The following is a 62640-nucleotide window of genomic DNA, read 5'->3' as shown; positions in this document are numbered from 1 at the left end:
GGTGTGGTATGCGGGGTGTGATATTCGGGGTGTGGTATGCGGGGTGTGATATTCGGGGTGTGGTATGCGGGGTGTGATATTCGGGGTGTGGTATGTGGGGTGTGATATTTGGGGTGACACTGACTTGTCTCCAGCAGGTGGTCGGGCACAGGTCGCTGTGTCGGCTCCTCAGGGGTTGGGCTTCTCGTCGCCCTCTGGGGGTGATGTCGGGGGAGGGGGAAGGTGGGGGGATGGGCGACCTCCATGATGTCAGAGATCCGGGTCACCTGGAGAGAAATGACATCATCAACACAGAGCAAAGGGGACCCCAAAATATCCTCCCCTCCCCCCCCACATGGGACTATCAGATGGGATTGTATGAGATCCAACCACAGGGGCCCCCAGGGGCCACACACCGATCGAGGGAGGGGAGTACCGGGTGTCTGGGAGGGGGGGGAGGGGAGTACCGGGTGTCTGGGAGGGGGAGGGGTGTACCGGGTGTCCGGGAGGGATGTCTGGGAGGCGGAGGGGAGTACCGGGTGTCTCGGGGGGGGAGGGGTGTACCGGGTGTCGGGGAGGGGTGTACTGGGTGTCTCGGAGGGGGGAGGGGAGTACCAGGTGTCCGGGAGGGGTGTCTGGGAGGGGGAGGGGAGTACCGGGTGTCTCGGAGGGGAGTACCGGGTGTCTGGGAGGGGGGAGGGGTGTACCGGGTGTCGGGTAGGGGTGTACCGGATGTCTGGGAGGGGAGTACCGGGTGTCTCGGAGGGGAGTACCGGGTGTCGGGGAGGGGTGTACCGGATGTCTGGGAGGGGAGTACCGGGTGTCTCGGAGGGGGGAGGGGAGTACCGGGTGTCTCGGAGGGGGGAGGGGAGTACCGGGTGTCTGGGAGGGGGAGGGGTGTCCCGGGTGTCTCGGGTGTTCCGGGCTACTCTCTCCTCAGGAAGGACGCGTTGCCATAGAAACGCCGGACGTCTCCGTCCCTCCCACATACGGGGCGGGCCCTTCCTGAAAGAACCAATCTCTGAAAGTAATGGGCGGGGTCTTATTGTTCGATCCTCCCACTGAGCTCGGAGAAGATAGGAGGGAAAATTGTATATTGTACCGATTACCCTCCCTATATAACCCCCCTCTATAAAAAACCCTCTTCCTCCCTCTATATACCCCCCTATATTACCCTCCCCTCTATATACCCCTCCCCGTCTAAATCCCTCCCCATCTATATACCCCCCTTGTAAAAGAAGAAAGAGTGTGTAAAAGCCTCCCTCTATATACCTCCCATCTATATACCATATAACCCCCTCTATATAACCCACCTCTATATCCCCCTCTATATACCCCTCCCCCATCTATATATCCCTCCCCATCTATATACCCCCCTATATATATCCCTCCCCCTCTATATACCCCTCCCCCATCTATATACCCCCCCATCTATAAATACCCCTCCCCCATCTATATATACCCCTCCCCCATCTATATATCCCTCCCCATCTATATACCCCCCCTATATATACCCCTCCTACATCTATATACCCCCCCATCTATAAATACCCCTCCCCCATCTATATATACCCCTCCCCCATCTATATACCCCCCCATCTATATATACCCCTCCCCCATCTATATATACCCCTCCCCCATCTATATACCCCTCCCCCATCTATATACCCCCTCCCTCTATATACCCCTCCCTCTATGTACGCACTGTATATACCCCCCTTCTGTACACTGTACGCTCTGTATATACCCCCCTTCTGTACACTGTACGCCCTGTATATACCCCCCTTCTGTATACTGTACGCCCTGTATATACCCCCCTTCTGTATACTGTACGCCCTGTATATACCCCCCTTCTGTATACTGTACGCCCTGTATATACCCCCCTTCTGTACACTGTACGCTCTGTATATACCCCCCTTCTGTACACTGTACGCCCTGTATATACCCCCCTTCTGTATACTGTACGCCCTGTATATACCCCCCTTCTGTATACTGTACGCTCTGTATATACCCCCCTTCTGTATACTGTACGCCCTGTATATACCCCCCTTCTGTACACTGTACGCCCTGTATATACCCCCCTTCTGTACACTGTACGCTCTGTATATACCCCCCTTCTGTACACTGTACGCCCTGTATATACCCCCCTTCTGTACACTGTACGCCCTGTATATACCCCCCTTCTGTACACTGTACGCTCTGTATATACCCCCTTCTGTACACTGTACGCTCTGTATATACCCCCTTCTGTACACTGTACGCCCTGTATATACCCCCCTTCTGTACACTGTACGCCCTGTATATACCCCCTTCTGTACACTGTACGCCCTGTATATACCCCCCTTCTGTACACTGTACGCCCTGTATATACCCCCCTTCTGTACACTGTACGCTCTGTATATACCCCCCTTCTGTACACTGTACGCTCTGTATATACCCCCCTTCTGTACACTGTACGCTCTGTATATACCCCCCCTTCTGTACACTGTACGCTCTGTATATACCCCCCTTCTGTATACTGTACGCTCTGTATATACCCCCTTCTGTACACTGTACGCCCTGTATATACCCCCTTCTGTACACTGTACGCTCTGTATATTCCCCCTTCTGTATACTGTACGCTCTGTATATTCCCCCTTCTGTATACTGTACGCTCTGTATATACCCCCCTTCTGTACACTGTACGCCCCTCCCCCATACATTTATTATGAACACAGAAAAAATAAGCGAGCGCTAGGATGGCAGCGCTACTAATATCAACAATATCAACCAAATACAGATATCAACACACAAAGTGACGAGGTGCAAATACACAAACCACTATATGGGGGCCGAAGGTGCTAGAAGGTGCTGACCCAACTAACAGTCCACAAAAGAAAGGTGCTGATAAGATCTCAGATGATCTCCGGATATCCAGTGATAAGGACTGTGGATCCGGTGATAAGTACCGTGGATCCGGTGATAAGGACCGTGGATCCGGTGATAAGTACCGTGGATCCGGTGATAAGTACCGTGGATCCGGTGACAAGGACCGTGGATCCGGTGATAAGGACCGTGGATCCGGTGATAAGGACCGTGGATCTGGTGATAAGTACCGTGGATCCGGAGATAAGGACCGTGGATCCGGTGATAAGGACCGTGGATCCGGTGATAAGGACCGTGGATCCGGTGATAAGGACCGTGGATCCGGTGATAAGGACCGTGGATCCGGTGATAAGGACCGTGGATCCGGTGATAAGTGATTATAAGATTGCGCACTCACCAGAAACGCAAATCAAATGTGCATAAATAGTAGAAAACAACTGATCATCAGGATATCATCAGGTAGGTCTGGTCAGATTATCCCTCACTCCCTGGAGGTGCTCTCACACATGGGGGTCACCACACAATGGACGCATCCTGCTCACATGGGGGTCACCGCACAATGGACGCATCCTGCTCACATGGGGGTCACCGCACAATGGATGCAGCCTGCTCACATGGGGGTCACCGCACAATGGATGCATCCTGCTCACATGGGGGTCACCGCACAATGGATGCAGCCTGCTCACATGGGGGTCACCGCACAATGGATGCATCCTGCTCAGATGGGGGTCTCCTCACAATGGACGCATCCTGCTCACATGGGGGTCACCGCACAATGGACGCATCCTGCTCACATGGGGGTCACCGCACAATGGATGCATCCTGCTCACATGGGGGTCACCGCACAATGGACGCATCCTGCTCACATGGGGGTCACCGCACAATGGATGCATCCTGCTCACATGGGGGTCACCGCACAATGGACGCATCCTGCTCACATGGGGGTCACCGCACAATGGACGCATCCTGCTCACATGGGGGTCACCGCACAATGGACGCATCCTGCTCACATGGGGGTCACCGCACAATGGACGCATCCTGCTCACATGGGGGTCACCGCACAATGGACGCATCCTGCTCACATGGGGGTCACCGCACAATGGACGCATCCTGCTCACATGGGGGTCACCGCACAATGGACGCATCCTGCTCACATGGGGGTCACCGCACAATGGATGCATCCCGCTCACATGGGGTCACCGCACAATGGATGCAGCGGATGTGGTTGGCTCCCCAGAGAGCTCTCTGATCATTCAATCCCTCCTTTATTGTATGTATAGATCTACATTCTGGATGTGGGATTGGCAGGTTTGGAGGAATTTTCCGGCTCAGGTCTCAGAGCTCGAGGACTTCGGCTTTATATCTTCCATCAATGGCAGGGCCATCTTTAATATTGATTGGACCCGGGACCCGGGGCCCCCCATGACATTTTGCTCCCCACCTGCTCTGAGACATACAATAAATAGCAGCTAAACTCAAAATCAGTTCACTGCAGCAGATCAGGCAGACATTGCAACTAATTGCCGGAGGATACAGCACATCATTACCGCTCACTGATTGGTTGATGGAGGTTACAGCACACATTACGGCTCACTGATTGGTTGACGGAGGTTACAGCACACATTACGGCTCACTGATTGGTTGACGGAGGTTACAGCACACATTACGGCTCACTGATTGGTTCACGGAGGTTACAGCACACATTACGGCTCACTGATTGGTTCACGGAGGTTACAGCACACATTACGGCTCACTGATTGGTTGACGGAGGTTACAGCACACATTACGGCTCACTGATTGGTTGACGGAGGTTACAGCACACATTACGGCTCACTGATTGGTTGACGGAGGTTACAGCACACATTACGGCTCACTGATTGGTTGACGGAGGTTACAGCACACATTACGGCTCACTGATTGGTTGACGGAGGTTACAGCACACATTACGGCTCACTGATTGGTTGACGGAGGTTACAGCACACATTACGGCTCACTGATTGGTTGACGGAGGTTACAGCACACATTACGGCTCACTGATTGGTTGACGGAGGTTACAGCACACATTACGGCTCACTGATTGGTTGACGGAGGTTACAGCACACATTACGGCTCACTGATTGGTTGACGGAGGTTACAGCACACATTACGGCTCACTGATTGGTTGACGGAGGTTACAGCACACATTACGGCTCACTGATTGGTTGACGGAGGTTACAGCACACATTACGGCTCACTGATTGGTTGACGGAGGTTACAGCACACATTACGGCTCACTGATTGGTTGACGGAGGTTACAGCACACATTACGGCTCCCTGATTGGTTGACAGAGGTTACAGCACACATTACGGCTCACTGATTGGTTGACGGAGGTTACAGCACACATTACGGCTCTCTGATTGGTTGATGGAGGTTACAGCACACATTACGGCTCACTGATTGGTTGATAGAGGTTACAGCACACATTACAGCTCACTGATTGGTTGATGGAGGTTACAGCACACATTACAGCTCACTGATTGGTTGCTAGAGGTTACAGTACACATTACAGCTCACTGGTTAGTTGCTAGATGTTACAGCACATGATTTCTGCTTGTTGATTGATTGCTAGAGGTTACTGCACACATTACGGCTCACTGGTTAGTTACTAGAAGTCACAGCCCATGATTTCTGCTTGTTGATTGGTTGCTAGAGGTTACTGCACATCCTTTCTGCTCACTGATTGGTTGCTAGAGGTTACTGCACATCATTACTGGTCACTGATTGGTTGTTAGGGGTTACTGCACATCATTACCGCTTACCCATTGGTTTCTAGAGGTTACTGCATATCCTTACCACTCACTGATTGGTTACTAGAGGTTACAGCTCTTAATTATGTCTCACTGATTGGTTGCTGAAGGTTACAGCACATCATCACTTCACTGCCTGCACACCATGGACTGGGAAGGTTAAGGGACCCACCAATAGGTAGAAAACTCCTGGGATCATGGACAGTGCTGGGGGGGGAGGGTGTGATCAGTGGCAGTGCTGGGGGTGATAAGATCAGTGGCAGTGGTGGGGAGGATGGTATAAGTGGCAGTGCTGGAGGAATGGGATGAGTGACAATGCTGATGGGGGGATGGGATCAGTGGCAGTGCTTGGGGTGATGGGATCAATAGCAGTGCTTGGGGTGGATCAGTGGCAGTGCCGGATGGGAGGTGACATTTCTCCACTGACCACCAATGTTAGGGGGATTAAAACCGATGACCAATATAATGGGAAATTTGCACTGACCACCAATGTAATGGGAGATTTTACACCAACAGCCAATACATTTCTACACAGACCACCAATGTAAGGGGAATTTACACTGATCTCCAGCAGAGGTGTTGGTGGCTGGAACCTCGGGGGGGGGTGGGGGGGGGGTGGAGTATACATATGAATGCCACATTGCCGCCACTATTTACAGTTGCAAGAAAAAGTATGTGAACCTTTGGACTTAATAACTGGTTGACCCTCCTTTGGCAGCAATAACCTCAACCAAACGTTTCCTGTAGTTGCAGATCAGACCTGCACAACGATCTGGAGTCATTTTGGACCACTCCTCTTCACAAAACTGTTTCAGTGTAGCAATATTCTTGGGATGTCTGGTGTGAATCGCTCTCTTAAGGTCATGCCACAGCATTTCAATGGGGTTGAGGTCAGGACTCTGACTGGGCCACTCCAGAAGGCGTATTCTGTACTGTTGCAGCCATTGTTTTGTTGAATGACTTGTATGCTTTGGGTCATCATTGTCCTGTTGCATCACCCATCCTCTGCGGAGCTTCAGTTGGCGGACAGATGGTCGTACGTTTTCCTGCAAAATGTCTTGATAAACTCTGGAATTCATTTTCCCATCAATGACAACAATCCGTCCAGGCCCTGAGGCAGCAAAGCAGCCCCAAACCATGATGCTCCCTCCGCCATGTTTCACAGTGGGGATGAGGTTTTGATGTTGGTGTGCTGGGCCTTTTTTCTCCACACATAGTGTTGTGTGTTCTTCCCAAACAACTCAATCTTGGTTTCATCTGTCCGCAGTATATTTTGCCAGTAGTGCTGTGGAACATCCAGGGGCTCTTCTGCAAACTTCAAACGTGCTGCAATCTTCTTTTTGGACAGCAATGGCTTCCTCCGTGGTGTCCTCCCATGTACTCCATTCTTGTTTCATGTTTTCCTTATTGTAGATGTGTCAACAAAAATGTTAGCATGTGCCAGAGATTTCTGTAGGTCTTTAGCTGACACTCTGGGATTCTTCTTTACCTCATGCAGCATTCTGCGCTGTGCTCTTGCAGTCATTTTTTACAGGACGACCACGTCTAGGGAGAGTAGCAACAGTGCTAAACTTTCTCCATTTGTAGACAGTCTGTCTTACCGTGGACACAGGAACATCAAGGCTCAAGGAGATACTTTTGTAACCCTTTCCAGCTTCATGCAAGTCAACAATTCTTGATCGTAGGACTTCTGAGAGCTCTTTTCTGCGAGGCATGGTTCACATCAGACAGTGCTTCTTGAAACCAGTAAACCCAAAACAGGTGTCAGCAACACATCCAATATCATCACACTGATTGGAGTCAAGGTTGGCGCACTCCTGGCTCCAATTAGCTCTGGGAGAAGTCATTAAGCTAGGGCCTCACATACTTTTTCCTCCCTGCACTGTGAATGTTTACATGTTATGTGCAATTAAACCATGGCAACATCTAATGTTTGTGTAGTATTATGTTCAGCAGACTGTGTTCTTCTATTGTTGTGACTTAGATGACGTTCAGAGCACATTTTATGCCCAATTCATGCAAAACTCCATGTAATCCCAAGGGGTTCACATACTTTTTCTTGCAACTGTACATATGGATGCTATTGTTATTTACATGTGAATGCTGACATGGTCTGCACACCTGAGTCATCTGTACATGGCAATAGGACAGACTTGGGCAGCATAAGTGACAGCACTTCACGCCCCACAACAATGACTGGGCCCAGGGCCGCTGCTCCTTTTGCCCTTGCTCCCATTGTTCTCCATTCTGTGGTCCTCCCATCGTTCTCCATTCTGTGGTCCTCCGTTGTTCTCCATTTGGTGGTCCTCCATTGTTCTCCATTTGGTGGTCCTCTGTTGTTCTCCATTTGGTGGTCCTCCATTGTTCTCAATTTAGTGCTCCTCTGTTGTTCTCCAATCTGTGGTCCTCCATCCTTCTCCCTTCTGTGGTCCTCTATTGTTCTCCATTCTGTGGTCCTCCCATTGTTCTCCATTCTGTGGTCCTCTATTGTTCTCCATTCTGTGGTCCTCCCATTGTTCTCCATTCTGTGGTCCTCTATTGTTCTCCATTCTGTGATCCTCTTTTGTGCTCCCTTCTGTTGTCCTCCCATTGTTCTCCATTCCATGGTCCTCCCATTGTTCTCCCTTCCCTGTTCCTCCCATTGTTCTCCCTTCCCTGTTCCTCCCATTGTTCTCCCTTCCCTGTTCCTCCCATTGTTCTCCCTTCTGTAGTCCTCCATTGTTCTCCATTCTGTGGTCCTCCATTGTTCTCCATTCTGTGGTCCTCCCATTGTTCTCCCTTCTGTAGTCCTCCATTGTTCTCCATCTGTGGTCCTCCATTGTTCTCCATTCTGTGGTCCTCCCATTGTTCTCCATTCTGTGGTCCTCCATTGTTCTCCATTCTGTGGTCCTCCCATTGTTCTCCATTCTGTGGACCTCCCATCAAAGACGGCCCTGATCAATGGAATAGTGAGAACCGACATGATTGACCTGTACAATTTGTATCCACTCACACTCTCACCACACACCTTTGTATAGGACTTCCCAGAAACCATGTATCAGATTGTCAGGATTCTCCCCGCCCCCTCCATGTCATTGGTCACCTTCCAGGTCTCTGCTGGTGGAGAACAAACATCTGTGCACCGAGCTCAAGGTGACGAGATTATCGACTGCACTGCCACCCATCCTCCACCCTCATGTCATCTGGGGAGGGTGACCAGATTGTTCTTACCAGAAATATCACCCAAGGGCTCACAGTGCGGAGAATATTCCCTGATGGGGGAAGGGGAATCAACTTCTGGGGGGTTTATACAGTTGCAAGAAAAAGTATGTGAACCCCTTGGGATTACATGGAGTTTTGCATGAATTGGGCATAAAATGTGCTCTGAACGGCATCTAAGTCACAACAATAGAAGAACACAGTCTGCTGAACATAATACTACACAAACATTAGATGTTGCCATGGTTTAATTGCACATAACATGTAAACATTCACAGTGCAGGGAGGAAAAAGTATGTGAAGCCCTAGCTTAATGACTTCTCCCAGAGATAATTGGAGCCAGGAGTGAGCCAACCTTGACTCCAATCAGTGTGATGATATTGGATGTGTTGCTGACACCTGTTTTGGGTTTACTGGTTTCAAGAAGCACTGTCTGATGTGAGCCATGCCTCGCAGAAAAGAGCTATCAGAAGACCTACCATCAAGAATTGCTGACTTGCATGAAGCTGGAAAGGGTTACAAAAGTATCTCCTTGAGCCTTGATGTTCATGTGTCCACGGTAAGACAGACTGTCTACAAATGGAGAAAGTTTAGCACTGTTGCTACTCTCCCTAGGCGTGGTCGTCCTGTAAAAATGACTGCAAGAGCCCAGCGCAGAATGCTGCATGAGGTAAAGAAGAATCCCAGAGTGTCAGCTAAAGACCTACAGAAATCTCTGGCACATACTAACATTTTTGTTGACACATCTACAATAAGGAAAACATGAAACAAGAATGGAGTACATGGGAGGACACCACGGAGGAAGCCATTGCTGTCCAAAAAGAAGATTGCAGCACGTTTGAAGTTTGCAAAAGAGCACCTGGATGTGTCCACAGCACTACTGGCAGAATATACTGTGGACAGATGAAACCAAGATTGAGTTGTTTGGGAAGAACACACAACACTATGTGTGGAGAAAAAAAGGCCCAGCACACCAACATCAAAACCTCATCCCCACTGTGAAACATGGCGGAGGGAGCATCATGGTTTGGGGCTGCTTTGCTGCCTCAGGGCTGGACGGATTGTTGTCATTGATGGGAAAATGAATTCCAGAGTTTATCAAGACATTTTGCAGGAAAACGTACGACCATCTGTCCGCCAACTGAAGCTCTGCAGAGGATGGGTGAGGCAACAGGACAATGACCCAAAGCATACAAGTAATTCAACAAACCAATGGCTGCAACAGTACAGAATACGCCTTCTGGAGTGGCCCAGTCAGAGTCCTGACCTCAACCCGATTGAAATGCTGTGGCATGACCTTAAGAGAGAGATTCACACCAAAAATCCCAAGAATATTGCTACACTGAAACAGTTTTGTGAAGAGGAGTGGTCCAAAATGACTCCAGATCGTTGTGCAGGTCTGATCTGCAACTACAGGAAACGTTTGGTTGAGGTTATTGCTGCCAAAGGAGGGTCAACCAGTTATGAAGTCCAAAGGTTCACATACTTTTTCCTCCCTGCACTGTGAATGTTTACATGTTATGTGCAATTAAACCATGGCAACATCTAATGTTTGTGTAGTATTATGTTCAGCAGACAGTGTTCTTCTATTGTTGTGACTTAGATGACGTTCAGAGCACATTTTATGCCCAATTCATGCAAAACTCCACGTAATCCCAAGGGGTTCACATACTTTTTCTTGCAACTGTAGATGTCTGGGTGCTCCCATACTAGTGGCAATCTTGGAGTCACAGAGACCTGAGGTACAGCCAAAACAACACAGGAGAGTGTTGGCCTCCAGGACTGGAAATTCAAGAGATCAGAAAACAATTACTACCATAGCCTTCTGTGGTCCTCCCGTCGTTCTCCCTTCTGTGGTCCTCTCATCGTTCTCCCTTCTGTGGTCCTCTCATCGTTCTCCCTTCTGTGGTCCTCTCATCGTTCTCCCTTCTGTGGTCCTCCCATTGTTCTCCCTTCTGTGGTCCTCCCATCGTTCTCCCTTCTGTGGTCCTCCCATCGTTCTCCCTTCTGTGGTCCTCCCATCGTTCTCCCTTCTGTGGTCCTCCCATCGTTCTCCCTTCTGTGGTCCTCCCATCGTTCTCCCTTCTGTGGTCCTCCCATCGTTCTCCCTTCTGTGGTCCTCCCATCGTTCTCCCTTCTGTGGTCCTCCCATCGTTCTCCCTTCTGTGGTCCTCCCATCGTTCTCCCTTCTGTGGTCCTCCCATCGTTCTCCCTTCTGTGGTCCTCCCATCGTTCTCCCTTCTGTGGTCCTCCCATCGTTCTCCATTCTGTGGTCCGCCCATCGTTCACATTTTTGTGGTCCTCCCGTCGTTCTCTATTCTGTGGTCCTCCCATTGTTCTGCATTCTGTGGTCCTCCATTGTTCTCCATTCTGTGGTCCTCCCATCATTCTCTATTCTGTGGTCCTCCAATTGTTCTCCATTCTGTGGTCCTCCGATTGTTCTCCATTCCGTGGTCCTCCCATCAGTCTCTATTCTGTGGTCCTCCCATCATTCTCCCTTCTGTGGTCCTCCCATTGTTCTCCCTTCTGTGGTCCTCCCATTGTTCTCCCTTCTGTGGTCCTCCCATTGTTCTCCCTTCTGTGGTCCTCCATTGTTCTCCTTTCTGTGGTCCTCCTATTGTTCTCCCTTCTGTATCCTCCCATTGTTCTTCCTCCTGTGAACCTCCCATTGTTCTTCCTTCTGTGGACCTCCATTGTTCTCCCTTCTGTGGACCTCCATTGTTCTCCCTTCTGTGTACCTCCATTGTTCTCCCTTCTGTGGTCCTCCAATTGTTCTCTCTTCTGTGGCCCTCCCATTGTTCTCCATTCTGTGGTCCTCCACTGTTCTCCCTTTCATGACCTTCCATTGTTCACCCTTTCATGACCCTCCATTATGCTCCCTACTTTGGTTCTCCCTTCTGTGGTCCACCCATTGTTCTCCCTTCTGTGGTCCACCCATTGTTCTCCCTTCTGTGGACCTCCATTATTCTCCCTTCTTTGGACCTCCATTGTTCTCCCTTCTGTGGTCCTCCATTGTTCTCCCTTCCATGACCCTCCATTATGCTCCCTACTTTGGTTCCCCCTCTATGGTTCCTTCTATTGTTCTCCCTTCTGTGGTCCTCCCATTGTTCTCCATTGTGTGGTCCTCTATTGATTTCCTTTCTGTGGTCCTCCCATTGTTTTCTATTCTGTGGTTCTCCCATCCTTCTCCCTTCTGTGGACCTCCCATCATTCTCTATTCTGTGGTCCTCCCATCATTCTCTATTCTGTGGTCCTCCCATTGTTCTCTATTCTGTGGTCCTCCCATCATTCTCTATTCTGTGGTCCTCCCATTGTTCTCCATTCTGTGGTCCTCCCATCGTTCTCCCTTCTGTGGTCCTCCCATCGTTCTCCCTTCTGTGGTCCTCCCATCATTCTCTATTCTGTGGCGCTCCCATTGTTCTCCATTCTGTGGTCCTCCATTGTTCTCTATTCTGTGGTCCTCCCATCGTTCTCCGTTCTGTGGTCCTCCCATCGTTCTCCGTTCTGTGGTCCTTCCATCGTTTTCCCTGCTGTGGTCATCCCATCGTTCTCTATTCTGTGGTGCTCCCATTGTTCTCCGTTCTGTGGTCCTCCATTGTTCTCTATTCTGTGGTCCTCCCATCGTTCTCTGTTCTGTGGTCCTCCCATTGTTCCCCCTTCTGTGGTCCTCCCATCATTTTCTGTTCTGTGGTCCTCCCATCGTTCTCTGTTCTGTGGTCCTCCCATCATTCTCCCTTCTGTGGTCCTCCATTGTTCTCTATTCTGTGCTCCTCCATTGTTCTCCATTCTGTGGTCCTCCCATCATTCTCTATTCTGTGGTCCATTATGCTCCCTACTTTGGTTCTCTCTTCTTTGGTCCACCCATTGTTCTCCCTTTTGTGGACCTCCATTGTTCTCCCTTCTTTTGTCCACCCATTGTTCTCCCTTCTGTGAACCTCCATTGTTCTCCCTTCTTTTGTCCACCCATTGTTCTCCCTTCTGTGGACCTCCATTGTTCTCCCTTCTTTGGACCTCTATTGTTCTCCCTTCTGTGGTCCTCCATTGTTCTCCCTTCCATGACCCTCCACTATGCTCCCTACTTCAGTTCTCCCCTCTATGCTCCTTCTATTGTTCTTCATTCTGTGGTCCTCTCAATGCCCCCCCCCCCCTTCAGTGATCCCCGTGTTCACATCTGCTACATATGATCTGATGGGAAGGCATGTGTTTGCACGTGTGCTCCAATTTCTGTCATTGTTCTATGTCCTGTCTGTGACCAAGTCCCTGTGTGTGGGGTGAAACATGTCAGAGGGCGTGGCTGGAGCAGCACTGGCTGAGGCCACACTCATCCACATGTCCATGTACTGGTCGGGGAGCGCTGCTCCTACCGTTCTCTGATGATTGTTAGGTTCATGTTCTGTATACTATGTGCGCAATCTTCCCGGGTCAGCCATTACAGGGGCGGTCCTCTGGGGATACACTTTGTGATCTACATTCTTCATCACTGACTTCTGACTGAACTCTGCCTGTCCTGACTTCTGACTGAACTCTGCCAGTCCTGACATCTGCCTGAACTCTGCCTGTCCTGACTTCTGCCTGAACTCTGCCTGTCCTGACTTCTGCCTGAACTCTGCCTGTCCTGATATCTGACTGAACTCTGCCTGTCCTGATATCTGACTGAACTCTGCCAGTCCTGACATCTGCCTGAACTCTGCCTGTCCTGACATCTGCCTGAACTCTGCCTGTCCTGACATCTGACTGAACTCTGCCTGTCCTGACTTCTGCCTGAACTCTGCCAGTCCTGACATCTGCCTGAACTCTGCCTGTCCTGACATCTGCCTGAACTCTGCCTGTCCTGACATCTGACTGAACTCTGCCTGTCCTGACATCTGCCTGAACTCTGCCTGTCCTGACATCTGCCTGAACTCTGCCTGTCCTGACTTCTGCCTGAACTCTGCCTGTCCTGATATCTGACTGAACTCTGCCTGTCCTGACATCTGACTGAACTCTGCCAGTCCTGACATCTGCCTGAACTCTGCCTGTCCTGACATCTGCCTGAACTCTGCCTGTCCTGACTTCTGCCTGAACTCTGCCAGTCCTGATAGCTGACTGAACTCTGCCTGTCCTGATATCTGACTGAACTCTGCCAGTCCTGACATCTGACTGAACTCTGCCTGTCCTGACATCTGACTGAACTCTGCCTGTCCTGACCTCTTGGCTTACTCAGACTTTGGTCATGTGATCTGGTTTGGCCCAATGTGCACAGCTTCCCTGATCGGACTGTCCAGTGTGAAGACTGACCTCCTGTATCTGTATCCAGTGGGGTATATTTGCACCTCGGGCCCCAGGCTGTCTCCAGGGGCCCTCTGCCAGTTGCACAGGGTTGTGGGGGTATGTGTACACCATTGTCTGCATAGGGATTGTGTATTCCCATTGTCTCCCACCATTCATCCTCTACATATAATTGTCTCTCAGCAAACAATGAAGCTCCCTGTCCCCTCCCCCTGCAGTGCTCTGTCCTGGCAGAGCTGAGTGGTAGCCACGCCCTCATCACTGTCCTCACTGAGACTTGTATTGCAGAGTTAGTTAAGAGGGCGTGTCAGAGCACACAGGGGCGTGTCATGTCACACAGGGGGCGTGCCAGAGCACACAGGGGCATGTCAGAGCACATGGGGGTGTGTCATAGAACATGAGGGCGTGTCAGAGCACACAGGAGCGAGTCATAACACACAGGCGGAGTAACAGAGAACATGGGGGCGTGTTATGGCACACGGGGGCGTGTCAGAGCACACAGGGGCGTGTCAGAGCATTACGGCTGTCGGTGCGATGTCTGTTTCTGTGAAGTCGATTGGACTTTGAAGGGAACAACTTCTTGGAGAATCACCAGGACCGCCACTGCTGGCCTCCCAGTGGAAGAAACGCTAATGACACCCCCAACTCCCCCCCCCCCAGTCGGAGCCCCCAGACAGCTGCCTGTTCTGCCCTCATTATGTTCTTCCAGCGACTCCACGGATCTCCCAACGCTGACCTCTGGCCGGACCTTGATGTTGCCTCATGGTCCTCATGTGGCCCCCCCACGCCTGGTGCACAGGACCCGGGGCCTGATTACATGGATGCTGGGGGGGGGGAGGGGAGACCACAGACAGGTGACCAACAAACGTTTGAGTCTATTATGGGTCTCATCTCTCATTGTGAGTGATGGTGATGGCGGTGGAGCGGTGGTGACAATGGTGGAGCTGAGCGGTGGCGATGGCGGTGGAGCGGAGTGGTGGTGATGGCGGTGGAGCGTTGGTGATGGCGGTGGAGGGGAGTGGTGGGGATGGCGGTGGAGCATTGGTGATGGCGGTGGAGGGGAGCGGTGGTGATGGCGGTGGAGGGGAGCGGTGGGGATGGCGGTGGAGCGGTGGTGATAATGGTGGAGTGGTGGTGATGGCGGTGGAGCGGTGCCGATGGCGGTGGAGCGTTGGTGATGGCGGTGGAGGAGAGTGGTGGTGATGGCGATGGAGCGGAGCGGTGGCGATGGCGGTGGAGCAGTGGCGATGGCGGTGGAGCGGAGCGGTGGCGATGGCGGTGGAGTGGAGTGGTGGCGATGGCGGTGGAGTGGTGGCGATGACGGTGGAGTGGAGCGATGGCGGTGGTGATGGCGGTGCAGCGGAGCAGTGGTGATGGCGGTGGAGTGGTGGTGATGGCGGTGAAGCGGAGCGGTGGTGATGGTGGTGGAGCGGAGCGGTGACTATGGCGATGGAGCGGAGTGGTGGTGGTGGCGGCGATGGCGGTGGAGCGGTGGTGATGGCGGTGGAGCGGAGCGGTGGCGACGGCGGTGGAGCAGGGGCGATGGCGATGGAGCGGAGCGGTGGCGATGGCGGTGGAGTGGTGGCGATGGCAGTTGAGTGGTGGCAATGACGGTGGAGCGGAGCGATGGCGGTGGTGATGGCGGTGGAGCGGAGCAGTGGTGATGGCGGTGGAGTGGTGGTGATGGCGGTGGAGCGGAGCGGTGGTGATGGTGGTGGAGCGGAGCGGTGACGATGGCAATGGAGCGGAGTGGTGGTGGTGGCGATGGCGGTGGAGCGGTGGTGATGGCGGTGGAGCGGAGCGGTGGTGATGGCGGTGGAGTGGAGCGGTGGCAATGGCGGTGGAGCGATGGTGATGGCGGTGGAGTGGAGCGGTGGTGATGGCGGTGGAGCGATGGCGGCGGAGCGGTGGCGATGGCGGTGGAGCGGAGCGGTGGCGATGGCGGTGGAGCGGTGGCAATGGCGGTGGAGTGGTGGCGATGGCGGTGGAGCGGAGCGATGGCGGTGCTGATGGCAGTGGAGCGGAGCGGTGGCGATGGCGGTGGAGCGGTGGCAATGGCGGTGGAGTGGTGGCGATGGCGGTGGAGCGGAGCGATGGCGGTGCTGATGGCAGTGGAGCGGAGCGGTGGCGATGGCAGTGGAGCGGTGGTGATGGTGGTGGAGTGGAGCAGTGACGATGGCGCTGGTGCGGAGCGGTGGCGATGGCGGTGGAACGGAGCGGTGGTGATGGCGGTGGAGTGGAGAGGTGGTGATGGCGGTGGAGTGGAGCGGTGGTGATGGCGGTGGAGCGGAGTGGTGGCGATGGCGGTGGAGCGGTGGTGATGGCGGTAGAGCGGAGCGGTGGCGATGGAGCTGTAGTGATGGTGGTGGAGTGGAGCAGTGGTGATGGAGCGGAGTGGTGGCGATGGCGGTGGAACGGTGGCGATGACGGTGGAGTGGAGCAGTGACGATGGCGCTGGTGCGGAGCGGTGGCGATGGCGGTGGAACGGAGCGGTGGTGATGGCGGTGGAGTGGAGAGGTGGTGATGGCGGTGGAGCGGAGTGGTGGCGATGGCGGTGGAGCAGTGGTGATGGCGGTGGAGCGGAGCGGTGGCGATGGAGCTGTAGTGATGGTGGTGGAGTGGAGCAGTGGTGATGGAGCGGAGTGGTGGCGATGACGGTGGAGCGGAGTGGTGGTGATGGCGGTGGTGCGGAGCGATGGTGATGGCGGTGGTGCGGAGTGGTGGTGATGGCGGTGGTGCGGAGCGATGGTGATGGCGGTGGTGCGGAGCGATGGTGATGGCGGTGGTGCGGAGTGGTGGTGATGGCGGTGGTGCGGAGCGGTGACGATGGCGGTAGAGCGGTGGGGATGGCGGTGGAGTGGAGTGATGGCGTTGGCGGGGAGTCGCAGCGCTGACCTTCCATTTATAGCCGCTTTCTGGAATGTCATGTAAATAAAGACGCCGGAAACATTAAGAGCGCGGCGTGTTTTCGTGTTCCGCATCCCTTTCATGTTAATCTCGCTCGCTGACTAATCCTCCGGCGTGTGGAACGCGGCTTAACCCCCGCCGCTCCAGACACAGGAACCCACCGCGTGTGCAGCGTTTTGCAACAACCAGCCGCCTCGGAATGCAGAACTGCGCCGCCTGCCAGCATGCAACAAGTGAAAAGTGAGGGGGGCAGCTGAAGTTAATATCTGATCATCCCCCGCACTGAATGCTGCTTCTGATAACACCGGGATGTTGTCGCTGAGATGGGCGGGGTTTGTGGTTGTCAGCTGCATTGTGTGTAATGATTAGAGGGATTCCTAGCAGGACGGCCTCAGTACAACCAGCCTGCCCACACATGGCCGCCTATAGCCACCCACCAACCTGCCCACACATGGCCGCCTATAGCCACCCACCAACCTGCCCACACATGGCCGCCTATAGCCACCCACCAATCTGCCCACACATGGCCGCCTATAGCCACCCACCAACCTGCCCACACATGGCCGCCTATAGCCACCCACCAATCTGCCCACACATGGCCGCCTATAGCCACCCACCAACCTGCCCACACATGGCCGCCTATAGCCACCCACCAATCTGCCCACACATGGCCGCCTATAGCCACCCACCAATCTGCCCACACATGGCCGCCTATAGCCGCCCACCAACCTGCCCACACATGGCCGCCTATAGCCGCCCAACAACCTGCCCACAAGTAAAGTACACAATAAAATCGCTCCCTAACACCCAGGTAACCCTTTGATGGCCCCTCATGTTAACCCCTCCCTGCCCAGTGCCATTAGCACAGTGTCAGGGCTTTGTATTAGCACTGATCACTGTATTGGTGTCACTGGGGATGTCAGTGACACCAAGTCAGATCCCCCCCCCAGTGTCAGAATGTCCGCTGCAGTCCCACTATAAGTCACTGATCGCCGCCATTACTAGTAAAAAAAAAAATTGAAATCGCAGTCTATATCCCGCCATTTGTAAACGCTACAACTTTCACGTAAACCAATTAATTTACACGTATTGGGATTTTTTTCAGCAAAGACACGAAGCGGGAGACATCTTGGCTGAAATTTATGTGGAAATTTGATTTTTTAAATGTTTTTACTGGACATATTTTATAGCAAAAAGTCACAAATATTGGGGGTTTGTTTTCAAAATTGTTGTTTTTTTTTTTGTTTATAGCGCAAAAAAAAATAAAAGCCGCAAATGGGATCAAATACCGCCGAATGAAAGCTCTATTTGTGGGGAAAAAGGATGTAAATTTCATTTGGGTGCAGCGTTGCATGACCGCGCAATTGTTGGATACAGTAACGCAGTGCTGTAATTCAAAAAATGGCCGGGTCAGGAAAGGGGGGGGGGGGGAGAATCCTCTGGAGGGGGAGGGGTTAATAAATGTGATCCTATGGGAAGCCTGAGGGCGTGGCTGAGAGGGGAATCCGAGTTCCGTGTGTTTGGAAAGTGTAACATTGTGACCATCGGGGAGACGTTGTGACAAGTTCTATGAGGTCTCACTTCATACAATCTAATACAGAGATCCTGCTGTGTGATTTGTTGTGATTGATGTGCTGAGTCCCCTCCTCAATATCGCCTGTTAGCCCTGGTTCACATGGTCCGACTGACTCCAGGTGCGACTTCAGGTGCGACTTCAGGTGCGACTTCAGGTGCGACTCCAGGTGTGACTTCAGGGGCGACTCCAGGTGGGACTTCAGGTGCGACTTCAGGTGCGACTCCAGGTGGGACTTCAGGGGCGACTCCAGGTGGGACTTCAGGGGCGACTCCAGGTGGGACTTCAGGTGCAACTTCAGGGGCGACTTCAGGTGTAACTTCAGGGGCGACTTCAGGTGTGACTTCAGGGGTGACTCCAGGTGTGACTTCAGGTGTGACTTCAGGGGCGACTCCAGGTGCGACTTCAGGTGCAACTTCAGGTGTGACTTCAGGTGGGACCACAGGTGCGATTTCAGGTGGGACTCCAGGTGCGACTTCAGGTGGGACTCCAGGTGCGACTTCAGGGGCGACTCCAGGTGTGACTTCAGGTGTGACTTCAGGGGCGACTCCAGGTGTGACTTCAGGTGTGACTTCAGGTGTGGCTTCATGGGCGATTTCAGGTGGGACCACAGGTGCGACTTCAGGTGTGACTTCAGGGGTGACTCCAGGTGTGACTTCAGGTGTGACTTCAGGGGCGACTCCAGGTGCGACTTCAGGTGCAACTTCAGGTGTGACTTCAGGTGGGACCACAGGTGCGATTTCAGGTGGGACTCCAGGTGCGACTTCAGGTGGGACTCCAGGTGCGACTTCAGGGGCGACTCCAGGTGTGACTTCAGGTGTGACTTCAGGGGCGACTTCAGGTGTGACTTCAGGTGTGGCTTCATGGGCGATTTCAGGTGGGACCACAGGTGCGACTTCAGGTGTGACTTCAGGGGTGACTCCAGGTGTGACTTCAGGTGTGACTTCAGGGGCGACTCCAGGTGCGACTTCAGGTGCAACTTCAGGTGTGACTTCAGGTGGGACCACAGGTGCGATTTCAGGTGGGACTCCAGGTGCGACTTCAGGTGGGACTCCAGGTGCGACTTCAGGGGCGACTCCAGGTGTGACTTCAGGTGTGACTTCAGGGGCGACTCCAGGTGTGACTTCAGGTGTGACTTCAGGTGTGGCTTCATGGGCGATTTCAGGTGGGACCACAGGTGCGACTTCAGGTGTGACTTCAGGGGCGACTTCAGGTGTGACTTCAGGTGTGACTTCAGGGGCGACTCCAGGTGTGACGTCAGGTGCGACTAGGGTTGCCACCTCAAACAATAATACCTCCATGATACTAATAATAATATGACGTGACGGCGATATAATAAGACGGGGTCTGTGGGACCTCTGTGGGATGTCTCTGGGACGTCTGTGGGGAGTCTGTCTGTGGGGAGTCTGTGGGGCGTCTGTGGGACCTCTGTGGGATGTCTCTGGGACGTCTGTGGGGAGTCTGTCTGTGGGGAGTCTGTGGGGCGTCTGTGGGACCTCTGTGGGGTGTCTGTAGGACATCTGTGGGACGTCTGTGGGGTGTCTGTGGGACGATTGTGGGGCGTCTGTGGGACATCTGTGGGACGTCTGTGGGGAGTCTGTCTGTGGGGCGTCTGTGGGGAGTCTGTGGGGCGTCTGTGGGACCTCTGTGGGGTGTCTGTGGGGCGTCTGTGGGACCTCTGTGGGGTGTCTGTGGGACGTCTGTGGGGTGTCTGTGGGACCTCTGTGGGGTGTCTGTGGGATGTCTCTGGGGTATCTGTGGGGCGTCTGTGGGACGTCTGTGGGGTGTCTGTGGGACCTCTGTGGGGTGTCTGTGGGATGTCTCTGGGGTATCTGTGGGGCGTCTGTGGGACCTCTGTGGGGTGTCTGTGGGACGTCTGTGGGACGTCTGTGGGACGTCTGTGGGACGTCTGTGGGGTATCTGTGGGGTATCTGTGGGGCGTCTGTGGGGCGTCTGTGGGGCGTCTGTGGGGTGTCTGTGGGGCGTCTGTGGGATGTCTGTGGGGTATCTGTGGGGTGTCTGTGGGGAGTCTGTGGGGCGTCTGTGTGTGGGGCGTCTGTCTGTGGGGCGTCTGTGGGACCTCTGCGGGGTGTCTGTGGGACCTCTTGGGGTGTCTGTGGGGCGTCTGTGGGACATCTGTGGGGCGTCTGTGGGACCTCTGTGGGATGTCTGTGGGGCATCTGTGGGACCTCTGTGGGGTGTCTGTGGGACCTCTGTGGGGTGTCTGTGGGATGTCTCTGGGGTATCTGTGGGGCGTCTGTGGGACCTCTGTGGGGTGTCTGTGGGACCTCTGTGGGGTGTCTGTGGGACGTCTGTGGTGTGTCTGTGGGGTGTCTGTGGGGTGTCTGTGGGACGTCTGTGGGGTGTCTGTGGGGCGTCTGTGGGGTGTCTGTGGGGCGTCTGTGGGATGTCTCTGGGGTATCTGTGGGGCGTCTGTGGGACCTCTGTGGGGTGTCTGTGGGACGTCTGTGGTGTGTCTGTGGTGTGTCTGTGGGGCGTCTGTGGGACGTCTGTGGTGTGTCTGTGGGGCGTCTGTGGGACGTCTGTGGTGTGTCTGTGGTGTGTCTGTGGGGCGTCTGTGGGACGTCTGTGGTGTGTCTGTGGGGCGTCTGTGGGACGTCTGTGGGGCGTCTGTGGGACGTCTGTGGGGTATCTGTGGGGTGTCTGTGGGGCGTCTGTGGGACGTCTGTGGGGTATCTGTGGGACGTCTGTGGGGTATCTGTGGGGCGTCTGTCTGTGGGGCGTCTGTCTGTGGGGCGTCTGTCTGTGGGGCGTCTGTCTGTGGGGCGTCTGTCTGTGGGGCATCTGTGGGACCTCTGCGGGTGTCTGTGGGGCGTCTGTCTGTGGGGCGTCTGTCTGTGGGGCGTCTGTGGGACCTCTGCGGGTGTCTGTGGGACCTCTTGGGGTGTCTGTGGGGTGTCTGTGGGGCGTCTGTGGGACATCTGTGGGGCGTCTGTGGGACCTCTGTGGGGTGTCTGTGGGACCTCTGTGGGGTGTCTGTGGGACCTCTGTGGGGCGTCTGTGGGACCTCTGTGGGGTGTCTGTGGGACCTCTGTGGGGCGTCTGTGGGACCTCTGTGGGGTGTCTGTGGGATGTCTGTGGGGTGTCTGTGGGACCTCTGTGGGGTGCCTGTGGGGTGTCTGTCTGTGGGGTGTCTGTGGGGCACATCCGGCATTCGGTTGGTCTGACACGAAGTCTCTGTGTGGATGTCGGGATCTCCTGCACTCGGGTCGGATGCTGCGATTCTATATGGAGGGTCTGTGTTGGTTGCTGGCGAGTCTCATGCGGTGGGAATGCTCACACATGCGCTGGAATCTGCTGTCAGGAGACGAGATGAGGAAACATTTTGCGGCTCGTCGGTCCTAACTGAGTTTTTCGGAGATAATTTCAGTCATCGGATTTCTCCCCCCCAACCCCCCCCCCCCTGAGGAACCGGCACTCCTGACCATGGAGAACCTCCCTCCTCCTCACCATCCAGTCCCACAACTCACCCTGAAACTTGGGGGTCCCCCAGAACAATGACACCCCGACACTTGGGGGTCCCTGAACAATGACACCCCGACACTTGGGGGTCCCTGAACAATGACACCCCAACACTTGGCGATCCCCCAAAACAATGACACCCCGACACTTGGCGATCCCCCAGAACATTGACACCCCGACACTTGGCGATCCCCCAGAACAATGACACCTGACACTTGGGGGATCCAGAACAGTGACACCCTGACACTTGGGGTCCCAGAACATTGACACCCTGACACCTGGGGGTCCCAGAACAATGACACCCTGACACTTGGGGATCCCCCAGAACAATGACACCCTGACACTTGGGGGTCCCAGAACAATGACACCTGACACTTGGGGTCCCAGAACATTGACACCCTGACACTTGGGGGTCCCAGAACAATGACACCTGACACTTGGGGTCCCAGAACATTGACACCCCGACACCTGGGGGTCCCAGAACGATGACACCCTGTCACCTGGGGGTCCCAGAATGATGACACCCCGACACTTGGGGGTCCCAGAACGATGACACCCCGACACTTGGGGGTCCCAGAACGATGACACCCTGACACTTGGGGGGTTCCAGAACGATGACACCCTGTCACCTGGGGGTCCCAGAACGATGACACCCCGACACTTGGGGGGTCCCAGAACAATGACACCTTGTCACCTGGGGGTCCCAGAACGATGACACCCTGACACCTGGGGGTCCCAGAACGATGACACCCCGACACTTGGGGGGTTCCAGAACGATGACACCCTGTCACCTGGGGGTCCCAGAACGATGACACCCCGACACTTGGGGGTTCCAGAACGATGACACCCCGACACCTGGGGGTCCCAGAACGATCACACCCCGACACCTGGGGGTCCCAGAACAATGACACCCCGACACTTGGGGGGTTCCAGAACAATGACACCATGTCACCTGGGGGTCCCAGAACGATGACACCCCGACACCTGGGGGGCCCAGAACAATGACACCCCGACACCTGGGGGGCCCAGAACGATGACACCCCGACACCTGGGGGTCCCAGAACGATGACACCCCGACACCTGGGGGTCCCAGAACGATGACACCCCGACACTTGGGGGGTTTCAGAACGATGACACCCCGACACCTGGGGGTCCCAGAACGATGACACCCCGACACTTGGGGGGTTCCAGAACAATGACACCCTGTCACCTGGGGGTCCCAGAACGATGACACCCCGACACCTGGGGGTCCCAGAACGATGACACCCCGACACCTGGGGGTCCCAGAACAATGACACCCCGACACTTGGGGGGTTCCAGAACGATGACACCCCGACACCTGGGGGGCCCAGAACGATGACACCCCGACACCTGGGGGGCCCAGAACGATGACACCCTGACACTTGGGGGCCCCAGTATGGGATCCGTGGGGCCCCTGGGATGGAGGTGGTCACTCTGAGCTCAGGAAGGATTATTTGTCTATGATCGGCTCCGGGAGGATGTGAGCGATGTGGTCGGGTGGGGGAGGGGTCAGTCCTCTGATGTGCGATGTGGTCGGGTGGGGGAGGGGTCAGTCCTCTGATGTGCGATGTGGTCGGGTGGGGGAGGGGTCAGTCCTCTGATGTGCGATGTGGTCGGGTGGGGGAGGGGTCAGTCCTCTGATGTGCGATGTGGTCGGGTGGGGGAGGGGTCAGTCCTCTGATGTGCGATGTGGTCGGGTGGGGGAGGGGTCAGTCCCGTGTTCTCCGGTGTCCGCACAGCGCGGAGATCTATGAGCCGCTAAACACCGAACTCCCCGCTATGGGCGCCCTGACCGTCCTGCTGGCCGTCACCTCTCCGGTACGTGTGGGGGGAGACGGGACTATTCCCCCCCCATGTGTGATCTCTGCCCCCCCTGTGATCCTTCTATCCCCCCTGTGTGATCCTTCTATCCCCCCCCCTGTGTGATCTCTGCCCCCCCTGTGATCCTTCTATCCCCCCTGTGTGATCCTTCTATCCCCCCCCATGTGTGATCTCTGCCCCCCCTGTGATCCTTCTATCCCCCCCCCTGTGTGATCTCTGTCCCCCCCCCATCTCTGTGCTTAGGGGGTACAATGTTTCCTGCAGGGTCTGGTACGTGTACATTGTAGTGTGATATGGAGGGATCTGGGATCTGCTGTATATGGGGGTAGAAGAGGCTGAGCAGAGACATCGGGCAATTATTTTCTATTGGTGGGGGGATCTCTGTGTTAGGGGATGTTGTTGGCTCTCTCTCTGTGTTGGGGGGGATCTCACTGTTGGTTCTCTGTGTTGGGGGGGATCTCACTGTTGCTGGTTCTCTGTGTTGGGGGGGATCTCACTGTTGCTGGTTCTCTGTGTTGGGGGGGATCTCACTGTTGCTGGTTCTCTGTGTTGGGGGGGATCTCACTGTTGCTGGTTCTCTGTGTTGGGGGGGATCTCACTGTTCGTTCTCTGTGTTGGGGGGGATCTCACTGTTCGTTCTCTGTGTTGGGGGGGATCTCACTGTTCGTTCTCTGTGTTGGGGGGGATCTCACTGTTGCTGGTTCTCTGTGTTGGGGGGGATCTCACTGTTCGTTCTCTGTGTTGGGGGGGATCTCACTGTTCGTTCTCTGTGTTGGGGGGGATCTCACTGTTGCTGGTTCTCTGTGTTGGGGGGGATCTCACTGTTCGTTCTCTGTGTTGGGGGGGATCTCACTGTTCGTTCTCTGTGTTGGGGGGGATCTCACTGTTCGTTCTCTGTGTTGGGGGGGATCTCACTGTTGCTGGTTCTCTGTGTTGGGGGGGATCTCACTGTTCGTTCTCTGTGTTGGGGGGGATCTCACTGTTGGTTCTCTGTGTTGGGGGGGATCTCACTGTTGCTGGTTCTCTGTGTTGGGGGGATCTCACTGTTGCTGGTTCTCTGTGTTGGGGGGGATCTCACTGTTGCTGGTTCTCTGTGTTGGGGGGGATCTCACTGTTGCTGGTTCTCTGTGTTGGGGGGGATCTCACTGTTCGTTCTCTGTGTTGGGGGGGATCTCACTGTTGGTTCTCTGTGTTGGGGGGGATCTCACTGTTGCTGGTTCTCTGTGTTGGGGGGGATCTCACTGTTGCTGGTTCTCTGTGTTGGGGGGGATCTCACTGTTCGTTCTCTGTGTTGGGGGGGATCTCAGTGTTGTTGGTTCTCTGTGTTGGGGGGGATCTCAGTGTTGCTGGTTCTCTGTGTTGGGGGGGATCTCAGTGTTGCTGGTTCTCTGTGTTGGGGGGGATCTCAGTGTTGCTGGTTCTCTGTGTTGGGGGGGATCTCACTGTTGTTGGTTCTCTGTGTTGGGGGGATCTCAGTGTTGCTGGTTCTCTGTGTTGGGGGGGATCTCACTGTTGCTGGTTCTCTGTGTTGGGGGGATCTCAGTGTTGCTGGTTCTCTGTGTTGGGGGGGATCTCAGTGTTGCTGGTTCTCAGTGTTGGGGGGGATCTCACTGTTGGTTCTCTGTGTTGGGGGGATCTCAGTGTTGCTGGTTCTCTGTGTTGGGGGGGATCTCAGTGTTGGGGGGAATCTCAGTGTTGCTTGTTCTCTGTGTTGGGGGGGATCTCACTGTTGCTGGTTCTCTGTGTTGGGGGGATCTCAGTGTTGCTGGTTCTCTGTGTTGGGGGGGATCTCACTGTTGCTGGTTCTCTGTGTTGGGGGGGATCTCACTGTTGCTGGTTCTCTGTGTTGGGGGGATCTCACTGTTGCTGGTTCTCTGTGTTGGGGGGATCTCAGTGTTGCTGGTTCTCTGTGTTGGGGGGGATCTCAGTGTTGCTGGTTCTCAGTGTTGGGGGGGATCTCACTGTTGGTTCTCTGTGTTGGGGGGGATCTCACTGTTGGTTCTCTGTGTTGGGGGGGATCTCAGTGTTGCTGGTTCTCTGTGTTGGGGGGGATCTCAGTGTTGGGGGGAATCTCAGTGTTGCTTGTTCTCTGTGTTGGGGGGGATCTCTGTGATATGTTCAGTAATTGTCGGTCTTTAGGGGCCACACATCAGGCAGATTGGAGGAGGACGTCGGCTGAGGGATGTCTGTCTTGCAGTCTAGATTTCTGTGGTGGATTCTGAGCTGGTATAGATTTTCCAGGAGGCGGGATGACACTTCCTCTGCTGATCTCCATGGATCACTCCGGAGGTGCCGATCGGCTCATCGAATTGTTCCACTAAGGTGTCCGTTTATGACACAGAGAATAGAAGCGATTCAACAGATCTCAGCTATTCTCTGGTCATTCTCAGTTTATGACACTCAGGAGATCATGTCAGCCCTTCTCTGGAGATCTGTGTTCTCCCTCCAGATTCCAGAGCCCAGAGCTGGAGAATCGGAGGGACCGAAAACTAAGCAGAGATAATTTACCTCCACTTAGTAAACTGATCTTTTACTGTAATCTGGAGATATTATAGTAAAATGAGCCGTTTTTCAGAGTTTGTAGACCGTTCTCCCTTCGTTCGGAGAACTGCATCATAAACTGCATTCACAAGAGAACTGAGCAGCGATCTATTACCACTGGTTCACAAACGGACACCTAAATGTAGACGAGATGAGAGAAACAGGCAGTATACAGGTGGTATAGGGGGATACAGGCGGTATACAGGTGGTATAGGGGATACAGGTGGTATAGGGGGATACAGGCAGTATACAGGTGGTATAGGGGATACAGGCAGTATACAGGCAGTATAGGGGGATACAGGCGGTATACAGGTGGTATAGGGGGATACAGGCAGTATAGGGGGATACAGGCAGTATAGGGGGATACAGGCAGTGTGCAGGTGGTATAGGGGGATACAGGCAGTATACAGGTGGTATAGGGGGATACAGGCAGTATACAGGTGGTATAGGGGGATACAGGCAGTATACAGGTGGTATAGGGGATACAGGCAGTATACAGGTGGTATAGGGGGATACAGGCAGTATACAGGTGGTATAGGGGGATACAGGTGGTATAGGGGGATACAGGTGGTATAGGGGAATACAGGCAGTATACAGGTGGTATAAGGGATACAGGCAGTATACAGGTGGTATAGGGGGATACAGGTGGTATAGGGGGATACAGGTGGTATAGGGGGATACAGGCAGTATACAGGTGGTATAGGGGGATACAGGTGGTATAGGGGGATACAGGTGGTATAGGGGGATACAGGCAGTATACAGGTGGTATAGGGGGATACAGGCAGTATACAGGTGGTATAGGGGGATACAGGCAGTATACAGGTGGCATAGGGGATACAGGCAGTATACAGGTGGTATAGGGGGATACAGGCAGTATACAGGTGGTATAGGGGGATACAAGCAGTATACAGGCGGTATAGGGGGATACAGGCAGTATAGGGGGATACAGGCAGTATACAGGTGGTATAGGGGGATACAGGCAGTATACAGGTGGTATAGGGTATACAGGCAGTATAGGGGGATACAGGCAGTATACAGGTGGTATAGGGGGATACAGGCGGTATACAGGTGGTATAGGGGATACAGGCAGTATACAGGTGGAATTGGGGGATACAGGCAGTATACAGGTGGTATAGGGGGATACAGGCAGTATACAGGTGGTATAGGGGGATACAAGCAGTATACAGGTGGTATAGGGGGATACAGGCAGTATACAGGTGGTATAGGGGATACAGGCGGTATACAGGTGGTATAGGGGGATACAGGTGGTATAGGGGGATACAGGCAGTATACAGGTGGTATAGGGGATACAGGCAGTATACAGGTGGTATAGGGGGATACAGGTGGTATAGGGGGATACAGGTGGTATAGGGGGATACAGGCAGTATACAGGTGGTATAGGGGATACAGGAAGTATACAGGTGGTATAGGGGGATACAGGCGGTATACAGGCGGTATAGGGGGATACAGGCGGTATAGGGGGATACAGGTGGTATAGGGGGATACAGGTGGTATAGGGGGATACAGGCAGTATACAGGTGGTATAGGGGATACAGGAAGTATACAGGTGGTATAGGGGGATACAGGCGGTATACAGGTGGTATAGGGGGATACAGGCGGTATAGGGGGATACAGGTGGTATAGGGGGATACAGGTGGTATAGGGGGATACAGGTGGTATAGGGGGATACAGGCAGTATACAGGTGGTATAGGGGGATACAGGCAGTATACAGGTGGTATAGGGGGATACAGGCAGTATACAGGTGGTATAGGGGGATACAGGCGGTATACAGGTGGTATAGGGGATACAGGCGGTATAGGGGGATACAGGCAGTATACAGGTGGTATAGGGGATACAGGCGGTATACAGGTGGTATAGGGGGATACAGGTGGTATAGGGGGATACAGGCAGTATACAGGTGGTATAGGGGGATACAGGCAGTATACAGGTGGTATAGGGGGATACAGGCGGTATACAGGTGGTATAGGGGATACAGGCGGTATAGGGGGATACAGGCAGTATACAGGTGGTATAGGGGATACAGGCGGTATACAGGTGGTATAGGGGGATACAGGTGGTATAGGGGGATACAGGCAGTATACAGGTGGTATAGGGGGATACAGGCGGTATACAGGTGGTATAGGGGATACAGGCGGTATACAGGTGGTATAGGGGATACAGGCAGTATAGGGGGATACAGGAAGTATACAGGTGGTATAGGGGGATACGGGCAGTATACAGGTGGTATAGGGGGATACAGGCGGTATACAGGTGGTATAGGGGGATACAGGTGGTATAGGGGGATACAGGCGGTATACAGGTGGTATAGGGGATACAGGCAGTATAGGGGGATACAGGCAGTATACAGGTGGTATAGGGGATACAGGCAGTATACAGGTGGTATAGGGGGATACGGGCAGTATACAGGTGGTATAGGGGATACAGGCAGTATACAGGTGGTATAGGGGGATACAGGCAGTATACAGGTGGTATAGGGGGATACAGGCAGTATGCAGGTGGTATAGGGGGATTCAGGCAGTATACAGGTGGAATAGGGGGATTCAGGCAGTATACAGGTGGTATAGGGGATACAGGCAGTGTGCAGGTGGTATAGGGGGATACAGGCAGTATACAGGTGGTATAGGGGGATACAGGCAGTATACAGGTGGTATAGGGGGATACAGGCAGTATACAGGTGGTATAGGGGGATTCAGGCAGTATACAGGTGGTACAGGGAATATATGGGTAGTATATAGGTGGTATTAGGAGGGGGTGTATAGGCAGTATATATGAGGTATACGTAGTATATATGAGGTATAGGGTATATAGATGGTATATATGGTATGGGTTGTATATATGAGGTACATAGGGTATATAGGTAGTATATATGAGGTATACGTAGTATATAGGTGGTATGGTATGGGTTGTATATATGAGGTATGCGTAGTATATAGGTGGTATATATGAGGTATAGGGTATATAGGTGGTATATATGAGGTATACGTAGTATATAGGTGGTATATATGAGGTATACGTAGTATATAGGTGGTATAGGGTATATAGGTGGTATGGTATGGGTTGTATATATGAGGTATATTTAGTATATAGGTGGTGTAGGGTATATAGGTGGTATATATGGTATAGGTTGTATATAGGTGTTTTATGGAGTTCTGGGCAAGGCAGTGAAGTCTGTCACATGGGATGGATTACCCCGAATACACCATGTGAGACTGGACTGCAGAGCTGACACTCACTACCTCAGCTGTAGAGATTTCACCTTTTCAGGCGACAGATGATGGCGGGAAGCCATAGTTGCTGGGACAGAAATGAATCCACCAAACATTCCGCGGCGTGTTTTCTACTGACCACAGATCTCCCAGCCGTCTCTCTGGCCTCCTCTGTGCTGGAATTTTAAGCGGTAAAAACCCCCTAATGGCCTGTACCTGTGTGAGAAGCCTCCGATGGAAGCTGCCGCTCTAGGACCTCAGTGCTCACACACAGCCAGACTGAAGAGAAATCTGCTCTGCCTTCAGACAGGAGGTGGATTGTTGGCTCACAAAGCAAATCTTATGGTTCCCTATGAGTCAGTCTTGTCCTTCCTGATGTTACTTTGCTGGTTACATGCTTGCTGGTCCGTGTTCTGTGTGCAGCTCAGACACATTGTTGCAGTTTGGAGTCACGTCCCGTGTTCTTGGTCTCGGCTTCCTATGGATAATTCTGTCCTCCTGAGCCTCATTCATCCCCTCCATGTATATAAAGGTTTCAGTCATGTCCATCCTTTCCCTTCTTTCCTCCACACTAAGTTCCTGAAGTCGCTCCTGATATGTTTTATCGCCCCGCCCCTCGTCCGTTCACCATTGTTGTTGTTCATCTCCAGACTCATTCTTTTCTATCAATATTTTTTTGTGAGATCTTCATAACTGGACACAATATTCTAAATGAGGTCCCACTAAAGATCCATATAGAGGAATCAGGACCTCCTCCCTCCCACCGGGGACCCCTCTAGTGATAGGATCTATATAGAGGAATCAGGACCTCCTTCCTCCTGCCGGTGACCCCTCTAGTGATAGGATCTATATAGAGGAATCAGGACCTCCTTCCTCCCACCGGGGACCCCTCTAGTGATAGGATCTATATAGAGGAATCGGGACCTCCTTCCTCCCACCGGGGACCCCTCTAGTGATAGATCTATATAGAGGAATCGGGACCTCCTTCCTCCTGCCGGTGACCCCTCTAGTGACAGAAAGATCTATATAGAGGAATCAGGACCTCCTTCCTCCTGCCGGGGACCCCTCTAGTGATAGGATCTATATAGAGGAATCAGGACCTCCTTCCTCCTGCCGGTGACCCCTCTAGTGATAGATCTATATAGAGGAATCAGGACCTCCTTCCTCCTGCCGGTGACCCCTCTAGTGATAGGATCTATATAGAGGAATCGGGACCTCCTTCCTCCCACCGGGGACCCCTCTAGTGATATAAAGATCTATATAGAGGAATCAGGACCTCCTTCCTCCTGCCGGTGACCCCTCTAGTGATAGATCTATATAGAGGAATCAGGACCTCCTTCCTCCCACCGGGGACCCCTCTAGTGATAGATCTATATAGAGGAATCAGGACCTCCTTCCTCCTGCCGGTGACCCCTCTAGTGATAGGATCTATATAGAGGAATCAGGACCTCCTTCCTCCTGCCGGTGACCCCTCTAGTGATATAAAGATCTATATAGAGGAATCAGGACCTCCTTCCTCCTGCCGGTGACCCCTCTAGTGATATAAAGATCTATATAGAGGAATCAGGACCTCCTTCCTCCTGCCGGTGACCCCTCTAGTGATAGATCTATATAGAGGAATCAGGACCTCCTTCCTCCTGCCGGTGACCCCTCTAGTGATAGGATCTATATAGAGGAATCAGGACCTCCTTCCTCCTGCCGGTGACCCCTCTAGTGATAGGATCTATATAGAGGAATCAGGACCTCCTTCCTCCCGCTGGTGACCCCCTTAATGATAGGATCTATATAGAGGAATCAGGACCTCCTTCCTCCTGCTGGTGACCCCTCTAGTGATAGGATCTATATAGAGGAATCAGGACCTCCTTCCTCCTGCCGGTGACCCCTCTAGTGATAGGATCTATATAGAGGAATCAGGACCTCCTTCCTCCTGCCGGTGACCCCTCTAGTGATAGGATCTATATAGAGGAATCAGGACCTCCTTCCTCCCGCCGGTGACCCCTCTAGTGATAGGATCTATATAGAGGAATCAGGACCTCCTTCCTCCTGCCGGTGACCCCTCTAGTGATAGGATCTATATAGAGGAATCGGGACCTCCTTCCTCCTGCCGGTGACCCCTCTAGTGATATATAGATCTATATAGAGGAATCAGGACCTCCTTCCTCCTGCTGGTGACCCCTCTAGTGATAGGATCTATATAGAGGAATCGGGACCTCCTTCCTCCTGCAGGTGACCCCTCTAGTGATATATAGATCTATATAGAGGAATCAGGACCTCCTTCCTCCTGCTGGTGACCCCTCTAGTGATAGGATCTATATAGAGGAATCGGGACCTCCTTCCTCCTGCCGGTGACCCCTCTAGTGATAGGATCTATATAGAGGAATCAGGACCTCCTTCCTCCTGCCGGTGACCCCTCTAGTGATAGATCTATATAGAGGAATCAAGACCTCCTTCCTCCTGCCGGTGACCCCTCTAGTGATATATAGATCTATATAGAGGAATCAGGACCTCCTTCCTCCTGCTGGTGACCCCTCTAGTGATAGGATCTATATAGAGGAATCGGGACCTCCTTCCTCCCGCCGGTGACCCCTCTAGTGATATATAGATCTATATAGAGGAATCAGGACCTCCTTCCTCCTGCCGGTGACCCCTCTAGTGATATATAGATCTATATAGAGGAATCGGGACCTCCTTCCTCCTGCCGGTGACCCCTCTAGTGATAGGATCTATATAGAGGAATCGGGACCTCCTTCCTCCTGCCGGTGACCCCTCTAGTGATAGGATCTATATAGAGGAATCAGGACCTCCTTCCTCCTGCCGGTGACCCCTCTAGTGATATATAGATCTATATAGAGGAATCAGGACCTCCTTCCTCCTGCCGGTGACCCCTCTAGTGATGGGATCTATATAGAGGAATCAGGACCTCCTTCCTCCTGCCGGTGACCCCTCTAGTGATATATAGATCTATATAGAGGAATCGGGACCTCCTTCCTCCTGCCGGTGACCCCTCTAGTGATGGGATCTATATAGAGGAATCAGGACCTCCTTCCTCCTGCCGGTGACCCCTCTAGTGATATATAGATCTATATAGAGGAATCAGGACCTCCTTCCTCCTGCCGGGGACCCCCCTAGTGATGGCTCTGTGCTCCCCATGTCCAGCCATGCTCTGGTCTCCATCCATTGAAGAGTTATGTGTGTATAATAAATGTGATGATTATTCTGCGGAATCGTATCAAAGCTTTGCTGAACTAAAGATATGCAGAGTCCACAGCCCCGCCCAGGTCCACAGCCCCGCCCAGGTCCACAGCCCCGCCCAGGTCCACAGCCCCGCCCAGGTCCACAGCCCCGCCCGGGTCCACCGCAGCTATGAGAGAGTCAAATCGCCATTAATCAGATTAGTCTGACCTGATCTGCCCTCAGAACTGCCCTGAGTCCCGCCAGATTTGTTGCCTTCAATGATCAGTGATCCCTCTATTCAGGCGTCGCGCACGCGGGACATTTTCAAAATACTCCTCCTCTTTGCAGAAGAAACGCCTGGCGCTCGTCAAAGCGTCAATCGCTGCAAAGCCCAATGCTGTATGTGATAAAAGTCTGATACCAGCTCTCTGTACACTGTGCTGGGCATTACATACTCATTACTGCCCCCTATACACTGTGCTGGGCATTACATACTCATTACTGCCCCCTATACACTGTGCTGGGCATTACATACTCATTACTGCCCCCTATACACTGTGCTGGGCATTACATACTCATTACTGCCCCCTATACACTGTGCTGGGCATTACATACTCATTACTGCCCCCTATACACTGTGCTGGGCATTACATACTCATTACTGCCCCCTATACACTGTGCTGGGCATTACATACTCATTACTGCCCCCTATACACTGTGCTGGGCATTACATACTCATTACTGCCCCCTATACACTGTGCTGGGCATTACATACTCATTACTGCCCCCTATACACTGTGCTGGGCATTACATACTCATTACTGCCCCCTATACACTGTGCTGGCCATTACATACTCATTACTGCCCCCTATACACTGTGCTGGGCATTACATACTCATTACTGCCCCCTATACACTGTGCTGGCCATTACATACTCCTCATTACTGCCCCCTATACACTGTGCTGGCCATTACATACTCCTCATTACTGCCCCATATACCCTGTGCTGGCCATTACATACTCCTGACTGCTGCACTCTGTAAGCTGTGCTGTACCTTACATACTCCTTTAAAAAAGTGTTTGTTGCAGCCTTTCTCAACCTTTTCAATATGGAGGAACCCCGACTAATAATGACTTTATCTGCCAGTCCTGCTACATCGGTGTGATAGTCAGCGGGAAGAATGTCCCCGACATGTGACTGAGAATTCCCTCCTACAGGGAAACTTATCTGAGAGGCAGAAATTGCTCATTGATCAAGGAACCCCGATCAACCTCTGGAGGAACCCCGATCAACCTCTGGAGGAACCCCGATCAACCTCTGGAGGAACCCCGAGGAACCTCTGGAGGAACCCCGATCAACCTCTGGAGGAACCCCGAGGAACCTCTGGAGGAACCCCGATCAATCTCTGGAGGAACCCCGATCAATCTCTGGAGGAACCCCGATCAATCTCTGGAGGAACCCCGGTTTATTGCCTTAGCAGTTGCTGGTTGCTAAGTAGTTTTGTTAAGGTTCCTTAAGGCCGGCTCAGGTAAGTATTCGTTTTCTCCCCATGAAGAGAGAGATCTCCATTCTGTGACTATGACCATCCTTTATGTGTGTCTGTTGGGTTGTCATTTGCAGATCCGTCATCGCAGAGTATTTTGTGGGTAGAAGGACTGCGAGAAACGTGCGCCATGTATACAGCAAGGAGGCCACACTTCTTATTAACACCCCTTTGTGTTTTCATGCAGCACACTGCACACCCCTCACACCCTATACTGCCTCAAGTACTGGACTGCCGGTCTTCCCACACACATGACCTTTAATGGCCCCCCAGTCTTAGTCCGTAGGGTTCAATATTGAGTTGGCCCCGCCCTTTCCACGCACATGACCTTTAATGCCCCCCCAGTCTTAGTCCATAGGGTTCAATATTGAGTTGGCCCCGCCCTTCCCACACACATGACCTTTAATGGCCTCCCAGTCTCAGTCCGTAGGGTTCAATATTGAGTTGGCCCCGCCCTTCCCCCACACATGACCTTTAATGGCCCCCCAGTCTTAGTCCGTAGGGTTCAATATTGAGTTGGCCCCGCCCTTTCCACACACATGACCTTTAATGGCCCCCCAGTCTTAGTCCGTAGGGTTCAATATGGAGTTGGCCCCGCCCTTTGCAGCTATAACAGCTTCACCTCTTCTGGGAAGGCCCCCCACAAGGTTTAGGAGGGTGTCTATGGGAAGGTTGGACCATTCTTCCAGAAGCACATTTGTCAGGTCAGGCACTGATGTCGGGGGAGGGGGCCTGGCTCGCAGTCTCTGCTCTAATTCATCCCAAAGGTGTTCTATGGGGTTGAGGTCAGGACTCTGTGCAGGACAGTCAAGTTCCTCCACCCCAAACTGGCTCCTCCATGTCTTTATGGACCTTGCTTTGTGCACTGGGGGGCAGACATGTTGGAACAGGAAGGGGCCATCCCCAGACTCTTCCCACAAAGTTGGGGGCATGAAATTGTCCAAAATGTCACCTTAAGAGTTCCCTTCACTGGAACTAGGGGGCCAAGCACAACCCCTGAGGAACACCCCCACACCATAATCCCCCCTCCACCAAACTTTACACTTGGCACAATGCAGTCAGGCAAGTACCGTTCTCCTGGCCACCACCAAACCCAGACACGTCCATCGGATGGCCAGACAGAGAAGCGTGATTGGTCACACCAGAGAACACGTCTCCTCTGCTCTAGAGTCCAGTGGTGGCGTGCTTTACACCACGACATCCGACGCATTGCATTGCACTTGGTGATGGAAGGCTTGGATGCAGCTGCTCGGCCATGGAAACCCATTCCATGAAGCTCTCTACACACTGTTGTTGGGCTCATCTGAAGGCCACACCAAGTTTGGAGGTCTTTAGCTATTGACTCTGCAGACAGTTGGCGACTTCTGCGCACTGTGCGCTTCAGCATACGCTGACCCCGCCCTGTCATGTGACGTGGCCTACCACTTGGTGGCTGAGTGGCTGTTGTTCCCAGTGGCTTCCACTTTGTTATAATCCCACTAACAGTTGAGCGTGGAATATTTAGTAGCCAGGAAATGTCACGGATGGACTTATTGCCCAGGTGGCCACCTATCACGGGACCACGCTTGGAGTCACTGAGCTCCTGAGAGCGACCCATTCTTTCACCAATGTTTGTAGAAGCCGTCTGCATGCCTAGGGGTTGGATTGTAAACACCTGTGTCCATGGAGGGGATTGGAGCACCTGAATCACATGATATGGAGGGGATTGGAACACCTGAATCACATGATATGGAGGGGATTGGAACACCTAAATCACATGATATGGAGGGGATTGGAACACCTGAATCACATGATATGGAGGGGATTGGAACACCTGAATCACATGATATGGAGGGGATTGGAACGCCTGAATCACATGATATGGAGGGGATTGGAGCGCCTGAATCACATGATATGGAGGGGATTGGAGCGCCTGAATCACATGATATGGAGGGGATTGGAGCGCCTGAATCACATGATATGGAGGGGATTGGAGCGCCTGAATCACATGATATGGAGGGGATTGGAGCACCTGAATCACATGATATGGAGGGGATTGGAGCACCTGAATCACATGATATGGAGGGGATTGGAGCACCTGAATCACATGATATGGAGGGGATTGGAACACCTGAATCCCATGGTTTGGAGGGTGGGGACACCTGAATCCCATGGTTTGGAGGGCGGGGACACCTGAATCCCATGATTGGGAGGGCGGGCACATCTGAATCCCATGATTGGGAGGGCGGGGCCAATACTTCTGGCAATGTAGTGTATCTGCCCTGCCCCCGCGTCTCCATCTTTTGGATCAGAATGACAAATAGCATTTTCAGGAGAATGTAGCAATGGTTGACCTTTTATTCCTCTGACAGGTTCTCTTTATACGATTTGTGTTGCTAAGTGACCCCGGAGTCAGTTTATTAGTCGGGTTCAATGGGAAGAGTCCCACCAATGATTCACTGCAAGTGTTCTGACTCAGGGTCCGATAGGGTGATACAATGTAACATTTCTGGGTGATTATTCTGTGGCCCCGAGTGTGACGGGCCCTCTCCGGGTTCAGGATGGAAGGAGTGTATAGTCTGTGTCGTTGTGCCGTGTTCCAGTCATGAGTTCTGTTCAAAATTTCCCTCCCACTCCATTAGGTATATACAGTATATACAGTTGCAAGAAAAAGTATGTGAACCCCTTGGGATTACGTGGAGTTTTGCATGAATTTGGCATAAAATGTGCTCTGAACGTCATCTAAGTCACAACAATAGAAGAACACAGTCTGCTGAACATAATACTACACAAACATTAGATGTTGCCATGGTTTCATTGCACATAACATGTAAACATTCACAGTGCAGGGAGGAAAAAGTATGTGAACCTTTGGACCTAATAACTGGTTGACCCTCCTTTGGCAGCAATAACCTCAACCAAACGTTTCCTGTAGTTGCAGATCAGACCTGCACAACGATCTGGAGTCATTTTGGACCACTCCTCTTCACAAAACTGTTTCAGTGTAGCAATATTCTTGGGATGTCTGGTGTGAATCGCTCTCTTAAGGTCATGCCACAGCATTTCAATGGGGTTGAGGTCAGGACTCTGACTGGGCCACTCCAGAAGGCGTATTCTGTGCTGTTGCAGCCATTGTTTTGTTGAATGACTTGTATGCTTTGGGTCATCATTGTCCTGTTGCATCACCCATCCTCTGCGGAGCTTCAGTTGGCAGACAGATGGTCGTACGTTTTCCTGCAAAATGTCTTGATAAACTCTGGAATTCATTTTCCCATCAATGACAACAATCCGTCCAGCCCTGAGGCAGCAAAGCAGCCCCAAACCATGATGCTCCCTCCACCATGTTTCACAGTCGGGATGAGGTTTTGATGTTGGTGTGCTGGGCCTTTTTTCCTCCACACATAGTGTTGTGTGTTCTTCCCAAACAACTCAATCTTGGTTTCATCTGTCCACAGTATATTCTGCCAGTAGTGCTGTGGAACATCCAGGTGCTGTTTTGCAAACTTCAAACGTGCTGCAATATTCTTTTTGGCCAGCAATGGCTTCCTCCGTGGTGTCCTCCCATGTACTCCATTCTTGTTTCATGTTTTCCTTATTGTAGATGTGTCAACAAAAATGTTAGCATGTGCCAGAGATTTCTGTAGGTCTTTAGCTGACACTCTGGGATTCTTCTTTACCTCATGCAGCATTCTGCGCTGTGCTCTTGCAGTCATTTTTACAGGACGACCACGCCTAGGGAGAGTAGCAACAGTGCTAAACTTTCTCCATTTGTAGACCGTCTGTCTCACCGTGGACACATGAACATCAAGGCTCAAGGAGATACTTCTGTAACCCTTTCCAGCTTCATGCAAGTCAACAATTTTTGATCGTAGGTCTTCTGAGAGCTCTTTTCTGCGAGGCATGATTCACATCAGAGAGTGCTTCTTGAAACCAGTAAACCCAAAACAGGTGTCAGCAACACATCCAATATCATCACACTGATTGGAGTCAAGGTTGGCTCACTCCTGGCTCCAATCAGCTCTGGGAGAAGTCATTAAGCTAGGGCCTCACATACTTTTTCCTCCCTGCACTGTGAATGTTTACATGTTATGTGCAATTAAACCATGGCAACATCTAATGTTTGTGTAGTATTATGTTCAGCAGACTGTGTTCTTCTATTGTTGTGACTTAGATGACATTCAGAGCACATTTTCTGCCCAATTCATGCAAAACTCCACATAATCCCAAGGGGTTCACATACTTTTTCTTGCAACTGTAAAGTGAACGCAACTTCACCTTCTACCGCCTTCCCTCAGTAACCCAACTCCGCCCCCCGAGGCCCCGACTCTGCCCCCGAGGCCCCGACTCTGCCCCCGAAGCCCCGACTCTGCCCCCGAAGCCCCGACTCTGCCCCCGAAGCCCCGACTCTGCCCCCGAAGCCCCGACTCTGCCCCCGAAGCCCCGACTCTGCCCCCGAAGCCCCGACTCTGCCCCCGAAGCCCCGACTCTGCCCCCGAAGCCCCGACTCTGCCCCCGAAGCCCCGACTCTGCCCCCGAAGCCCCGACTCTGCCCCCGAAGCCCCGACTCCGCCCCCGAAGCCCCGACTCTGCCCCCGAAGCCCCGACTCTGCCCCCGAAGCCCCGACTCTGCCCCCGAAGCCCCGACTCCGCCCCCAAAGCCCAACCCCCTGCCCCCTGAAGTTTGTATTTCGTCATTAAAGAATTTCCGTAACTTTAGTAATCTCTTAATTTTTGACAGAAAAAAACGAACGATCATTTGTCTGATATTCTAAAAGTGTATATAGGCCATTAGTGCGGGGGTCAGCGCCCCGTCATGGTCGGTGGGTGGGTTGCACGCCCCGTCATGGTCGGTGGGTGGATTGTACGCCCCGTCATGGTCGGTGGGTGGGTTGCACGCCCCGTCATGGTCGGTGGGTGGGTTGTACGCCCCGGCATGGTCGGTGGGTGGGTTGTACGCCCCGTCATGGTCGGTGGGTGGGTTGTACGCCCCGTCATGGTCGGTGGGTGGGTTGTACGCCCCGTCATGGTCGGTGGGTGGGTTGTACGCCCCGTCATGGTCGGTGGGTGGGTTGTACGCCCCGTCATGGTCGGTGGGTGGGTTGTACGCCCCGTCATGGTCGGTGGGTGGGTTGTACGCCCCGTCATGGTCGGTGGGTGGGTTGTACTCCCCGTCATGGTCGGTGGGTGGGTTGTACGCCCCGTCATGGTCGGTGGGTGGGTTGTACGCCCCGTCATGGTCGGTGGGTGGGTTGTACGCCCCGTCATGGTGGGTGGGTTGTACGCCCTGTCATGGTGGGTGGGTTGTACGCCCCGTCATGGTGGGTGGGTGGGTTGTACGCCCCGTCATGGTGGGTGGGTGGGTTGTACGCCCCGTCATGGTGGGTGGGTGGGTTGTACGCCCCGTCATGGTCGGTGGGTGGGTTGTACGCCCTGTCATGGTCGGTGGGTGCAGACTGACCCCCGTTTACTTGAATGGGTTGGGATTAGCAGGCAGTAGCCCCCACCAAAAGCTGCAGGGGGGTTTAATTGCTGCAGCACGTGTACACCTTTGGCAGCTGCCTCAGCAGCTTAAGGGTGTTGGGGGTGGTAAAAACGCAACTCAACCACAGGGTTTTACCACCCCCTAACTTTACCTGTGAGAAAACTTTAAGGGTGCTGCTGCCGAATGCAACTAAGGCCTCATTCACCAGTGCTGCTCCTCTGAAAAGCGATCCGAGTGTAACAGGTGGTGAGGGGCGATATGTTGCCTTCTCATCACCTGATTTAATCCCCTGATTGCGGTGCGATGCTCACGACTGCGACACGATAGTGCGGCCATTAGAGGTTCAAATCAAATGAGAGGAGGCGACACTGCGCCCGTTGATCCCTGACTCCGCCCATGTTGTTCAGCTAGATCTCCGCCTCTTTAGGGTTGTCCCCCCCACACCTTCATGTGTATATATAGTGATCTGAGTGGATTTGTGTCTTCTCCCTGCAGGTAGGGGGCGCTCACCTGCTCTGTGACCTGCTGGGGGTGATGCGGAGAGCTCAGGAGACGTGTGAGGAGTCCCTGGCAAACCACAGCCTGTCTGCGGGGGGCTGGCGGCCGGAGGAGGGTGAGTGACGTCATCATCTCAGCTTGTTCCGGATACACGGAGGGCAGGTACAGGGAGCGCAGGTACAGGGAGCGCAGGTACAGGGAGGGCAGGTACAGGGAGCGCAGGTACAGGGAGCGCAGGTACAGGGAGCGCAGGTACAGGGAGCGCAGGTACACGGAGGGCAGGTACACGGAGGGCAGGTACACGGAGGGCAGGTACAGGGAGGGCAGGTACAGGGAGGGCAGGTACAGGGAGGGCAGGTACAGGGAGGGCAGGTACAGGGAGCGCAGGTACAGGGAGGGCGGGTACGGGGAGCGCGGGTACGGGGAGGGCGGGTACGGGGAGGGCGGGTACGGGGAGGGCAGGTACGCGGAGCGCTCAGCCTGCAGTCCATACAGTGGTGCTCCAGCGGCTGGGCTGTACAATTCATGCCGGTGATGGGGGAGGGTGGGGTCAGAGTCCGGGGGGGTCAGTCTGGTTATTCATACGCAGTCTCTGTTACAAAGTTCCATCAGAACAATGTGAAATCGATGATCAATACCCACTGTGAGCGTGTCGAGGCAGAGGCCATGACGTAGGAAGGATCGGAGGGGATTGATCCATACGGCTTGTCATTGTGTTTCAGGATGTGCTGGAATGTGGGACAATATCAGCTGCTGGCCACCGACCCCCCACGGACACACCGCCACCATCCCCTGCCCAGAGATCCTACAGATCATAACCGGCGTCCAAGGTGAGACCACATATCATATCCTCCGGGAGGTGGAAGATGCTCTGCTCCTGGCCTCCTCTCTGACCATATAGTGTATACCCACCACCGGGACATCCCACCTCCAACATGACCCTCCATAAGGTAGAACATGCTCTGCTCCTGGCCTCCTCTCTGACCATATGCTGTATACCCACCACCAGGATATCACACCTCCAACATGACCCAACATAAGGTAGAACATACTCAGCTCCTGGCCTCCTCTCTGACCATATACTGTATACCCACCACCGGGACATCACACCTCCAACATGACCCTCCATAAGGTAGAACATACTCTGCTCCTGGCCTCCTCTCTGACCATATACTGTATAACCACCACCGGGATATCACACCTCCAACATGACCCAACATAAGGTAGAACATACTCAGCTCCTGGCCTCCTCTCTGACCATATACTGTATACCCACCACCGGGACATCACACCTCCAACATGACCCTCCATAAGGTAGAACATGCTCTGCTCCTGGCCTCCTCTCTGACCATATACTGTATACCCACCACCGGGATATCACACCTCCAACATGACCCTCCATAAGGTAGAACATGCTCTGCTCCTGGCCTCCTCAGCTTTTTCTTTACACTCTCCCCAGGACATCACACCTCCAACATGACCCACCATAAGATGGAATTCTCAGCTCAGACTTATTGCTCAGTCTCTCATGGACGGAAGCCATCAAGCTGGTCCCAGCAGTGGTGGTGGATGTAGCTCTGCAGAGGACACATACTTGCCTACAGCCAGGAGTGTTTTATGCTTGCCAGCTGAGAGAAGTGGTAAAGTAATAGGAGGGGTCAGTTGGCCACCACTTGGAATTTTCCACCGTAGAGTCTAGAGACATGGGTCCATCTGCTGAAATTGTCTTCAGTATATGGTGAAGGACAGAAGATCCCGTATAGACGTCACCCCTTAGGTTGGTTCCAGAGTTCAGTGTCTCATGAATGGTTCTGTAGACACCTCACACATGACTTGTCTATTCCTGTAGGATCTGTGAACCGAAACTGTACGGAGAAAGGGTGGTCACTGACTTTTCCACCGATGGACGTGGCCTGCGAGTACAACGTCAATGACACGGAGTCCGAGGACGTGGTAAGGCCTATCATGATTATATGTACAGAAGGGATTGTGAGAAGGTGACCTCTGACCTTGGCCTGTGTTTTATAGCAGGAGTATTATATGCACCTGAAGACCCTGTACACGGTGGGATACGGCATGTCTCTGGCTTCACTGGTGATGGCTCTGATCATTCTGCTATCATTTCGGTGAGTGGAGAGACCTCTGACACAAGATTATACATTCAACATCACACAACAGAGAATGAGATTGGATGACACCACCGAACTCAACACAATCCATCAACCCAACCATTGACACCACCCAACTCATCACACCAACCATTGACACCACCCAATTCAACACAACCCATCACACCAACCACTGACACCACCCAACACAACCCATCACACCAACCACTGACACCACCCAACACAACCCATCACACCAACCACTGACACCACCCAACACAATCCATCACACCAACCATTGACACCACCCACCTCATCACACCAACCATTGACACCACCCAACTCATCACACCAACCATTGACACCACCCAATTCAACACAACCCATCACACCAACCACTGACACCACCCAACACAACCCATCACACCAACCACTGACACCACCCAACACAACCCATCACACCAACCACTGACACCACCCAACACAATCCATCACACCAACCATTGACACCACCCACCTCATCACACCAACCATTGACACCACCCAATCCAACACAACCCATAACACCAACCATTGACACCACCCAACTCATCACACCAACCATTGACACCACCCAATTCAACACAACCCATCACACCAACCACTGACACCACCCAACACAACCCATCACACCAACCACTGACACCACCCAACACAACCCATCACACCAACCACTGACACCACCCAACACAATCCATCACACCAACCATTGACACCACCCACCTCATCACACCAACCATTGACACCACCCAATCCAACACAACCCATCACACCAACCATTGACACCACCCAATTCAACACAACCCATCACACCAACCACTGACACCACCCAACACAACCCATCACACCAACCACTGACACCACCCAACACAACCCATCACACCAACCACTGACACCACCCAACACAACCCATCACACCAACCACTGACACCACCCAACACAATCCATCACACCAACCATTGACACCACCCACCTCATCACACCAACCATTGACACCACCCACCTCATAACACCAACCATTGACACCACCCAATCCAACACAACCCATCACACCAACCATTGACACCACCCAATTCAACACACCAACCATTGACACCACCCAATCCAACACACCAAATCACACCAACCGTTGACACCACCCAATTCAACACAATCCATCACACCAACCATTGACACCACCCAATCCAACACACCAAATCATACCAACTGTTGACACCACCCAATTCAACACAATCCATCACACCAACCATTGACACCACCCAACTCATCACACCAACCATTGACACCACCCAATCCAACACACCAACCATTGACACCACCCAATTCAACACAATCCATCACACCAACCATTGACACCACCCAATTCAACACAATCCATTACACCAACTATTGACACCACCCAATCCAACACACCAAATCACACCAACCATTGACACCACCCAATTCAACACAATCCATCAACCCAATCATTGACACCACCCAACTCATCACACCAACCATTGACACAGTCCAATGCAACACAACCCATCACACCAACCACTGACACCACCCAACACAACCCATCACACCAACCACTGACACCACCCAACACAACCCATCACACCAACCACTGACACCACCCAACACAACCCATCACACCAACCACTGACACCACCCAACACAATCCATCACACCAACCACTGACACCACCCAACACAACCCATCACACCAACCACTGACACCACCCAACACAACCCATCACATCACCCAACCCAGCACAACTCATCACACCAACCATTGACACAACACATATATAAGCAGGGGGTGCAGCGCTGGGGGATCATAAATAATGCATAAAACGTAAATAAAGAATAAAATACTTAAATTGCTTTAAAAAAAAGTGTCTCGGTGTGCGTTGTGTAAACTGTACATAACTATGGTGCAAAACACAAAGTGCAAAAGGTAAAGTCCACACACATGCTATTCCTGTCACTGCGTCGTGACTAATCGGTAACGATAGTGAGTGCCCAGTCCACAATATCCCAGTGGGTTGAGTGCTGAGAGGATCATAAAGATCTCTGTGGTAAATTCAGAAAGGTGGTGATATCCAAACTGATAAAAGACTGCGCACTCACCAGATGCGCAATCAATGCGCATGTAAGAGATAACCCCTCTTAAGGTTTAAATCCAGGAATCCCTCTGGAGTGTGGTCTGGTCTGTTCCCGTGCTCTGCTCACTCAGTTATCAAGCATGGCTCTGTCCTCCTTAGACGTGACTCTGTGGGTGGTAGGAAACTCACAAGGAGCCCCAGAAAGAAAGGAGGCCCAATAGCGTGATACTGCTTGATAATAATAATTCCATCCAGCAAGCATGAGAGTGAAAAACAGTTACTGACCAGATAATCATAAGGTAAGCATACCCTCTATGAATACGTGCAGTTGCATGAAACGCGTCAGGGAGGAGCTACAGTGCAGTGACGGCACCACGTGGGTCCCGGTGGCCATCTTGGATTATCTGGTCAGTAACTGTTTTTCACTCTCATGCTTGCTGGATGGAATTATTATTATTATCAAGCAGTATCACGCTATTGGGCCTCCTTTCTTTCTGGGGCTCCTTGTGAGCTTCCTACCACCCACAGAGTCACGTCTAAGGAGGACAGAGCCATGCTTGATAACTGAGTGAGCAGAGCATGGGAACAGACCAGACCACACTCCAGAGGGATTCCTGGATTTAAACCTTAGGAGGGGTTATCTCTTACATGCGCATATTGATTGCGCATCTGGTGAGTGCGCAGTCTTTTATTAGTTTGGATATCACCACCTTTTTGAATTTACCACAGAGATCTTTATGATCCTCTCAGCACTCAACCCACTGGGATATTGTGGACTGGGCACTCACTATCGTAACGGATTAGTCAGGACGCAGTGACAGGAATAGCATATGTGTGGACTTTACCACCCAACACAACCCATCACACCAACTACTGACACCACCCAACCCAACACACCAAATCACACCAACCATTGACACCGTCCAATGCAACACAACCCATCACACCAACCACTGACGCCACCCAACACAACCCATCACACCAACTACTGACACCACCCAACACAACCCATCACACCAACTACTGACACCAGCCAACACAACCCATCACACCAACTAATGACACCACCCAACCCAACACACCAAATCACACCAACCATTGACACCGTCCAATGCAACACAACCCATCACACCAACCACTGACACCACCCAACACAACCCATCACACCAACTACTGACACCACCCAACACAACCCATCACACCAACTACTGACACCACCCAACACAACCCATCACACCAACTACTGACACCACCCAACACAACCCATCACACCAACCACTGACACCACCCAACACAACCCATCACACCAACCACTGACACCACCCAACACAACCCATCACACCAACCACTGACACCACCCAACACAACCCATCACACCAACCACTGACACCACCCAACACAACCCATCACACCAACCACTGACACCACCCAACACAACCCATCACACCAACCACTGACACCACCCAACACAACCCATCACACCAACTACTGACACCACCCAACACAACCCATCACACCAACTACTGACACCACCCAACACAACTCATCACACCAACCACTGACACCACCCAACACAACCCATCACACCAACCACTGACACCACCCAACACAACCCATCACACCAACTACTGACACCACCCAACACAACCCATCACACCAACTACTGACACCACCCAACACAACCCATCACACCAACTACTGACACCACCCAACACAACCCATCACACCAACTACTGACACCACCCAACACAACCCATCACACCAACTACTGACACCACCCAACACAACCCATCACACCAACCACTGACACCACCCAACACAACCCATCACACCAACTACTGACACCACCCAACACAACCCATCACACCACCCAACCCAGCACAACCCATCACACCAACCACTGACACCACCCAACACAACCCATCACACCAACTACTGACACCACCCAACACAACCCATCACACCAACTACTGACACCACCCAACACAACCCATCACACCAACTAGTGACACCACCCAACACAACCCATCACACCAACTACTGACACCACCCAACACAACCCATCACACCAACTACTGACACCACCCAACACAACCCATCACACCAACTACTGACACCACCCAACACAACCCTTCACACCAACTACTGACTCCACCCAACACAACCCATCACACCACCCAACCCAGCACAACCCATCACACCAACCACTGACACCACCCAACACAACCCATCACACCAACTACTGACACCACCCAACACAACCCATCACACCAACTACTGACACCACCCAACACAACCCATCACACCAACTACTGACACCACCCAACACAATCCATCACACCAACCACTGACACCACCCAACACAACACAACTCATCACGCCACACATTATAACAATGCTGAACGTCACCCCACCAGACATGACATCTATGTGCTTTTCTCTCTCGGAGGGCAGGAGACTGCGCTGTACCCGAAATTACATCCACATGCACCTCTTCATCTCCTTCGTGCTGAGAGCCATGTCCGTCTTCATCAGGGATGCCGTACTCTTCTCTGTAGATGACATCAACCACTGCAGTGTCTACCTGGTAAGAGAACAGCTTTCCATCCACAATCAACCCAGATCAAGGTCTACGGAGACCTATCCCAAGGGTCATGAGTGACCTAGACCAAGGCCTATAGTGACAGATGACCTAGATCAATGTCTATGGCAACAGTCAACCTAGATCAAGGTCTAGCTAGACTTATCTTGAGTCACGAGCAACCAAGACCAAGGCCTATAGTCACAGATGAATTAGATGAATGTCTATGGCCACAAGCAACATAGATCAATGCGAAGCAAGACCTATCCTGAGAGTCACGAGCAATCTAGACCAGGGCCTATGGCCACAGGTGACCTGGATTGATATCTATGGCCACAAGCAACCTAGACTAATGCCTAGGACCTTGCACAACCCTGATTAATGTTTGCAGTCAACAGCAACCGAGAATGATGTCTAGCGAGACCAGTTCCTGGAGGTACAAGCAATCTAATCACAGAGACCCAGATCCAAAATCCATCCTAATGTGTGTAGCAACAAGCCACTTAGATTGCATTCTGTGACCATAAACAACCCAAATCAATGTCTGTGGTCACAAGCAACCCAAATCAATGTCTGTGGTCACAAGCAACCTACATCAGTGTCTGTGGTCACAAGCAACCTACATCAATGTCTGTGGTCACAAGCAACCTACATCAATGTCTGTGGTCACAAGCAACCTACATCAATGTCTGTGGTCACAAGCAACCTACATCAATGTCTGTGGTCACAAGCAACCTACATCCATGTCTGTGGTCACAAGCAACCTACATCAGTGTCTGTGGTCACAAGCAACCTACATCAATGTCTGTGGTCACAAGCAACCTACATCAATGTCTGTGGTCACAAGCAACCTACATCAATGTCTGTGGTCACAAGCAACCTACATCAATGTCTGTGGTCACAAGCAACCTACATCAATGTCTGTGGTCACAAGCAACCTACATCAATGTCTGTGGTCACAAGCAACCTACATCAATGTGCATCATTTTCTAGTTTCAGATTGTGAACCTTTGCATAGAGGATTGGTACCTCTGTCCTGCAGTGATGTGGGGTATTAGGGGATGGGTACCTCTGTCCTGCAGTGATGTGGGGTATTAGGGGATGGGTACCCCTGTCCTGCAGTGATGTGGGGTATTAGGGGATGGGTACCTCTGTCCTCCAGTGATGTGGGGTATTGGGGGATGGGTACCTCTGTCCTCCAGTGATGTGGGGTATTAGGGGATGGTTACTTCTGTCCTGCAGTGATGTGGGGTATTAGGGGATGGGTACCTCTGTCCTGCAGTGATGTGGGGTATTAGGGGATGGGTACTTCTGTCCTGCAGTGATGTGGGGTATTAGGGGATGGGTACCTCTGTCCTGCAGTGATGTGGGGTATTAGGGGGTGGGTACCTCTGTCCTGCAGTGATGTGGGGTATTAGGGGATGGGTACCTCTGTCCTGCAGTGATGTGGGGTATTAGGGGATGGGTACCCCTGTCCTGCAGTGATGTGGGGTATTAGGGGATGGGTACCTCTGTCCTGCAGTGATGTGGGGTATTAGGGGATGGGTACTTCTGTCCTGCAGTGATGTGGGGTATTAGGGGATGGGTACCTCTGTCCTGCAGTGATGTGGGGTATTAGGGGATGGGTACCCCTGTCCTGCAGTGATGTGGGGTATTAGGGGATGGGTACCCCTGTCCTGCAGTGATGTGGGGTATTAGGGGATGGGTACCTCTGTCCTCCAGTGATGTGGGGTATTGGGGGATGGGTACCTCTGTCCTCCAGTGATGTGGGGTATTAGGGGATGGTTACTTCTGTCCTGCAGTGATGTGGGGTATTAGGGGATGGGTACCCCTGTCCTGCAGTGATGTGGGGTATTAGGGGATGGGTACCTCTGTCCTGCAGTGATGTGGGGTATTAGGGGATGGGTACCCCTGTCCTGCAGTGATGTGGGGTATTAGGGGATGGGTACCTCTGTCCTCCAGTGATGTGGGGTATTGGGGGATGGGTACCTCTGTCCTCCAGTGATGTGGGGTATTGGGGGATGGGTACCTCTGTCCTCCAGTGATGTGGGGTATTAGGGGATGGTTACTTCTGTCCTGCAGTGATGTGGGGTATTAGGGGGTGGGTACCTCTGTCCTGCAGTGATGTGGGGTATTAGGGGATGGGTACCTCTGTCCTGCAGTGATGTGGGGTATTAGGGGGTGGGTACCTCTGTCCTGCAGTGATGTGGGGTATTAGGGGATGGGTACCCCTGTCCTGCAGTGATGTGGGGTATTAGGGGATGGGTACCTCTGTCCTGCAGTGATGTGGGGTATTAGGGGGTGGGTACCCCTGTTTTGCAGTGATGTGGGGTATTAGAGGGTGGGTACCCCTGTTTTGCAGTGATGTGGGGTATTAGGGGATGGGTACCCCTGTCCTGCAGTGATGTGGGGTATTAGGGGATGGGTACCTCTGTCCTCCAGTGATGTGGGGTATTAGGGGGTGGGTACTCCTGTCCTCCAGTGATGTGGGGTATTAGGGGGTGGGTACCCCTGTCCTGCAGTGATGTGGGGTATTAGGGGATGGGTACTTCTGTCCTGCAGTGATGTGGGGTATTAGGGGGTGGGTACTTCTGTCCTGCAGTGATGTGGGGTATTAGGGGATGGGTACCTCTGTCCTGTAGTGATGTGGGGTATTAGGGGGTGGGTACTTCTGTCCTGCAGTGATGTGGGGTATTAGGGGGTGGGTACTTCTGTCCTGCAGTGATGTGGGGTATTAGGGGATGGGTACCTCTGTCCTGCAGTGATGTGGGGTATTAGGGGATGGGTACCCCTGTCCTCCAGTGATGTGGGGTATTAGGGGGTGGGTACCCCTGTCCTGCAGTGATTTGGGGTATTAGGGGATGGGTACCCCTGTCCTGCAGTGATGTGGGGTATTAGGGGATGGGTACCCCTGTCCTCCAGTGATGTGGGGTATTAGGGGGTGGGTACCCCTGTCCTGCAGTGATTTGGGGTATTAGGGGGTGGGTACCCCTGTCCTGCAGTGATGTGGGGTATTAGGGGGTGGGTACCTCTGTCCTCCAGTGATGTGGGGTATTAGGGGGTGGGTACCTCTGTATATAATGTGTATCTCTGGGTGGCCATTGCTGTATATATAATATATACCTCTCCTGCTCTCTCCTGTCTGCAGAAGGACTGTAAGTACGTCATGGTCTTCTTCCAGTATTGCATTATGGCCAATTACAGCTGGCTGCTTGTGGAGGGGCTCTACCTGCACACACTTCTGGTGGTCTCCTTCTTCTCCGAGTGGAAGTACTTCTGCTGGTATATTGCCCTCGGCTGGGGTAAGAAGCTGGTGGGGGGGGGCAGAGAATTGAAGACAATTCAATTGTCCTGGTGTGGGGTATTGGGGGTCTCAGTACCTCTGTCCTGGTGTGGGGTATTGGGGGTCTCTGTACCTCTGCCCTGGTGTGGGGTATTGGGGGTCTCAGTACTTCTGCCCTGGTGTGGGGTATTGGGGGTGTCTGTACCTCTGCCCTGGTGTGGGGTGTTGGGGGTTGGGTACCTCTGCCCTGGTGTGGGGTATTGGGGGTCTCGGTACCTCTGTCCTGGTGTGGGGTATTGGGGGTCTCGGTACCTGGTCCTGGTGTGGGGTATTGGGGGTCTCGGTACCTTGGTCCTGGTGTGGGGTATTGGGGGTCTCGGTACCTCTGCCCTGGTGTGGGGTATTGGGGGTCTCGGTACCTCTGCCCTGGTGTGGGGTATTGGGGGTCTCGGTACCTCTGCCCTGGTGTGGGGTATTGGGGGTCTCGGTACCTTGGTCCTGGTGTGGGGTATTGGGGGTTGGGAACCTCTGTCCTGGTGTGGGGTATTGGGGGTCTCTGTACCTCTGTCCTGGTGTGGGGTATTGGGGGTCTCTGTACCTCTGCCCTGGTGTGGGGTATTGGGGGTCTCTGTACCTCTGCCCTGGTGTGGGGTATTGGGGGTCTCTGTACCTCTGCCCTGGTGTGGGGTATTGGGGGTCTCTTTACCTCTGCCCTGGTGTGGGGTATTGGGGGTCTCAGTATTTCTGCCCTGGTGTGGGGTATTGGGGGTGTCTGTACCTCGGTCCTGGTGTGGGGTGTTGGGGGTTGGGTACCTCTGCCCTGGTGTGGGGTATTGGGGGTCTCTGTACCTCTGCCCTGGTGTGGGGTATTGGGGGTTTCTGTACCTCTGCCCTGGTGTGGGGTATTGGGGGTTTCTGTACCTCTGCCCTGGTGTGGGGTATTGGGGGTTTCTGTACCTCTGCCCTGGTGTGGGGTATTGGGGGTTTCTGTACCTCTGCCCTGGTGTGGGGTGTTGGGGGTTGGGTACCTCTGCCCTGGTGTGGGGTGTTGGGGGTTGGGTACCTCTGCCCTGGTGTGGGGTATTGGGGGTTGCGGTACCTCTGCCCTGGTGTGGGGTATTGGGGGTCTCGGTACCTCTGCCCTGGTGTGGGGTATTGGGGGTTGGGTACCTCTGTCCTGGTGTGGGGTATTGGGGGTCTCGGTACCTCTGCCCTGGTGTGGGGTATTGGGGGTCTCGGTACCTCTGCCCTGGTGTAGGGTATTGGGGGTCTCGGTGCCTCTGTCCTGGTGTGGGGTATTGGGGGTCTCTGTACCTCTGCCCTGGTGTGGAGTATTGGGGGTTGGGTACCTCTGCCCTGGTGTGGGGTATTGGGGGTCTCGGTACCTCTGCCCTGGTGTGGGGTATTGGGGGTCTCGGTACCTCTGCCCTGGTGTGGGGTATTGGGGGTTGGGTACCTCTGTCCTGGTGTGGGGTATTGGGGGTTGGCTACCTCTGCCCTGGTGTGGGGTATTGGGGGTCTCAGTACCTCGGTCCTGGTGTGGGGTATTGGGGGTCTCGGTACCTCTGCCCTGGTGTGGGGTATTGGGGGTCTCGGTACCTCTGCCCTGGTGTGGGGTATTGGGGGTTGGGTACCTCTGTCCTGGTGTGGGGTATTGGGGGTCTCGGCCCCTCGGTCCCGCCATGCTAGTATGAAGACACATCTTGGTGAAGCTCTGTAGGGGTCTGGTTGCCGGCTCTCCTCTGATCGCTCGTCTCTCCGTCCTCCAGGCTCTCCTCTGGTCTTCATCATCGCCTGGTCTGTGTGCCGCCATCTGTACGAGAATACCGGGTGAGCGCCTGTTAGTTCATGCAGTGGGGGAGGGGTATACGGGGGGGGGTATACGGGGGAGGGGTGGGGTACATGGGAGGAAAGGGGGGGATACGGGGGGGGGGGTATACAGGGGAGGGAAGGGGGGTACAGGGGAGGGGGGATACGGTGGGGTATAGGGGAGGGAAGGGGGTGTTCCCCAACATACAGCCATCCTGAGTCACACAGATCAGATACTGGATGACGTCTCTGGTGGTCACCCCAAATCTCTCCCCAAATTGTTCAATAATCAGAAAACCAAAATATTCTTCCCTAACCCCAGACTGTCTTCAGGGGCCCCGGGGCCCCTTAGGAAGAGATGCATGTGACCCGAGTCATAGGTGGGGCCCCATGGATATACTGATATTATTACCCCTTTTGGGTTCTCGTTGTCATTGGCGTCCTTTTGGGGAGATTTCCCTTCATTTCCTGTCCTGAAGACCCAACAGGAAGTGTGAGAATCGGGGGGATCTCCTCTACAGAGTATTGTGTTCAGGATTTCCCGCGGTGATCCTGCCAGTAACACAGTTCCTGTCCCAGGGTGACAACGCTCACTGCACTGTATCACTGGAGGAGCAGCGTTGTCACCCTGGGAGAGGACTACAGAACACCTCCCCCTCTTCTTCTCTCCATAGCACAGGGATGCTGGGGAACTGAGAACCTTGTCTGAGACTCAGGGTCCTGGATTTCTGGCAGGATCAACAGGAAACTTCTGTACTTACTGAAAATGTTCTTAACCTGTCAGAGGAAAAGGAAAGCAGCCGCCATAGCTGAGGATCGGCAATATCGGACATTTTGGGTTTAGATCGATTTTTCTAGGAAGATTCTGGAAGTTTGTGTGAATGTTTGTAAATGGCGCGTGACGCAGCGCTTGTATCCCGCGAGGAGCGACGGCGGCTGTGACAGCGATTTCTGCTTCTCCTGCAGGTGCTGGAACATCAATTCTGACGCCAGTATCTGGTGGATCATCCGCGGGCCGGTCATCCTCGCCATCTTTGTGAGTGGGGGGGCGGAGTCTGGTACTATATCTGTTGTATGTTCTGCGGACATGATGACGTCCCCAAAAAGGAGAACTTCCACCAATCCCCTCCCGTGTCACACATACATGACAGGTCCTCTTCTTTCAGTTCACGGCCCATCATTACCAGAGAATCCGCCATTTATAGGTCAGTCTACTGCATTGACACCCATTTCCAGCTCTGGTCCGGAGTTCCTCCAACACAGGGCGGAGCCCCCGGGGAGAGCGGATATAGTGAATGCGGGGTCCGGGGAGAGCGGATATAGTGAATGCGGGGTCCGGGGAGAGCGGATATAGTGAATGCGGGGTCCGGGGAGAGCGGATATAGTGAATGCGGGGTCCGGGGAGAGCGGATACAGTGAATGCGGGGTCCGGGGAGAGAGGATATAGTGAATGCGGGGTCCGGGGAGAGAGGATATAGTGAATGCGGGGTCCGGGGAGAGAGGATATAGTGAATGCAGGGTCCGGGGAGAGCGGATACAGTGAATGCGGGGTCCGGGGAGAGCGGATACAGTGAATGCGGGGTCCGGGGAGAGAGGATATAGTGAATGCGGGGTCCGGGGAGAGCGGATATAGTGAATGCGGGGTCCGGGGAGAGCGGATACAGTGAATGCGGGGTTCGGGGAGAGCGGATACAGTGAATGCTGGGTCCGGGGAGAGCGGATATAGTGAATGCGGGGTCCGGGGAGAGCGGATATAGTGAATGCGGGGTCCGGGGAGAGCGGATACAGTGAATGCGGGGTCCGGGGAGAGAGGATATAGTGAATGCGGGGTCCGGGGAGAGCGGATATAGTGAATGCGGGGTCCGGGGAGAGCGGATACAGTGAATGCGGGGTTCGGGGAGAGCGGATACAGTGAATGCTGGGTCCGGGGAGAGCGGATATAGTGAATGCGGGGTCCGGGGAGAGCGGATATAGTGAATGCGGGGTCCGGGGAGAGCGGATATAGTGAATGCGGGGTCCAAGGAGAGCGGATATGGTGAATGCGGGGTCCGGGGAGAGCGGATATAGCGAATGAGGGGTCCGGGGAGAGCGGATCTCTGCTCTCCCCTCTGTCAGCGTGCTGGAAATGGTTAACCCCTGGCAGGCACACAAGGTTGTCTCTGTGATCATGTGACTGGAAGCTGCACTGATTGGCTGCGGGTCATTACTATTGATCAAAAGAACACCGAAGACCGCATCTGCTGGGAATTCTGAGTAGTGACATCACAATGACATCACTCTATAATGACATCACGATTATTTGTAGCAATGATTGGTTGAGGAGTAATTTGGCCCCTCCCTCTGCTCTACAGATAAACTTCATCCTGTTTGTGAGAATCATCCGAATTCTGATGAAGAAGCTGAGAACGTCGGACGTCTGGGGGAACGACTTCAACCAATACAAGTGAGGGAGAGCCCACTGATAATATGGGGGGGGGAACGACTTCAACCAATACAAGTGAGGGAGAGCCCACTGATAATATGGGGGGGAACGACTTCAACCAATACAAGTGAGGGAGAGCCCACTGATAATATGGGGGGGAACGACTTCAACCAATACAAGTGAGGAGAGTCCACTGATAATATGGGGGGGAACGACTTCAACCAATACAAGTGAGGGAGAGCCCACTGATAATATGGGGGGGAACGACTTCAACCAATACAAGTGAGGGAGAGCCCACTGATAATATGGGGGGGGAGCGACTTCAACCAATACAAGTGAGGGAGAGCCCACTGATAATATGGGGGGGAGCGACTTCAACCAATACAAGTGAGGGAGAGCCCACTGATAATATGGGGGGGAACGACTTCAACCAATACAAGTGAGGGAGAGCCCACTGATAATATGGGGGGGAGCGACTTCAACCAATACAAGTGAGGGAGAGCCCACTGATAATATGGGGGGGGGAGCGACTTCAACCAATACAAGTGAGGGAGAGCCCACTGATAATATGGGGGGGGAACGACTTCAACCAATACAAGTGAGGGAGAGCCCACTGATAATATGGGGGGGAGCGACTTCAACCAATACAAGTGAGGGAGAGCCCACTGATAATATGGGGGGGGGGGAAGCGACTTCAACCAATACAAGTGAGGGAGAGCCCACTGATAATATGGGGGGGGGGGAGCGACTTCAACCAATACAAGTGAGGGAGAGCCCACTGATAATATGGGGGGGAGCGACTTCAACCAATACAAGTGAGGGAGAGCCCACTGATAATATGGGGGGGGGAGCGACTTCAACCAATACAAGTGAGGGAGAGCCCACTGATAATATGGGGGGGGAACGACTTCAACCAATACAAGTGAGGGAGAGCCCACTGATAATATGGGGGGGAGCGACTTCAACCAATACAAGTGAGGGAGAGCCCACTGATAATATGGGGGGGAACGACTTCAACCAATACAAGTGAGGGAGAGCCCACTGATAATATGGGGGGAACGACTTCAACCAATACAAGTGAGGGAGAGCCCACTGATAATATGGGGGGGAACGACTTCAACCAATACAAGTGAGGGAGAGCCCACTGATATATGGGGGGGGGAGCGACTTCAACCAATACAAGTGAGGGAGAGCCCACTGATAATATGGGGGGGGGAACGACTTCAACCAATACAAGTGAGGGAGAGCCCACTGATAATAGTGGGGGGGAACGACTTTCAACCAATACAAGTGAGGGAGAGCCCACTGATAATATGGGGGGGAACGACTTCAACCAATACAAGTGAGGGAGAGCCCACTGATAATATGGGGGGAACGACTTCAACCAATACAAGTGAGGGAGAGCCCACTGATAATATGGGGGGGAACGACTTCAACCAATACAAGTGAGGGAGAGCCCACTGATAATATGGGGGGGAGCGACTTCAACCAATACAAGTGAGGGAGAGGCCCACTGATAATATGGGGGGGGAGCGACTTCAACCAATACAAGTGAGGGAGAGCCCCACTGATAATATGGGGGGAACGACTTCAACCAATACAAGTGAGGGAGAGCCCACTGATAATATGGGGGGGAGCGACTTCAACCAATACAAGTGAGGAGAGCCCACTGATAATATGGGGGGGGGAGCGACTTCAACCAATACAAGTGAGGGAGAGCCCACTGATAATATGGGGGGGGAACGACTTCAACCAATACAGTGAGGGAGAGCCCACTGATAATATGGGGGGGAGCGACTTCAACCAATACAAGTGAGGGAGAGCCCACTGATAATATGGGGGGGGGGGGAAGCGACTTCAACCAATACAAGTGAGGGAGAGCCCACTGATAATATGGGGGGGGGGGAGCGACTTCAACCAATACAAGTGAGGAGAGCCCACTGATAATATGGGGGGGAGCGACTTCAACCAATACAAGTGAGGGAGAGCCCACTGATAATATGGGGGGGGGAGCGACTTCAACCAATACAAGTGAGGGAGAGCCCACTGATAATATGGGGGGGGAACGACTTCAACCAATACAAGTGAGGGAGAGCCCACTGATAATATGGGGGGAGCGACTTCAACCAATACAAGTGAGGGAGAGCCCACTGATAATATGGGGGGGGGGGGAGCGACTTCAACCAATACAAGTGAGGGAGAGCCCACTGATAATATGGGGGGGGGGGAGCGACTTCAAACCAATACAAGTGAGGGAGAGCCCACTGATAATATGGGGGGGGGGAGCGACTTCAACCAATACAAGTGAGGGAGAGCCCACTGATAATATGGGGGGGAGCGACTTCAACCCAATACAAGTGAGGGAGAGCCCACTAATAATATGGGGGGGGGGAGCGACTTCAACCAATACAAGTGAGGGAGAGCCCACTGATAATATGGGGGGGGGGGAGCGACTTCAACCAATACAAGTGAGGGAGAGCCCACTGATAATATGGGGGGGAACGACTTCAACCAATACAAGTGAGGGAGAGCCCACTGATAATATGGGGGGGAACGACTTCAACCAATACAAGTGAGGGAGAGCCCACTGATAATATGGGGGGGAACGACTTCAACCAATACAAGTGAGGGAGAGCCCACTGATAATATGGGGGGAGCGACTTCAACCAATACAAGTGAGGGAGAGCCCACTGATAATATGGGGGGAGCGACTTCAACCCAATACAAGTGAGGGAGAGCCCACTGACAATATGGGGGGGGAACGACTTCAACCAATACAAGTGAGGGAGAGCCCACTGATAATATGGGGGGGAACGACTTCAACCAATACAAGTGAGGGAGAGCCCACTGATAATATGGGGGGGAACGACTTCAACCAATACAAGTGAGGGAGAGCCCACTGATAATATGGGGGGGAACGAACTTCAACCAATACAAGTGAGGGAGAGCCCACTGATAATATGGGGGGGAACTACTTCAACCAATACAAGTGAGGGAGAGCCCACTGATAATATGGGGGGGAACGACTTCAACCAATACAAGTGAGGGAGAGCCACTGATAATATGGGGGGGAGCGACTTCAACCAATACAAGTGAGGGAGAGCCCACTGATAATATGGGGGGGAGCGACTTCAACCAATACAAGTGAGGGAGAGCCCACTGATAATATGGGGGGGAACGACTTCAACCAATACAAGTGAGGGAGAGCCCACTGATAATATGGGGGGGAGCGACTTCAACCAAGACAAGTGAGGGAGAGCCCACTGATAATATGGGGGGGGAACGACTTCAACCAATACAAGTGAGGAGAGCCCACTGATAATATGGGGGGGGAGGGAGCGACTTCAACCAATACAAGTGAGGGAGAGCCCACTGATAATATGGGGGGGGGGAGCGACTTCAAACCAATACAAGTGAGGGAGAGCCCACTGATAATATGGGGGGGAGCGACTTCAACCAATACAAGTGAGGGAGAGCCCACTAATAATATGGGGGGGGGGAGCGACTTCAACCAATACAAGTGAGGGAGAGCCCACTGATAATATGGGGGGGGGGAGCGACTTCAACCAATACAAGTGAGGGAGAGCCCACTGATAATATGGGGGAACGACTTCAACCAATATCAAGTGAGGGAGAGCCCACTGATAATATGGGGGGGAACGACTTCAACCAATACAAGTGAGGGAGAGCCCACTGATAATATGGGGGGGAACGACTTCAACCAATACAAGTGAGGGAGAGCCCACTGATAATATGGGGGGAGCGACTTCAACCAATACAAGTGAGGGAGAGCCCACTGATAATATGGGGGGGAGCGACTTCAACCAATACAAGTGAGGGAGAGCCCACTGATAATATGGGGGGGGAACGACTTCAACCAATACAAGTGAGGGAGAGCCCACTGATAATATGGGGGGGGAACGACTTCAACCAATACAAGTGAGGGAGAGCCCACTGATAATATGGGGGGGAACGACTTCAACCAAATACAAGTGAGGGAGAGCCCACTGATATATGGGGGGGAACGACTTCAACCATAACAAGTGAGGGAGACCCACTGATATATGGGGGGGAACTACTCAACCAATACAAGTGAGGGAGAGCCCACTGATAATATGGGGGGGAACGACTTCAACCAATACAAGTGAGGAGAGCCCACTGATAATATGGGGGGGGAGCGACTTCAACCAATACAAGTGAGGGAGAGCCCACTGATAATATGGGGGGGAGCGACTTCAACCAATACAAGTGAGGGAGAGCCCACTGATAATATGGGGGGGAACGACTTCAACCAATACAAGTGAGGGAGAGCCCACTGATAATATGGGGGGGAGCGACTTCAAACCAATACAAGTGAGGGAGAGCCCACTGATAATATGGGTGGGGAACGACTTCAACCAATACAAGTGAGGGAGAGCCCACTGATAATATGGGGGGGGAACCGACTTCAACCAATACAAGGTGAGGGAGAGCCCACTGATAATATGGGGGGGAACGACTTCAACCAATACAAGTGAGGGAGAGCCCACTGATAATATGGGGGGGAACGACTTCAACCAATACAAGTGAGGGAGAGCCCACTGATAATATGGGGGGGAACGACTTCAACCAATACAAGTGAGGGAGAGCCCACTGATAATATGGGGGGGGAGCGACTTCAACCAATACAAGTGAGGGAGAGCCCACTGATAATATGGGGGGAGCGACTTCAACCAATACAAGTGAGGGAGAGCCCACTGATAATATGGGGGGGAGCGACTTCAACCAATACAAGTGAGGGAGAGCCCACTGATAATATGGGGGGGGAACGACTTCAACCAATACAAGTGAGGGAGAGCCCACTGATAATATGGGGGGGGAGCGACTTCAACCAATACAAGTGAGGGAGAGCCCACTGATAATATGGGGGGGAACGACTTCAACCAATACAAGTGAGGGAGAGCCCACTGATAATATGGGGGGGAACGACTTCAACCAATACAAGTGAGGGAGAGCCCACTGATAATATGGGGGGGAACGACTTCAACCAATACAAGTGAGGGAGAGCCCACTGATAATATGGGGGGGGAGCGACTTCAACCAATACAAGTGAGGGAGAGCCCACTGATAATATGGGGGGAGCGACTTCAACCAATACAAGTGAGGGAGAGCCCACTGATAATATGGGGGGGAGCGACTTCAACCAATACAAGTGAGGGAGAGCCCACTGATAATATGGGGGGGAACGACTTCAACCAATACAAGTGAGGGAGAGCCCACTGATAATATGGGGGGGGGGGAGGGACTTCAACCAATACAAGTGAGGGAGAGCCCACTGATAATATGGGGGGAACGACTTCAACCAATACAAGTGAGGAGAGCCCACTGATAATATGGGGGGAACTACTTCAACCAATACAAGTGAGGGAGAGTCCACTGATAATATGGGGGGGGAACTACTTCAACCAATACAAGTGACGGAGAGCCCACTGATAATATGGGGGGGGGGGGAACGACTTCAACCAATACAAGTGAGGGAGAGCCCACTGATAATATGGGGGGGAGCGACTTCAACCAATACAAGTGAGGGAGAGCCCACTGATAATATGGGGGGGAACGACTTCAACCAATACAAGTGAGGGAGAGCCCACTGATAATATGGGGGGGGAACGACTTCAACCAATACAAGTGAGGGAGAGCCCACTGATAATATGGGGGGGGGCGACTTCAACCAATACAAGTGAGGGAGAGCCCACTGATAATATTGGGGGGGGATGTACTCGGCACTCAGTGCTGGGAGAGCCCACTGATAATATGGGGGGGGGGGTGTACTCAGCACTCTGTACTGGGAGAGTCCACTGATAATATGGGGGGGGGATGTACTCGGCACTTAGTACTGGGAGAGTCCACTGATAATATGGGGGGGTGTACTCGGCCCTCAGTGCTGGGAGAGCCGACTGATAATATGGGGGGGTGTACTCGGCCCTCAGTGCTGGGAGAGCCCACTGATAATATGGGGGGGTGTACTCGGCCCTCAGTGCTTGGAAAGCCACTGATAATATGGGGGGGTGTACTCGGCCCTCAGTGCTGGGAGAGCCCACTGATAATATGGGGGGGTGTACTCGGCCCTCAGTGCTGGGAGAGCCCACTGATAATATGGGGGGGAACGACTTCAACCAATACAAGTGAGGGAGAGCCCACTGATAATATGGGGGGGAACGACTTCAACCAATACAAGTGAGGGAGAGCCCACTGATAATATGGGGGGGGGGCGACTTCAACCAATACAAGTGAGGGAGAGCCCACTGATAATATTGGGGGGGATGTACTCGGCACTTAGTACTGGGAGAGTCCACTGATAATATGGGGGGGTGTACTCGGCCCTCAGTGCTGGGAGAGCCGACTGATAATATGGGGGGGTGTACTCGGCCCTCAGTGGCTGGGAGAGCCCACTGATAATATGGGGGGGTGTACTCGGCCCTCAGTGCTTGGAAAGCCCACTGATAATATGGGGGGGTGTACTCGGCCCTCAGTGCTGGGAGAGCCCACTGATAATATGGGGGGGTGTACTCGGCCCTCAGTGCTGGGAGAGCCCACTGATAATATGGGGGGGGATGTACTCGGCACTCAGTGCTGGGAGAGCCCACTGATACTATGGGGGGGGGATGTACTCGGCACTCAGTGCTGGGAGAGCCCACTGATAATATGGGGGGGATGTACTCGGCACTCAGTGCTGGGAGAGCCCACTGATAATATGGGGGGGTGTACTCGGCAGTACTGGGAGAGCCCACTGATAATATGGGGGGGGATGTACTCGGCACTCAGTGCTGGGAGAGCCCACTGATAATATGGGGGGGGATGTACTCGGCACTCAGTGCTGGGAGAGCCCACTGATAATATGGGGGGGGATGTACTCGGCACTCAGTGCTGGGAGAGCCCACTGATAATATGGGGGGGTGTACTCAGCACTCAGTGCTGGGAGAGCCCACTGATAATATGGGGGGGTGTACTCAGCACTCAGTGCTGGGAGAGCCCACTGATAATATGGGGGGGTGTACTCGGCACTCAGTGCTGGGAGAGCCCACTGATAATATGGGGGGGTGTACTCAGCACTCAGTGCTGGGAGAGCCCACTAATATGGGGGGGTGTACTCGGCACTCGGTGCTGGGAGAGCCCACTGATAATATGGGGGGGGATGTACTCGGCACTCGGGTGCTGGGAGAGCCCACTGATAGTATGAGGGGGGGGGGTGTTCTCGGCACTCAGTACTGGGAGAGTCCACTGATAATATTGGGGGGGGGGCGATGTACTCGGCTGTACCCCAGGGCCGGTGACAGGTCCTCTTTTGGGTGTATTTCTCAGCGAAGGTTCGTCCATGTTGGGGGGGGAATCGTCCTCTGGAGGGTGTTTGTTGCCCCTTTGGGTGGATTTCTCATCTATTTGAACTGAAAGTGAAGACAACCCCCCCCCCCCCTCAGAGAGGTGAAATCATCCAATTGGGACACGGCTGTGGGGCATTTCCCGGCACTTTTTGAGATTTCCTTCACCTTCCAGTTGTATCCCGGAGAGCAGAGAGATCACCCGGCGGGTTCCCTTCCCTCTGATTCGCAGACTGGATCTCTGGGAACAGCTGTTACCCGTAGCAGCCAGTTTCTCCATGCCCGGCCACTGATGACACCTGGCTGGTTGTCGCGGATCCCCGTGTAGTCCACCCCCCCTCCCCCCAGCTCTGCAATCTCTGTGTCTCACTTTATACCTCTTCCCGGCAGGCGTCTGGCCAGGTCGACGCTCCTCCTCATCCCGCTATTCGGCGTTCATTACATCATCTTCGCCTTCTTCCCGGAGGATGTGAGCAGCGGCACCGTGGAGATCCGGCTGTCCTTCGAGCTCGCCCTCGGCTCCTTCCAGGTGACGTCACTCCGCCGCCCGGGGGGTCCATTGTCTCAGTGCCGGCCCAATTCACAGAAATCACGGAGACCGAT

General features: G+C 53.1%; 1 protein-coding gene across 1 annotated transcript; it reads left to right on the top strand.

Moving 5' to 3' along the window:
* Positions 1-23805: 23805 nt before the first annotated feature.
* Positions 23806-62566, top strand: LOC149431465 (secretin receptor-like; the record flags this gene model as incomplete). Its single annotated transcript, XM_089665580.1, has 11 exons — positions 23806-23899; positions 40346-40463; positions 41071-41178; positions 42198-42301; positions 42377-42474; positions 47039-47171; positions 50314-50467; positions 52218-52278; positions 53224-53293; positions 54609-54700; positions 62428-62566. Coding segments are annotated over exons 1-11 (1116 nt in total), but the record flags the coding sequence as incomplete, so codon positions are not given.
* Positions 62567-62640: the final 74 nt, after the last annotated feature.

Source organism: Staurois parvus, unplaced genomic scaffold (genome assembly GCF_062004578.1).
Source record: "Staurois parvus isolate SC_StPar_1 unplaced genomic scaffold, SC_StPar_1.0 ptg002246l, whole genome shotgun sequence".
Taxonomy (NCBI): Eukaryota; Metazoa; Chordata; class Amphibia; order Anura; family Ranidae; genus Staurois; species Staurois parvus.
This window is presented reverse-complemented; position numbering and strand designations above follow the sequence as displayed.